We start from the raw sequence: 64,634 nt of genomic DNA, 5'->3' as shown, positions 1-64,634 counted from the left end.
GTGGTCGGAAAAGGGTAGTTTTGTTATTTCAGTGATTTACAAGTTGAAAATAAAATCTGGAAAAGTGGAGTTATGGAGATCTTTCGATGGCAATGGAAACGCTGATTTAAATATGAAAATGACACATCCGGTTTGACTCCGAGTCCTGTCGTGAAAGAAATTGTAAGGTGCAATATCTTAAACAGCTGTTTCAGTCTTAAACATAATTAAGTTTTGGAATCAACAACCCTACGATGGTAACTAAACACAGGGAAAAACCCTGCTATCATTAAAGAAATCAAAATATTTCCACCACGTCTTATTTATTTACATGAAGTGATTAAAAGTAAATGCAAGAATTCGTATTTCAAAATGTAATCTAACAAAGTACAGCAAATTATAATTCACGAAACAGGTAAGAAAATATTTGAGGAATATGAATAATCACCTTTTAGTTTTATTCACTATTTGAGCCGCGTCACGACAAAACCAACATAATGGGTTTGCGACCAGCATGGATCCAACCAGCCTGCGCATCCGCGCAGTCATACCGTGTGGACATGGATGTTGTTTATATATACAATAATTTCCCTCTGGCCATGTGTCAACAAACCCTCCAACCTGATGTCGCTCTTTGAAACAGAAGTTCAGTGAGACATTTCGAAGGTGAAAAGGTCCTCGATAATGCGGTAACTCTGGCCAATATTGTCTTTTACTTTTTAGAAATTTCTTCTTTACAATCAAAATGAGTTCAAGAAGTCTCCAGCTGTAAACGCCAGGTTCAGGGCAACCAAACACAGTTTCCGGTAAGGCGAAATTGTCGTCTGGCCACTCGGAACGTGAATCTAATAAATTGAAAAGTCATTTTAGTACAAATAATTTCAACTAAGTTACATTTATAATGGTGTCATTATTATTCTACAAAAAATATCTTTTTTATAATCTTTTCGTTCGTATGTTGTACTAATAAAAAAAGGCTAAAATTCAGGTATTTACTCCAGTACTCATACAATTAAATGATTTAATTCATCAAAAACGAAAAGTCCTCCTATCAATTTTATTATATTATAAAGTTAAAAACTATATTTTTATATGGCATAAAACATAATGAGTGTTCTAGACAGTGTTGATTTGCTTGAACAATTTACTGAGATATTTTATATTTTTTAATTTCAAACATGTAGTTGTTTATGAGCAATTCCGTCTTACCAAATTCACATTCCAACCCAGTCTTGCCTGGTGGACAATTGCAGAAACACGTAGTGAGATTAAGTTTTCCATTATTCATACATGAGATACCAAAACAATCTGAAAGGATATAGTTTGTTGTAAATGGTATTAGTTATTTTTTTTACAAAAGGTACTACTTAATCTACGCAGGCAGCGCAAGTACCAATGAAAGAATAAACGGGATAAATTCACAAAAATATACGGTTTAAATATGAATATGTCAAGCATAACAAGCTTTTTAAAGTATTTTCTTACGAAAACGTTTAAGTCCACCCTACTCGGGCAAATTAAGATATTGCAGGTTTGGTTTAACTGAGAAGAAAATGGTTAACAATCATTTATATTGACCACACCCAGTATCACCGACTTCAACAATCAAACATAAAAAATAAATATGATGTGTATTTTTTTTATTAAGTAACATCTAAAGTAGGGTTTAACCGGCGGTTATCAAGGACCTTTCAATATGACACTTTCAAACCATTCCTTCAATTCTAAATTGTAAATGTAACATTATTGTATTTATTTAATATTAATTTATTAATTTATTTTATTTTATTTTATTTGAATCATATCCATGTACACATGTTATTCCATCATATTAGTAATACGAACATGGCCATTTAAGAATTGTAAGAAACTTTATTCATAAACATAAGAATATTTACATGATGAGACAATCATTACTAATATTTTCAATAAAGAATTATTTTTAAATGATATTTTTAAAAACCAGATTCAAAGATTCGATCAAAAGAAATAAATGAAATGATCATAAAAATACAGTAAATAGAAACCTCATGGCAGAACTGAAAATGTTGCATTGAACATGTCCATGGAGGGTGCGGTAAATCACATCGTATTAGATGTGTATTGTTCTTGATTGCTGCAGTGATGACTGGTGGGTTTATAAACTTGATTAGTTTATTTATATTACGCAAATAAGGTCAATTGCATTGCTGTAATAGTTATTTCCATTGGCTGAAGATACTGTATACTGTAATTTTGGACTCGCTTCCCAATTTCGGAAAAATCCCTGAAATTTTCTTTATTTTCTTTATTTTGAACTTCAAATTATCTCATGTTTAAAATAAATGTAGGGGTTTCGTACTATACACATAAACAATCACCACATCACTTCAGCTCAAACTTGTACGCAAAATGTCACTCCAATGTGTCTTTCTTGAGAATGTTACAGGCGCCCAAACTTATCTATGTTTTATTATAATGTTTGATCGCATTGGAATGATTTTAAATTAAGTGTACTGTGTGTCATTTAAAAAAGAGTTTCTTGAATGCTCTTATCGCATTGATAACTTTTCCATTTTGAGAAAATATTAAAAGTGAAAGTTTAAAGGCTTTGTTACAGTTACATAGACATATAGGCATATCGTAAACTGTATAACTGTATAAAAGATAGTGATCAAACTTCGAGTGAACTTAAAATATGATAGGTCGCTTAGGGCGTTTTTGATTTAACTGCCAATAAATTTGAAAAAAATTGCATATTTCAAGTGCAAATAAAATTACTGTCAATTTAAGGATGACCTTATTTTTCTGCTTTTTTATGATGACATTTTTGGAGTGTTTGTGCAAAATTTCAAAATTGGTAAAGATTGACTTGTTACCTCTTTGTAACTTACCTAAACGTTTGCCAATTGAATTTTAAAAATGTATATTATTCAATAAATTTTAGTCTCTACTTTAACTAAACGATAAAGAACTCACTTGGTCCGAGGAAATTTCTGTAGATATACACAGTTTACATTCAATGTTTGGAAATATAGTCAATTCAGCTCAATGAAAATACATGAGCATAGTGTTACATCCAAACAGACACAACAATAAATATATTCTAATGAAACAAACCCTGAAACGACATTGCCTATTTATTTTCATTTGGTAAATGACAAATAGGACACTAAATAAACAGTGAAAATTTTATTATCCTCCACTAACCCCTGCTAACATAATTATAGATTTTTGTTTCAGAAATAAAACACGTTACATTTAAATAATATTTCATTTATAATTTTATATGTAATTATGTAATTATCACAAAAGTGATCGACATTTCTACAGGAGTTTAAAAGTAATTTAAAACAAACTGCAAAACAGCCAGAATGACTGAGATTCAGAGAATGTCAACAAACATGTTCTATCATGACTCTAAAATAGCTACAATATATGAGAAAGAGCAAATATAAGAATCCATTAAGGACGTCCAAAATGAAAAAGAAAAAGAAAATGTTACAGACTTGGTTTTATCGAGCTTGTTCATTGACAGTACTGTAAAACGCAAGCTACCACCCACGTCCCCTAGCACAGACTAGAAACATCCGCAGATGTTTTTATACTGAGTTACCTTCAATGTACCATCCTTGAAAAGCGGCATATAGTCCCCAAGTAAAAGTAAAAAAATACTTGTGCAAATTTATATTACAACCTCAGGTAAATGTTGATTCAAAAATTAAAGATGAAAAAGCCAACAATTGTTTGAAAATTTAAGAAAGCAATAAAGCAGAAAAAAAAAAGAATAAATGTAGTTTAGTATTGCTCTTGTTGCTGTTGTTATTCAAGATCAAGATGGTCAAGAACAGTACACATCTCAATAAATTATTAGAAGATCATTAAGTGTTATTTTTATTTATTATTTATGATTAATCAAAAAAAATCTCCGAAACGGTACTCTGCTAAACCATCTTTTACTTTTTTGCCCAATTCTGCTATAAATAAAAACCTATAATTATCCAATGTTTTGAAAGAAAAAAATGATAATGAAAATAAAAAAAGAAATACTTACCTCCAAAGTTTTCCGTTGGTAAAAATTTACAATAAACCTTTAAAAGGAATAGAATGAAGGAAGCGGCAATGAGGAACATACCGTATGTATATGTTACTAACATGCTCCTTTCTGTAACAATATATTCTATCATTTGATTTATATATAGACCCGTCTCATTGGGTGTGGCACTTTATGGAATACTTGGTTTCTAACCGAAATTTAAAATGTAACGGGTATTATATTCATATAGTAATTTGAGTCGATGATTATATCAAACTCATTGTTTTATTATAAAATCATGACGCATAAAATTTGAATATTAAAGCGTTATAAAACATGATATTGTCTAGAATATCATGGTAGTTTAACGACCATAATTAAGTTTATAGTGAATCTTTTATGAAACCGATTTTCTGTTCTACAAGTTTGTAAATCTATACATTACAGTTATGACATTGCTTTGATGTTTTATATGTTCAAAGCGTATCTTAGACTCAGAGATTTTTATTTAACTGTTTACAGTTAGTCTCATGTTTATGGTAATTTTGTTCTGAGATATATTTTATCAGACTCTAATATTTGACTGTACATGTAAATAAGTAATGCGGAAATCAATCTCATGAAAACATGTTATACATTAATATTTTGGTTACAATGAACATTTCAATCGAGTTTTTTTACAAAGATACATAACCAGGACAGATTTAGCTAGTAAGAATTAATTTCGCAAACTGCGAATGTTGTTGTTTTGATAATATACTAGTATATTCTAGGAAAATGACCTTATAAAATTCTCAATTTATGGAAAAAAATTATTTAAAACAAATTTTGCTCTTCAGGTAAAATCCATTTATTTATGTTTTTTGTTTGACAAACGACATGCACCTTGTTATAAACGTATTTGTTTTATGCAATGAAATTTTGAATAGAATTGAATATCATATTTTTCATATATTTATATGCCGTTGACTATTTTAAACATTGAATAAATGCAATATTTGGAAAGGGTCAATGGTTGGTAACTATGGCAACGTTTATGGGAAATGACAGTACATAAATGTAGTTGGTTTTAGGCAGCTATCAATCTAGCTATTTGAAGGTTTATGTTTCTACTCGGGGGATGCTTGTACAAAGGTACAGGGTGTCGAATTCCACCAAAGTCGCCTTGTGACATTTACTGTGACGGTGTTCATTATCATGTTATAAAAATTGTATCGATTTTTAAATTGAAATTATGTCTATTGATTTGGTCTATGAATGCCTTGAATAATAAATAAACGGTAAATATGGACTGAATCGTTGATTGGTTATTATCTATAACAAAACACTTAGTAATCCTAATCAATGGTACATACATGTATATAGCAGTATATACTTTTATAGAATTTCCGTTTTTCTGAGAATTTCATTGTTTATAATTTCGTACAGGAAACATTATATCAAATTACATGTATGCGGACATGTTGAATCAATTAGATAAATTAGGTAAAACAAATTTGCTTGTAAATGTTTCAAAATTACAAGACAACCATGGGTTTTTACATGTGTTTCACAATCAATACTGTGTAAATCTAAAAACATTTCATCTGTTATTAAAAGCACGGGTCTTTGATATTTTAAACAAGTTTTTAAGTGTAACGACATTGTATTGAGCTGCTCTTTGTTTTTATATAAAGCTTTAAAAAGATCAGTCGATTTTGAAAATGTATTAAGATATTCTTCCTTGTAAGATTAGAACTGTTCTAACACGATTACGCCTTTCGTCTCACCCGTTTCATTTTGAATTTGGTCGGTAAGGCAGAAACAGGATGATATAAACCAAAGATTGTGTTTATTATGTGAAAAAGTGATGACAAATACCATTTTGTTTTAATATGTCCAATTTATTTACATTTTAGGAAACATTCATCAAGTCACATCTTACAGTAGTCGAAGGGTTCATAAGTTTGTTGAATTAATGCAGTCTGCCAACAATCATACACTGTAAAACGTCTTCTTCTATGAAGCTTTTTGCCTCGCATAAAACTCTGGTTTATTGAAGTAGAAGTTTTGTAACATATTTTTGACAAATATAGTTTCGTGTTTGCATTTCGATATATTCTTGTATAATTAAAACAATTAATTGTAAACACTTAATGTATACAACTTAATTGATGATCGGACTGATTGAAATCATTGCTAATATTGCAATTATGTATGTAACATATGACGGAAAGAACTGATACATGTATATAGTTTATATACTATTTTAACCTCATTTTAATACCAATGGAGCGGTAATACTAGTATTTCTGGTGTTTTTGTTTGTTTGTTGCGTTGTTTTTCATTTTGGTGATTTTTAATATTCCCATACTTCTACTTTTACGTATACATGTATGTCAATGAAATATGTGTGATGATAATATGTAACTGGTCAAAACAATAAAATATATACTTGTTGTTGTGGATGTTGTTGTTGATGTTGTTTATATGCATGGACGCAAACAATAAAAATAAAATATTATTAAAATTAATAAAGCCCTTGTGCCAATACACATAACATGAATAGTTACTTCTTCATATAGGAAAGTATCAACCATACAGGCGCATTGCAAAAGGACTCATTCAATGCAACTTTTGCTTAAAAAATCAGACAGAAATATAGCTTATGAATAAAGATAGCTTTTCTATGAAGGTAACGTTTTCTTTGGTGTTGCTGCTGGTAAAACAACTTCAAAATATTATGAACGTCTCTACAAGCTCATACGTTCTCAAAGTTTTGAGAATTAGGAGGGTGATTCAAATGTACCGTGACATGTATGCTGTCATTCTTTTGGCTTTGTGAGAGGTACTGCATGCAATTGTTCTCATGTTCAACCAACGACATTCACACCATATTGCAAATCTAGTAAGTAAGTCAATAGACCAATCAATCGTTTACCCAATACGAAATTTAAAATCTACTAAGTTGTCTATCAAATGACCATGATATAATACAATTACAGTTTAGATATATTCAGCGATTTCATTGTCTTTCAGTACTAGATCGGATTACATAGCGAGAATTCGACCTTTGTAAATTATCTTGCCAGTATTGTGCATAAACACCGCTGGCCAAACAGTCTGGTTCACAAAATCTCCTTTCCTATCATAAATGTCGAAGAAATCCGGATTAACTCTTTCCGTTTGTTGTTGCCAATAAAGCCTCATTGGTGGGTCTAATGTTGTCATTAACCAAATCAGTCTAACAACCTTCTCTATATACTTTCGTACGTCACGTCGTAGCTGACTTGGGTCGATTAGTGACCTCAACTTCGAATCCATAAACAGCTGAAAATATATATACATTTGTGCTATGTCTTGCTGTTTATTCCTTGGTAACATAATTTGCTCTACACTTACTTAATAAAAACTTAAATTGTAGTGAAATTATTTTTAAAAGTTTCTGCAGAATGTAAATCTCTTTTTGTTTTTCACGAGCGTTTCATAAAAACAAGTACATTTGTTGTCATTAGGTAAAGACAATAATATTTGAAGTTTACTTTAGTATCATGATAGCATTACATGCAAAAGCATCGAAAAATTGTCAAAAGTATCAAATATTTAATATCTTAATTGTTTTTCCATTATCGTTTCATTATTTTCAATATCGTTATCTTCGCCTTCACCATTGACATCATCATCTTCCACATCATCATCGACAACACTAAATCCACAAAGCATTAAAACTAAATATTTGAGAGTAAGTGTAGGTTACTTCAATTACTGCTGGTACAGACGCCTCTGCTCTTTCAATTCGGTAGTCTATGGCATGTTTTTCGGCCACCTTCATGCCATCCGAGTATACGCCCATATGCTCCTGAAATAACTGAAACATAATATAAAAGTAACAAAATATTTGTTTTTAATAAGCCAGTTATGCGTAGATGATTTATTTTATTAATCTTTGTCGTTATAAAAATATGAAACTGAAACATATAAAAAAGGAAACTTTATTGTGTCTAACGGATTTAAATGCAGGATAAATTTCTTATCCAAAACAAGACTAACGAGGTAAAACTCAAATTAGTTATGTTCTATTTGATTCATGAAAAACTGCAACCAGGTAGCACGCTTATATACCGATAACGTTAACAGCACAATGGCGCTTTATTATAAGTTACCTTTTTCAAATTAACAGCGTTTGTATTTAGTGGGTTTATAACACTGTCCTCCATATTTAACACAATCCTGTCCATCTGATCCTCGGCCAGAGTTATACATACATCACACGCATTCTATAATAAATGAAGAAAAGATGATAGATTGTGTTTTAATCATCATTTACTATAACTTTGTATTAATATCAATTAGAATATTTCTCTCGAAAATGTGCATTTGAAGCCATGGAGCTTGGACGATAACTTGTACTTTCCTTTACCGATCATTAAACCGAGCCTGCAACAATTTCAATTTCGCCGTTTTCGGCGTTCTTTAGGGATTCTGTTTCTTTCTCTATTTTGTGTTGTTTATAATATTGTTGCAATAAAATATCATTAACTTTAATATTTGTTTCATAATTATTTTTTAAGTAATAGAATACTTCAATTTTTCAATATTTCTAAACTCATAAAATGTATTTATAATGTATATCCTACTTTAAGTAATGAGGCTTTTTGTAAATAAACATGCTCTAAATGAAAATTATTTTTTAAAATTTAACTACAAATATTACTTTTTAATTATGATACTGTGGTATCTTTTTAATCACCTGCGCTTGAATATTGTATCTATTATTGTATCAAATACTGTAACCATTACGGAAATAAAAGAGACATTTAATTATATTGCGATATGATATTAAGGAAAGATTTCTTATAAAATAAAAGATTAATGAGAAATTTTTCATTTCTTCTTTGCATTCCTTGATTTACTTCATGAAATTGCTTCAATCGTGCGCTTTCTTTAGTTACACTTGTTAAGTTCAAATTATTCAGAAAGACAAGCCCGTAATTTAAGATATTTGAAATCATAAGAGTTACCCTATACCGCAAAATTAGAGAAAATAAGAATCCCAAAAGAAAGTTGTGTGTCTACCAAAACGGCAAATTTGAAAATGTTGCTGGCTTCGTTTGATTGAGTCTGTTCATGGACGGTACTGTCAAGTGCAAACTACCGTTCACCAACCTTACCACCGGTTCATTTAAACATGAATTGGCAAAATTTGAATTTAGAAACATCCGCAGATATGTTAATACGGCAGTTATCATGGAACCTTCAATGTGACACTTCTGTGCCATTCCGTGAAAAGCGGCGTATGACCCCAATGTAATAGAAAGCGTGTGCCCTAAACGAGAAAACAATGGGTGGAAAGAAATAAAATGGAATTTTGAAAGGGGATCAGACGTTATGAAGCCTGTATATTACAGATAAGTCGTCAAAAGACAAAGTTAGAAAGCAGGCAACATATTCTAAGAGTGATTCGGGAATATTGGAACTACCAAAATCGAAGAAGCCAAATGCAAAATGTAGTTGAAACTAAAAAATACCACAAACACAACAATAATGTCGTGCTGAATGATCTTTAAGGATCGGAAATATAACATATATAATTGAATGTACGGGGGTACTTTTTACAGCCTCCACAACTTTGATTTTCGTGACTGGCATATGACACTTGTGAATGCAAGCTACCGTCCATGCTCCTGACCACCCCATCACCGGCTCATACAAACCTCAACATTAAAACTATTAATGGACCAATTACATTGATAACTCTAATTAAAACTCACACGTATTATCCTCATGAGCGAATAGATGCACTCAGGATCTCTCCATCTCATATATGTTAGTAGTTCAGAGTATGCAGCTTTCCACTCATTCTCAAATATCGAGTTAAAGCTATCTGCCAAATCGAACCTTCTTTTTATGTCCAGTTTTTCTTTCTCTGTTGGCAATGGTTCTTTTGGTGTTTCTCCTCTACTCATTTGGTTCACCCTTATAAAAGACAAGAAGTTTATCTATGTTAATATCATTATAGACCGTACAAACTGATGCAGCTTTTTGTTGTCCACATTGTTAGTTCAAAATTCTTCGTTGTTATTTAAATTTTGTAACAGTGGCCCAGTTCAAGGACACTCATTACTGGATAGAGAGGTCCCGAATTCTGATTAATCAAGTACACAGCTAATTTCATTGATCAATTATTATTGTACATCTACAGGTATTGTAAATTTATTTACCCACATATAAAACAAACCAGTTTGGTTTAAGTTGGTCTAAATATTATAAATATCATTATCGGCATTGGTTTTTTAACATCATAAAAGTTTTATATAGTTTAGTTCCATCTTTCAGTTTAAATAGTGTTAAGCAGTATTTGATCAATACGACAATGTTCACCAAGTTACACATATACATTGGTTGATTGTTTTACATATAATAATCTATACAGAACTGTGTATGTTCCTTTCCTGTTTTTAAAAAAGACACATTTAAATGATATATATATTTCACCGATTCTACCATTTCAACTCTAGTAATATGTCAAAAGAAATCATATGATCATAGGTTGTGTCTTTCCTTTTCAAAAATCACCACTTTGGTTTAAGCATTTCATTTTAAATTCCATATAAATGACTGAATTCAAAATAGACTGTAGTAAGTTTAGTTTATCTGTAAAATATACAGCGTCGTCAGAAAATAACATAAAAAATAACTGTATATCACCAATTTTAACAATACCAGGAATGCTGCTAATAAATTTAAGGTCCATTATTCCCAAAAAATGCTTTTTCTTTTATTGCCCAAAAGCTTCTGTTATTATAATTATTATTTGTACGGGTATGTCCTTTTATATAGTTTCCAAAATGTATTCATTGGCCAATTGTCGTCTGTTTCTATATGGCGCTTAGTACATTTATAGTGATTCAGTATTATGAAAGGACTTTGTTTATATTATATTTTGACAAAAAATTTCACGTCCACGTCGCTTCTTTTTAAGGGTTATAATCATTTAACATGCTCTTAAACAATTAATTAAACTTTATAAAACTAATGTTTGCCCTTTTTAAAGAAGGAAAAATCAGTCTTTTCTGAAACATAATGGGCCTTTCATATACCATACAACATGCCACTTGTGGGTGGTCACCTTGTTATAGTCCAATCTTCGAGCTAAGAATGTCAAAGTATGACCTATTATTGATAATGAAAACTTTAAAGTTATGGGCATATTCCCTGACTGGATATTGATGGAAAGATTGTTGACGACCAAAAGTTGTGTGATATTACTATTTCCATACCGTTCTGTTATATCACGAATCTTCTGTTCCTGGTATTTAATTATCTCTCTCATGTTTTCCACTTCTTCTCTTCTCATGGTCACTACCTCCCATCTCGGAGGTTGATTATATAAATCGTCCAATAAACCTGAAAAATACTAATCTAAGTAGTTTTTAAAGAAAAAAATCTCTGATATTTGTAACATACACTCAAACACTAAAATTGCAAAAGTTATAAAATTATATTGAACCATTATATTTGATTCTTGCTCTTTAACCAACCTTTGCGTAAATAAAAATAGAAGTAAAGTCTACATAAGCAATAAATAAGTGCAGCAATCACATACCTTCAAATTCCCTAATAGCTGCGGATGCCACGTGTTTATCGACAACGGAACCAGCAAAGGCTCTGTTCAACACCTCCATAACTTTACTCTTTTCGCCAAAATCCATCTTTAGATCTATTCCAAGTGGTAATTCTGAAGACATATACATGGATATCAAATACATAAAAGATAATAAACAAACATTTTAATATAAAGATATTAATTGGATTATTCTATGATTGCCAATCATTATATAGAAATTTCGACTGCTCTTAAGTCATGCATACCGTCAATACTTTATAATAAATAATTTTTAATAAATAAATTGATATACATCACTTTTGGAGTGATGTACTATTTTGATAGTAGACGTTTAGGATGTTAATTGTTGCATTCTGGAAACTTTTTAAAAACTTTTTTTATCATTTCTATTGCAATTATAGCTGACGTTCGTGAATTATTTCATAAAGCGAATTGATTTTGCACACACAAATAACATATAGCTTATCATATTTATTGATATTACCACTATATATGTGTTTAAACATTTATATTTCTTAAAATTTGAAATCAATATATCAATATCAAATGTATTTTACATAAAACAAATCGAATTCGATGACGATATTTTTATTTTATGCTCATTTATAACAGAAATAGGAACATAAACGCGGTACTGCAACTTAACACTATTAAAACCCATAAAATGAAAAGATGTTCTGTTCTGTTTTAGTTTTTTGGGGTTTTTTTTTCTCTTAAGCGAGCATCTAAAATACTGAAACAGAAATATGTGTACCTCGAACTTAAATATCCGATCAATCCCACCAAACTATGAACAGGCTGTTGATATTTATTTTTTAAACCATTGAAAATCCGTTCAAAGTCAGTAAGTTTATCGCTTATCCCAAAAAATTTTGGGACCAAATTTTTTGGTGTGACCCATTGAATGATCTTTTTAAAAAAAAAAAATTGGATAGATTTTTTTTCCTTTAAAAAATTGATTTTTTTGTACAGCTATTTTTAGTTTTAAAGTAGCGGGGTAAAAAGGGTTCTATTTCCAAAATTTTAAAAAACGCTAAATTACCTGTGTTTTTAAAACGGAAATCATCAAGGGGAAATTTTAAATGCATTTTTTGTAATTACCCAAAGGGTTTCTATCAGCTTTTCTAGGGTCTATATTAGATTTTTTCTATATTCTATATGTTTGTATTACATTTCACAAACCACAGTTTCAGTCAGTTTTATCTTAGATTGAAATATGATTTTAGCTGCAACATTTTTTTTATACTAAGCGCAAATTAAGGGCATTTATTGTCGTTTTGATATTGAAAAACAAGCAGCTGCAATAATACCTTTAATTGACTTTATTTCATTCATGTAAAAGGTATTGTTTAACTTAACAATAGTTACAATACCCGTATAGCGATGTAATAAAACACCATTTGTTTAATAAGTTCGTTCTTACCAAGGTTTATATTGATCACCGGTATTTTATTTTAATGGATGCATTTAAACCACACTGTATCTGTATTCAAGTTAAATTTTATTATATCGATTATGTGTGTTTTATTTCGTTTGGGGACGGATCAATAATGTAAAATATATGGCTAATCAATTCAGAGATAAAGTTTACATCAGGAAAATAAAGCATTGGTTAATCTTAATGTTGCAAATCTAGTATAAAAACTAAATTTTGATATTGATGGAAGTCTTTGACAGCAGCATGTAGCTTAACATGCACGTCTATAAATAGATTTAACAAACCGTCAGCAATTTCTTTCGTTTCCGTATCAATTAAAAGGCGAATTTAGATATTACTGGATTTTTTGTTATTGTGCGTGCGCGCGCGCATGTGTGTGCAACATTTAAAAGAAGATTTATATTTCATGATAGCAGCAAAAGTAAAAATACCAACAACTTTATTTGCAATAACAATGCTGATGACGATGATGGTTAAAGACATGAAATCAAAATACCGGTACACCAAACCAACGTTAATCTTATACTTTCGACGAAGTATTCGAATGTTAAAAGAAAATTTTACATATATCGAAATCTTATTTTATATTTTATCCTAATAATTTTCTAATATCAACTGTTGGCCAATCACCATTATAACAGTCAATCTTTTGAAATATATAGTCAATACAGTCAAATTTTACAATGAATGGGAAAAAGGGCCCGGGTTGGGAACTTTTTGGGAGACATTAATTTAAAAGAAATGATGTCACTTTTGTCCGCCAAAGCGTTTTTTTATTGTATCAAGAAAGTTTTTCAACAAACCCTACCCAGCACGGGTTTATCCCACTCGGTTTTTGGGGTTTTTGTTTTAAAAAAAAATTTGAACCCCCGGGGAAAATTGATTCTTTTTTTTGGGTTTTAGCCCCCAGACAAAAAAATTCCCTGTACAAAATAAATTTGTCTGAATTTTAGAATAAACATAGATTAAATTATAAAATTCTTAGAAAAAGTCAAACCTGTTTTATTGGTTTCAAATTGAGAACCTCTGTTACTGATACCGTCCGCCATTTTATTACTCGTAAATTCCAAGTCAGTGAATCTTATTCAAGTGACTTATCTACCCACACACTTCTATCATCTCTTCTTTAAAACATATTCCTGTATTTCTGATAGACTTATAAAACAATCTGAACGATTTTGTTTTATATAATTAGTTTATGAAATTATATACTGGGTTCTTTTGTTTTGGCTTTTTTATTTGAAAACTAATAAATGATTTGTCTATTTGTTTTAGGTATCCGGTATAGTTATTTAAGATATCCGGTATATATATTTCGTGACAAAAGTACATGCGACAGTGCTCGTGGATAGATGAACTATGTATCTAAAATGATTAAATTGGGGCTACATTTTAAATTTTACCATATATGGTAAAATTTAAAAAATTTAAAAAAAAAAAATTTAGTTTCTAATAAACAAAACTTATTTTTGTTTGGTTGTTGTTGTTGTTGTTTTTATACACAAAGAAACCTTTTTTTAATTACATGTTTGTTATTTACCTTATATTTACTTTTGTTTGTGAAAAAAAAAGATTAAATTGTCGTACAAATTTCTTCAATTAAAGAATTATTTTTATGACCAGACGACTTAAAGATGAAATTACAGTTGTTTAAGTAAAATTATTAACATATTTTATTTATCTATTTTTTCTTCTTTAATTATATTATATAGTTTGGTATTGTATTGAATTGTATTGCATTGTATTGCATTGTACTACATTGTACTGTATTACATTGTATTGTATTGTATTGTATTGTAAAATTATTATATTATCTTATAAAATCATTGTCTTTTCTTGTCTTGTCTCCATTCGTCTCGTCTCTTCTCATATTATATTATATTACATTACATTACATCACATCACATCACATCACATCACATCACATCACATCACATCACATCACATCATATCATATCATATCATATATCATATCGCATCGCATCGCATCGCATCGCATCGCATCGCATCACATCACATCATATCATATCATATCATATCATATTAACCATTATCCTACTGTATCATATCATATCATATCATATCATATCATATCATATCATATCATATCATATCATATCATATCATATCATATCATATCATATCATATCATATATTAACCATTATCCTACCGAAAAGATTTTGTAACTGTCGGGATTCCGGTAATTAAATGTTCATGGTATTGCGTACAGGTAAAATGTTTGTCAAAGGCACTTTATGTTTTTATACATGTAAATATCTAGATATTATTTTACGATTAAATAGTGTTTTTATGCACGTGCAGAAACTACGCAAAATAGAGACGAAAGTTTGTGAGTGCGAACTTAAATAGGGCGAAAGATATTTGTACAGAAGTTCATTACTGGTTCCTTGCTTTTTGGCGCTCACGAAAGGTAATATGCAAAAGTGAGCAGTACCATACAGCCCAGCCATGGCAGCAATTGGAAGAAGTTTTCTGCGATCTGCAGTTTCAACTCATAATGCTTCTAGAAACAGCCATTACAAATATTTTTCTAGTATGCATATTTTACAATTTATATTTTTGTTTCCATTTCACGCTTCTATATTGCTTGACAATTTGTCGATCTTCTTAATTGACAGATTTTATTTGGGTCACCTTCATAATTTTAACAATGTTTACAACACAATAGATACAGTTGGATGTAATTCCATTGTTTATCAGTATTTCTTTATACATCAGTTGTCCAAACATGTTCAGACTACTGAAAGATTTGCAAAATGCAATTTAGAGATAAATCTACTAGTTTTAATTAGAGTAAGATAATTATTCATAATTAAAGAATTTGCCACAGACACTTGGAGTATGGACCCCGCCCTTCTCCACCCCTGAATATTAAAAACTAAAAGTATTGTTTATTACAAGAATAAGTTTTAAATTTGTGCTTTTTATTAGTATGAGACGGTTAAGTTGTCTAACACATGAACAAGTTTGATAGAATTTCATAACGTTTTTAAAAAGTCAATTTTTTTTCCAATGCTTCAATTTCCTGAAGATACCAAGCCTTCGAAATGTAAACACAACTGACCTACATATTTTCAGGTATTTATGTTATCGCATGCCATTTATTTCTGGTGTAATCAGTCGATGCATATATTCCTTTAATAAATAACTGCATGTTATTAAATCAGATCGTACCTTTCTTCCAAGCTTTGGGCACATTTAATTATATTTTCATAATTGAGTCACATGCTTCTTTACGAATTCAATGACCACCTGGAATGTTTCCCGTAAATTACAGCGGGAAAATCGCTGGGAAAAAGAAAATTCAATCGCAACACTCGGCCCTTTCCGTCAGTCTTCTTGATTTGGTTTTTTCTGTACTGATTAGGGGAAAGTAACCGCTTGTGGGGTTTTGGTTCTCGGCATGAAATAAAAGCGCAAAACAGTGCCGAAACTCATTCAGTCATCTCACATCAAAGGAAAGCGTACGTTGTTATCTTCAATGAAATTATGATATTCTAGGGACTTTTTAAACGTGGTTAAAATAAGCGGAAAACATGTTTTATGTTCAAGGACATGTGGCCAGGTCATAATGATATGCAAAAATATTTTGACGTACGGTTTGCACGATAAAAATAGACGTGGTGTATACAAGTGCGGATCAAGAAGGAGAGCCACGCACATAACCCCAAGCGTCTGTGGAATTTGCTGCATGTAGACTGTAGCTGTGATAAGATTTTAATGACAGTTTAATTAAATTATAGGTTCAGTTACCACAATAACTGGTCAACTGATGGTAGCTGAACTTTGGTAATTATGACAGAAGTAATGGTAAAATCAAGTTATTTGGAACAGTGTAACTATAGTCCGTCAAAAAAAATTGGTCTAATCAAACCAGTATCACTGTATGCTAGTAAAATTAAGATATCTCTATTGAAAAGGAAACAATTACATGTAGATGCAGTATTTTAAACATTATAGACAAGTTGAACGATGACATCACAAGCACCTGCTACCAGAATTTAGCACATTTGCTGGTTGGCAAGAAGAACCAATATTTATATGCATTATATAGCAGCAGAATTTTTAAATTCTAATAACTGTTTAATTTGTGGATCGATTTTTAGATTCTTATATCATTTGAAAGTTCTTTACATTTATATTTTTGAAATATAAGCAGATTTTTATTTTTTGCTTTTAAAAAAGAACATTTAGCTACATTGTATTTTTCAACTGTTTTTTTTTTCAATAGTTTTCTAGCTTTACCAAGAAAAAATAAAAACGTTTTGCAAATTTGTTTTTTAATGTATAAAATATGAGTAAAAATTAATGACCCTTCTTATGGTCTTCACTGCAATGTCAATGAGCCTATTTTAATTCATCCTACTGGATAAATACAGTCTGCTCCTATCTCATCTGAATCCAAATTGATCTGACAGTTAGAATTTGTCAAAAGATTTGCATGTTTAGTATAGTCATATTTTTCAGTACTCAGATGTTGCGGGCACTTAGGGTGACGCCTTTGGTTACTATTGTTCGTAATATTTCTGTAAATTTGACAGAAAGAGAAAGACTTTGTGCTCTTACTGACCTATATGTTACTCGTACTGGCAGTACATATGTAAATTAAGTGCATGTTTGGATTACCATCAGTGGGGCCTGTGTACCTAAGGGGAGTACTACATGTACTATAATCAATGCTAGCTTGATCTTTAATCTATTAACTTTAAGCTCTCAATGATGTGAATTAGTATATAGATAAAATGAGTAAAAATTTACATACAAATATCTTGCATATTTCTTTTTTTATTATTTTCAGGTTCAACTAAAGTAATGGTAAGACATCGTTCTTAATTTTTTTTTTACTTTGATTTGTTTTCTATGTCAAAGGAATAATGTTGATATTTGAAGTGCCAGACTATTTCTCATACATGTATAAATAAAGATTTTTTTCTATCTCTTTAAAGAATTCATGTGACACTGTAATATTGTAAGAATTTTGTAGATAGTTTTAAACTTTAAATGGCAAATGTGTGATTACATTGTAAATCCATTTATTAAAATGCAGTTATACCGTATATATCACTTAAAATAAATGATAACTTATCAAATATTTTGAATGTTTTAATGGTAAAACATTTCTTAAAATTTATTTGACTCCTTAGCAGTTTTGACTTTTGATAACATTTGTGTTATTCATGATTTATAGGCAGGAAAGGTAGGATTTATTGGCCTTGGAAATATGGGTGGTCATATGGCAAGGAATTTGATCAAGAATGGCCATAAGTTGGTGGTGTATGATGTCTCGAAAGATCTCGTCAACAGTTTAAAGGAATCTGGTAAGCTAATTTGTAGTAAGATATTGTATTGTTTAGAAGATAATTGCAGATACTCTTGTATTTTCTTAAACTTAAGTGAAAGAAGGATACAGTTGATATATATTTGAATTATACTTTAAAAAAATAAGAATACAAAGAATGAGAATTATTTGATAATATTTTTAGATATAATCTTTTGCGAACATTTAAAGGAATATTTACCCTTTTGATTGATAAGAAGGAAAATTTTTTTGGCTTATACAAATGTACATAGTACTTATCGTACACAATATTATTTACTACAGCAATTCAAGTTGTACAGTTTACTGGTTTCCTAGCAGTTTCCGTCTCCTAGCAGTTTTCCGGCCGTTTATCATTTTCGTCCAGTACAGTCTATTTTTACCAGTGAGGCATCCACATTAATTCATCAATCAGAGAGACATTTGTTTTCTATGCTAAACAGCATTTAAAATAGTACAACGATTTATGTTTTGAAGTTTTGCCTGCTATTTAAAGTTACATAAGACAGGTAAATCAATACTTCAGAAAATATTTTTGCAGACGACACAGGAAAGGTTGGGAAGTTCTGTTTGTTTGATAAAACCATCTTAACATTGCTTTATGGTACTGGATTATATTTAAAATAAAAAAGGTCTGGAAAACTACTTTGAATTTTTGAGTTAAGGTAAAAATAAAGGTAAAAAAGGTGTTACATTTCAGGCCTATATTCAAATTAAAAGGAAATTAAAATGAAAGTGCAAAATTGAACAAATGGCAATGCTGGACAGGTACCTAACTTTGTCCTGACAAAGTTTTGTACCCCTCCGTAGACTGATTTTTATTTTATTTGTTAAAAAGTGTGATTTGTGGCCAGAAACTGCTAGGAAATCAGTAAATATAGTTTTATTTTACATTAGCTAGATAGCTATATAGAATATATTTAGTAATATTTGGATGAAAAAAGTTCACACTCACAAATTGATAAAAAAAATGATTCGCAATGTTCTATAATTGAACCATATCTGTACTTCAAGGTGCCACAGCTGCGGGATCCCCAGCAGAGGTCGCGTCCGAGGCAACCAAGGTCGTTACTATGTTACCAGAAAGTGCCCATGTACAGACTGTATACACTGGTGATAGTGGTATATTTAGGTAAATACCACATTGTATGATTTGTCATTATTTTATGATGTCTCAGAAATTATATCTTCCACCATGGTATCCATAGGTTTTAAAACTTGTTTCAAATTTGTAGGAGTATCAATTTAACCCCACAAGAACTTGGTTAGATTTAAAGCTGAGATTAAGAACTCGGGTATTTGATTATTATGCCCCCACTTTGAAGAAGAGGGGGTATATTGCTTTGCACTTGTCAAATGGTTTCCGAGTGATAACTAAAGAACCCTTAGGCCTAGGAACTTCAAACTTGGTATGGTGATTGGTCATGACCAGTAGATGACCCCTATTGATTTTGGGGTCAAAGGTCAAGGCCACATTGACCTTGTAGGTAAAAACGGTTTCCGATCAATAACTAAAGAACCCTTAGGCCTAGGAACTTCAAACTTGGTATGATGATTGGTCATGACCAGTAGATGACCCCTATTGATTTTGGGGTCAAGGGGTCAATGTCATAGTGACCTTTTCTTTAATGACCGTTTCTGACCAATAACTTAACAACTCAAGTTGCCTTGGTTGATATTTTTATGTGCTTTTGGTATACACATTTGAAGGTCTTATGTAATATAACAACTTGGCTGTCATTAATGAGGCCTATGTGATTCATAAAATTTATGTATATATTATTTGGTAAGAATTTTAATAACTTTTATTGCTGCACACAACCTATGGGGTCACAATAATTATTACCTTGTGACTAGTCATGACCAGAAGATACTAGATAACCCTTATTAATTGCTTGTTCACTGGGTCAGAAGTCATGCATAATAACCTGATCACATGACAAATTGGCTGCCGATAGGGGGCATACATGTTTTACAAACATATCTTGTTTTAATATGATGAGGACATAAAACCTTAGATGAGCCGCGTCACGACAAAACCAACGTAATGCGTTTGCAACCAGCATGGATCCACACCAGCCTGAGCATCTGCGCAGTCTGATCAGGAACCATGCTGTTTGCTATCAGTTTCTCAACTTGTAATAGGGTTGGTAAGCGAACAGCATGGATCCTGATCTGACTGCACAGATGCGCAGGCTGGTCTAGATCCATGCTGGTCGCAAATGCACTATGTTGGTTTTGTCATGACGCGGCTCATATACATGTTGATGCAGTAAAATAATACACATATGTTTCTGGGCCAGCAAAATCAATTTTCCAATTTGCCCAGGTTGTCCAACAGCCTGTACTGACAAGTGGAAATTTTCAAGAAATTAATATATAAATATCATACAGACAAATTTGGAATGCTTCAGGTAAAAAGGTACAAGTAAGTCAAAATCAGATTTTTCCAGTCCTGTGTTTGTAAACAATATACAGATGTATATCTAAGGCAATTGTGCCTGCTAATGGCATTATTGATTAGCTTAAGTCTTATTTTAAAAGAAGTACATTATGCTGTACTACAATATAGGAAATTTTGTTATTTTTAGCACGTTACATAAGGACAGTTTACTAATGGATTGTAGTACAATAGACCCATCTGTATCACAGGCAATGGCAGGTATAGCTGCAGAAATGGGCTCAGCATTTGTAGATGCACCTGTGTCTGGAGGTAATGCACTTATGAAACAATTATGTCAGTTCCAAAGTAATAATAGTTCACTCAATGTCAGTAAAATTAAACATTTTAGACAGGGACTATATAAATGCAAAAAACATGCCTGAATGATATACCCGTCAGTAGGTTTAGTTTCTAACACATATCTATATATAAAGTACATGAAAGCCACAGGTTAGCACACAATTTGTGCTGGGGGTATGTACGCAACTGCAAACCACATTACATGTCTTTAATGGTTCTATTGACTGATTGAACATACATAAAACCACTTGCACTTCATTGCTGTGTCTTCAAATCTTGATGGGACTTAAGATCAGGATTCTTTCGTGTAAGAGAGCTTTCCAGCTAGCTTAAGAAAAAAAGGTGGTACTTCTCAGGTGCGGTCCTCCCCCTGTAAAGCTGCAAAGTCGTCTTATGACCTGTACAGTGTCAAGTGTGATGTAAAAACCAACAAAAAAATAAATTTAGGGAAGTTATAATGTTAGATACTGTTTAGGAATGATAAAAATCAATTGAAGTAAGTTGTTGTTTCAAGAATTGTTTGTGTTATATCAGGTGTAAATGCAGCACGAGATGCACTACTCACTTTTATGGTTGGCGGCTCAGAAGCATCATACCAGGCAGCCAGTGAATATTTGAGTTTGATGGGGAAAAATGTTGTACATTGTGGTGCTGTAGGCACAGGACAGGTAATCAGATATTTTAATGTCATGATAATATCACTGTGCATCCGAACTGAAATGTTTGAACTGAAACCAAGCATTACATATTCTGCAGCAATACTTCTAGAATTAATAGTTGTTTCCTGATTTGTGCAAATATATTTGAGAATAAAAAAAATTTGATTCAGTAAGCTAAATTTGATTTCGCATATAAGAAGAGGGAATTCTTTATATATCAAGATTCTTGAACAACTGAAGCATGCACTTTGTAACATAAATGTGTATAATTTTGGCCAGAGAATAAGAATGTAGAATGTGTTAGGGTGAGTGAATCACTATTCAGGCATTTGTATTTGTTGTTTCAGGCAGCAAAGATTTGTAACAATATGTTACTTGGCATATCAATGATAGGTACATCGGAGACCATGAATCTTGGAATGAAGTAAGTTAATCTATGATATACAGTAAAACATCTACAAAGCAATACCCTTTAAGGGACATTTGTTTTGATAATTGCTTAGTTGCTCTCGAGAGAGTAGAGCTATTGTAAAGTCATAAGTTTGAAAAATTGATACTGTTGTTGTGAAGAGATAATTGCTGTACAAAGGGCCAATTTGCAGAGGCTGCACTGAATAACTTTAATACTTCTTTTAGGGTAAAGTTGGTCGTACATTTTATTTCTTTGCATGAATTCTGGTTGCAAAAATACAAATGAAACATTTATGTCCTGACATAGTAAATGGAGAGTGTTTATATAATTAACTTACTGAAACATCATTAGAGAAAGGGAGATAATCATTTAACCTGTAAACCACATGAAAGATTTCCTGGTTATTTTTCATGCATTTAAAAAAAAACAAAGATTATTATGAAATGAAATTTTTTATAGAAATGAAAAGAGTACACAATTTATATTTTTTGTTCAGTATATTTGCAGTTGGCCTCAGTTTCAATAAATGACATGTGCCATGTACTAAAATTTATGACATTTTCATTATAGGTTAGGGCTGGACCCAAAACTTCTTGCAAAGATTTTGAATATGAGCTCGGGTAGATGCTGGTCATCAGAGGTTTATAATCCATGCCCGGGGGTGTTAGAAGGCGTGCCATCCAGTAATGACTACAAGGGTGGTTTCGGAACTGCTCTCATGACTAAGGTATAAAGTTTAAACACATACAATGATATTTCAGTATAATTATTACAAAATGGTTTGTCTCAAAGTAGAAGAAAAATATTTTTTAAAAAAGACCAATAGGCAATAGAACTTGATCTTTGTACCAAGAAATCCAGTTTTTTATATGTAAACAAAAATCTTTATTGAAAATATACAAACAAAAGTCAAATATAAAAAGTGATGCTTGCTAAAGTTTATTTCTTTTAATTGAAGGATTTACTTAGGTAAAGCCTGTGTGAAATACATGTACTGTTTAAAGGATAGTATTAGTCTAGTGGGTATGGTATATGAATCTCTGGGTCAACCCGGGTTTAAGATCTTCCTGTCGGCTTGGGTGAAAACTAAGCCTTACTAGACTCACGATTATCCACCTTCATATGTGACCAGTTCTGGTTTGTTCCAGAAAGCTGCAATGTTTTTTTCTCTACTTTGGGAATGGTGCCGGTACCAGATTGAGAAAATATGTTATTTTAACACATATTGGGAATTTTTATTATGCGTTTTTTCTGCTACAAATAAGATTAGTCATTATGAATAAAGATAGGTAACAGCTACCATTGTCCAGGTCGAACTATTGAGTGGTGATTTATATGAATATGTTGGATTTAAATGATTTAAGAGAAATCTCTTGGCCTTGTGGGCATTTTGAACAGTCATTTTGGTAAATTTAACATGAGAAATTGGGAAATTTATTGTCTATCTTCCATTGGGAATAGTACCTTTTTCAGGTAGTAGTTATATAAAGAAAAAAAAAAAAAAACACTGAGCTGACTAAAGAGTGGTTTAGATAAACTACAAGCTTTTTTTTTCACAATGGAGCTTGAAGAGATAATGTTTGATATAAATTAAATGGAATCAGAAGATTGTTTAACCCTTTCCCAGTAACAAATTTAAACATTTAATTACCTGGGATATTTCTATGAACTAAAGGAATCTTTAAAAGAGGATGAATGCTTGCTTTCGTGTTATGTATACAAAGTACATGTATTTTAAACATAAAATTTCAAGGGAGACAACAACATTATGATAAAAAGAAAATTTATCAAGAACAAACCAGACATAATAAGGCCTGTAAGTTGAGAGGAAAAAAACTTTATCAGTAACTAGATTTCATAATCAAGCGAATGTTAAACATGTTTTGTAGGTAAATACATGGCACTGTGAGTAATGCTGTATTGTTGGCACAGAAAGGATAAAAATATTTGTTTCTAATAAAAATTTGAAGATTTCTGTGTCACTTGATTAGAATATGTTATTACTTACTTAAATTTTCTGATTTCTTCTGAAAAAGGCTACTTAAAATGTTTCAATGTTTCTTTGTATTGAATTTTTCTCTCCATGATGTAGATATACTTATAAGGTACACTAACATTAATTTTTTTTTTCTCGTCAAATAAGGACTTGGGTTTAGCACAGAATGCCGCTACTGCTATGAAATCTCCAACCCCGATGGGATCTCTCGCCCACCAGATGTATAGAACTATGACAAATCACGGATATGGTGGCAAGGATTTCTCCTCCGCCTTTATGTTTCTACAAGATCAAGGGAAGAAATAAAATGGCAACTTTGTGATTGTTTTCCATAAAAAATCTTTACACTATGCATCTCATAAAATTTTTATGGATTTATTCTGGTTGGTTCAGAAAGCAAAAGAATATATCTGTACATTTTATATATCTAATATATCTATACTGTGATTTTTTCCCCTAAAAAACAATGGATTATAATAAAAATGGCCGACTTCAGTACTTTATGAAGTGTCATTGACATGGTAAAGTTCTTAAGTAATTGTTTATATATTGCTGAACCTACTAATGAAATTGGCTAGCTAAATTTTTTTTTTAAAGTATTGGTTTAATAAACATAAGAATTATGCTCAAAATTATTTATGGTTGTACAGTTTCTATTAGCCACAGAATATAATTATTTTTAACAGGGTCTTTAAATGTTGTATAAGTGACCATGACAAAGGAAAGTATATTGATTTGAAAAATATAATATTTGCTAGAAATTTTATATATTTCAAAGTGTATTTTCCCGAAGTAAAAGAAAGAATGCATACAATTTTAGGATTTGAGTATACATCAAATCGCTAGAAATAAAAAAAAAATGATATATACATATATCTTGTTGGTGACATGATAAAAATAGGGTTGATAGAATGCCTTTATATTTTGAATTTGATCAAAGATTTATGCATGATTTTTGCTTTATATTTTGTTATACTTACATGGGTTTTTTTGTGAGTGTGTTTTAACCAAATGTGTAATCATGTTTTATCATGTTTATATAACTGGATCATTTATACATTGATGACAAAATTAGTAAACAATGATAAATTGAAAATGTAAATTGTGTTTACCTAAAACATGAATGCTTATATTAACGAATGTTGCAGCAATCATTTAATATGCCTACATTTTGCAAATGATCCTGTAAAAATACTCAATTTAGACTTTGTGACTCATAATAGTGCAAGAAATGTTCATGTGTGTAGATATTTGAATAAATTTTTAAAAACTTTAAGTATGTTTTTGAAGTTAAAAAAATATCTCAAGCCCTATTTTGCAACAAACAAATGCTTAATTTCATTATCTTTATACATAAATGAGCCGCGTCACGACAAAACCAACATAATGGTTTTGTGACCAGCCTGCGCATCTGCGCAGTCTGATTAGTATCCATGCTGTTCGCTTACAAACCCTATAACAAGTAGAGAAACTGATAGCGAACAGCATGGATCCTGATCAGAATGTGCGGATGCGCAGGCTGGTCTGGATCCATGCTGGTCGCAAACCTATAATGTTGGTTTTGTCGTGACGCGGCTCATATTGTATTCCAAGAGACATTAAAAATATCATTAAGAAATTTAAATACATTTTCAAACTTTATTTCTGGGGAAATTTTATGTTTTAAGCAGTTATTTGCACATTTTTACCGGATTTTTTACTTTCCCTGTGTCAATTGAAGAAGTTTGATACTAAACTTACAATGTGTAGAACAGTAGTGCAAAAGTCATTTTTCCAAAATTCAACAAAACCCCACCTTTAACCTGCTGGAACAGACATAGATCAGCCTTTACCACCTTAATAGAGCTACTCCAGTATGCACATCCATGCTGTCTGACCAGGCTAGCATTATTTTCATATTTTGATACTAAAATCTAATAAACATCAAATGGACTGTTCCAAATTAATTGGGAGCTGGGTAAATCCATTGCATGAATTCTGCAGTTTAGTGATTAAGATGGTATCAAAACCTTATGATTCATATAAAGAGATCAAATCTTTAATGAAAGTTGTTCTTTAATATATTGCAAATGAAATTTATCTTGTAAAAATGAACATTAAAGAACTATTGTTGATAGTCTTATACTTTAATAGTTTTATTAAATGAGGATGAAATAATTTCTGTCTGACTTTGATACAGTCTATTAAATTGGTCTGGACCAAGAATTGTTTGTTTTTGCAAATTTTGAATGGCAGTTGTTGAATGAGATACTTTACATAAAGACAACAATTGAATAAATAAAATGTTTGAAACAATACTTTGTGTTTTATTTTTAGCTCACCTGTCACAATTTAAAGTGACAGGGTGAGCTTTTGTGATCGCTTTTCGTCCGGCGTCTGTCCGTCCGTCGTCCGTCCGTCGTCCGTCCGTAAACTTTTACTTTAAATGACATCTCCTCATAAACCACTAAGCCAATTTCATCCAAACTTCACAGGAATGTTCTTTTGGTGGTCACCTATAAAAATTGTTCAAAGAATTTAATTCCATGCAGAACTCTGGTTGCCATGGCAACCAAAAGAAAAAACTTTAAATATCTTCTTTTAAAAACCCCAAAGAGCTAGAGCTTAGATATTTGGCATGAAACATCTTCTAGTGAGTGTCTACCAAGTTTGTTCAAATAAATGCCATGGGTTCAAAATTGGCCCCGCCCCAGGGGGTCATTGATTTTCCCTATATGCATATAGTAAAAACTTAAAAAATCTTCTTTTAAAGAACCCAAAGAGCTAGAGCTAAGATATTTAGCATGAAACATCTTCTAATGAGTGTCTAACAACTTTGTTCAAATAAAAGCCCTGGGGTCAAAATTGGCCCCGCCCCAGGGGGTCATTGATTTTCCCTATATGCATATAGTAAAAACTTAAAAAATCTTCTTTTAAGAACCCAAAGAGCTAGAGCTAAGATATTTTTTAGCATGAAACATGTTCTAATGGGTGTCTACAAAGTTTGTTCAAATAAAAGCCCTGGGGTCAAAATTGGCCCCGCCTCGGGGGTCATTGATTTTCCTTATATGTGTATAGCAAAAACTTAAAAAACTCTCTTCTTTGAAAAAACCCATATAGCTAGAGTTTAGATATTAAGCATGAAACATCTTCTAGTGAGTGTCTACAAAGTTTGTTCAAATAAAAGCCCTGGAGTCAAAATTGGCCCCGCCCCAGGGGGTCATTGATTTTCCCTATATGCATATAGTAAAAACTTAAAAAATCTTCTTTTAAAGAACCCAAAGAGCTAGAGCTAAGATATTTAGCATGAAACATGTTCTAATGGGTGTCTACAAAGTTTGTTCAAATAAAAGCTCTGGGGTCAAAATTGGCTCCGCCCCGGGGTCATTGATTTTCCTTATATGTGTATAGCAAAAACTTAAAAAACTCTCTTCTTTGAAAAAACCCATATAGCTAGAGTTTAGATATTAAGCATGAAACATCTTCTAGTGAGTGTCTACCAAGTTTGTTCAAATAAAAGCCCTGGGGTCAAAATTGGCCCCGCCCCAGGGGGTCATTGATTTTCCCTATATGCATATAGTAAAAACTTAAAAAATCTTCTTTTAAAGATCCCAAAGAGCTAGAGCTAAGATATTTAGCATGAAACATGTTCTAATGGATGTCTACAAAGTTTGTTCAAATAAAAGCCCTAGGGTCAAAATTGGCCCCGCCCCGGGGGTCATTGATTTTCCTTATATGTGTATGGCAAAAACTTAAAAATCTTCTTTGAAAAAAACCCAAACAGCTAGAGTTTAGATATTAAGAATGAAACATCTTCTAGTAAGTGTCTACAAAGTTTGTTCAAAATAAAAGCCCTGGGGTTAAAACTGGCCCGCCCCAGAGGTGTCATTGTTTTTAACTATATGTGATAGTAAAAACTTAAAAAATCTTCTTTTAAAAAAACCCAATGAGCTAGAGGTTAGATTTAAGCAGGAAACATATTTTTGTTGGTGTCTACCAAGTTTGTCCAAATAAAAGCCCTTGGTTTAAATTGGCCCTGCCAAAGGGGGGGGGGAGGTCATTGTTTTTCATTATATGTGTGTAGTAAAAACTTAACATCATGAAACATCTTCTAATGGGTGTCTTCCAAGTTTGCTCATATAAAAGCCCTGGGGTTTAAACTGGCCCCGCTCCGGGGGCCTATATACAGGTGAGCAACCTCAGGGCCGTCATGGCCCTCTTGTTTTATTATATCACCTGTCACTTTAAACGACATTTCCTCATAAACCACTTAGCCAATCTCATCCAAACTGCACAGGAATGTTCCTTTGGTAGTCAACTTTAAAAATTGTTCAAAGAATTTAATTCCAAGCAGAACTCTGGTTGCCATGGCAACCAAAAGAAAAAAAAAACTTAAAATATCATCGTTTAGAAAACCGCAAGAGCTAGATCTAAAATATTTGTTATGAAACATCACCTAGTCAGTGTCTACAAAGTTTGTTCAAATAAATGCCCTTGGGTCAAAATTGGCCCCGCTCCGGGGGGGGGGGGGGGGGGGGGTCATTGATTTTCCTTATTTGTATATAGTAATAACTTAAAAAAAAAATTTTTAAAACCCCCAAATAGCTAAATTGCTAGAGCTTAAATATTAAGCATGAAACATCTTCTAGTGGGTGTCTACCAAGTTTCTTCAAATAAATGCCCAGGGGTCAAAATTGGCCCCACCCCTGGGGGTCATTGATTTTCCTTATTAGTCCCCTACCGGTTTAACCGGAGGGGACTTTAGGTTTACCCTCCGTCCGTCTGTCCGTCTGTCTGTCTGTCCGTCTGTCTGTCTGTCTGTCAGTCTGTCAGTCCGTCCGTCCACAAAACTGGATCCCGCGATAACGCAAAAAGTACTGAAAATATTTTTATGAAACTTGATATATGGATAGATGGCAGTATGGAGATTATGCACGTCTTTTTTTTCTTCCTATGTTGAAAGATCTGGTTGCTATGGCAACAAATAGTCTGAAAATATGGCAAATTTAACACATAAACTGGATCCAGTGATATCTCAAAAAGTACTGAAAATATTTTTTATGAAACTTGAAATATGGGTAGATGGCAGTCTGGAGATTATGCACATCTTTTTCTTTTCTTCCTATGTTGAAAATTCTGGTTGCTATGGCAACAAATAGCCTGAATTTCAAGATTTCTGATTTAAATTTTCAGCTTTTTCACTATATGTTCTTTATTTCTTAAGGTGTTTTACTTCAAACTTTAAATATAAGTTTCTGGTCATCAACCACATCATATGTGACAAGGTTTATAACTCTAGCACAAAAAATATCAGTATTACCTCCCTTGAACTTAGATTTTTTAGGGGAAAAAATGTTGTCTTTTTTTAAATAACTTCTTTATTTCCTAATGTATCTACTTCAAACTTCATATATATGTTTCTTATTATCACTCGACATTTTTTGAGAAGGTTAAATACTCTAGCAAGACTATTTCCAGAATTATGTCCCCCTTGAACTTAGATTTTTTTCGAGAAACTGGTATTTTTGACTCCAACTTCTTCATTCCTTATAGGATTTACTTTAAAATCCCACATCGTAATAATATGACAAGGTTGTATAAACATTAATTTCCTTACTAAGCATGGAAACTTAACACATTACTGTGATATAGACAAACTTATTTTATTATGTTTTGTGGTCGATATTTTCAAATACAGACTTCATCCTCAAATTCATTATAAATGGCAATACACAGGAGTGTATGACAATTAAAGAACTTTTTGAGGGACCGGTAGGGGACTACTGTATTGCCCGCAATACTATCAAATGCTTGTTTGTTTATAGTAAACATTTAAAATATATTCTTTTAGAAAACCCAAGAGCTAAATATTTGGCATGAAATATCACATAATGTCTACCAAGTTTGTTCCAATCAATGCCTTTGGGTCAAAATTGGCCCTGGCCGGAGGGGTCATTGATTTGCCTTATTTGTACATAGTAAAAACTTAAAAATACATCTTTTAAAAACCCCAAATAGCTAGAGCTTAGATATTTAGCATGAAACATCTTCTAGTGAATGTCTACCAAGTTTGTTCCAATAAAATCCCTGGGGTTAAAATTGGCCACGCCCCAGGGGGTCATTGATTTTTATTATATGCTTTTTTCTATTTTGTATAGAGTAAAAACTTAAAAGTCTTCTTTTAAAAAACCAAATTTTTCTAGTTAGTGTCTACCAAGTTTGTTTAAATAAAAGCCCTGGGTCAAAATTTGCCCCTCGGGGGGGGGGGGGGGGGGCGCGGAGGGGGTAGGTCGTCATTGTTTTTTCCTATATGTATATAGTAAAAACTTAAAAAATCTTCGTATAAAAACCCCAAAGAGTAAGAGCTCAGATATTTATCATGAAACATCTTCTAATGGCTGTCTACCAAGTTTGTTCAAATAAAAGTCCCTGGTTTAAAATTGGCATTGGCCCAGGGGCCTATATACAGGTGAGCGATTTCAGGGCCATCATGGCCTTCTTGTTTTTTTTGCATTTCAGTTTGACAATAAGTATTCAGTATTAAAATCGTTTAGGTCTGGTCACAGTTCTTTCCCATTCGTTCCCCACTACTACAGTCTACAGTAGTTCTGTTTCATGAAAATGAATAGTTAGGTGTACATGTATGTGTTCTGTTCGTAAAAATCCAGCCAGAATATTAATTATAAAACCTTATAAATACATGTACCAGAATATGACAGTTCTGGCCCGGACTTCAGGGATACAGCCCCATGTCCAGCACAAGTATAATTTTACCAGCTGGGCTGGAATAGTTTCATGTCATTTTCATACGTCATTGTTCGTAGATTGTAGCTAATATACTCCCTTATCTAAAACATTTTAATTATAAATGGAACAATACGGAATAGTGTTTTTAAAACATCAACATTAAAAAGTCAAGGAAATAACACCATTTCACACCTCGGATTAAAAAGCGTTTACACGCTTTTAATAAAATCGGACAGAAAAATATTTTCAATTTATTCTGAGTATATTCCGTGTTTTTTTTTTCTCGATTTTAAGTGCCCAGGTGCAGCTTATGTTGTTGTAATTTAAAAAGTTTTTTAAAGCGTTTGTGCCTCAGCGGGGTTCCTGTAATCGATATATTCTGTTCCTAAAACATAACTGTATCTGACAAGCTTCAGAGTATGCATATCATTCCAATTTGACCATAAATATAGAAAATGAATATTCAAGTTTTTTTTCCTATAAATACGGGGTTTATTTTATCAAGTGGCATGAAAATGAATTTTTCACGAGTGGATGTAGCCACGGGTGAAATGTTATAATTTGCATACCACGGTGGAAATAAATTTTGTATTTTCTGTTATATACTTCTTTGAACTTATAAATCGAAAGACTTTCCCTTAAGTTTGTGCATTGTCCGAATTAAGAAGAAAGTAGTCCGGCAAGATATAACTGAAAATACAGAAAATATGCTTCACTGCCGTCAAAAAAAATTTTTACAGAGAAAAAATGGAAAATGAAAATATGCATTTATTTCATCATCAGTATTTGTCAATATTTCATTCACTAGTATAAGTATATCTAATTATTCATTAGTATATCTTAACTGGCTGATAAATGCAGGTATGACTGTATTATTATCATAATTCCTACTCTCCAGGCTTGAAAAATGTCTGCAACTAAGAGAGACAACTAAAACAACAGTGCATTAATCGTATTTATCTGCACTGTCTGCATGCATATACATGTATATTAAGATTAGTCACGTGCATTTAACATGCCATTGACGAAAACAAAATGGACGCTGTTCAGGTAACTTTAGTTTAAACCATTATATTTTTATTATATTTGTTATTTTAATTGGTTTAACAAAATATGGACGTGCATAATGGGGGTTAAAATTGGCCACGCCCCAGGGATTCATTGATTTTTATTATATGTTTTTTTCTATTTTGTATAGAGTAAAAACTTAAAAAGTCTTCTTTTAAAAAACCAAATTTTTCTAGTTAGTGTCTACCAAGTTTGTTTAAATAAAAGCCCTGGGTCAAAATTGGCCCCTCGGGGGGGGGGGGCGCGGAGGGGGTAGGTCGTCATTGTTTTTTCCTATATGTATATAGTAAAAACTTAAAAAATCTTTGTATAAAAACCCCAAAGAGTAAGAGCTTAGATATTTATCATGAAACATCTTCTAATGGCTGTCTACCAAGTTTGTTCAAATAAAAGTCCCTGGTTTAAAATTGGCATTGGCCCAGGGGCCTATATACAGGTGAGCGATTTCAGGGCCATCATGGCCTTCTTGTTTTTTTTGCATTTCAGTTTGACAATAAGTATTCAGTATTAAAATCGTTTAGGTCTGGTCACAGTTCTTTCCCATTCGTTCCCCACTACTACAGTCTACAGTAGTTCTGTTTCATGAAAATGAATAGTTAGGTGTACATGTATGTGTTCTGTTCGTAAAAATCCAGCCAGAATATTAATTATAAAACCTTATAAATACATGTACCAGAATATGACAGTTCAGGCCCGGGCTTCAGGGCTACAGCCCGAGGTCCAGCACAAGTATAATTTTACCAGCTGTGCTGAAATATTTTCATGTCAGTTGCATGCGTCATTGTTCGTAGATTGTAGCTAGTATATTCCCTTTTCAAAACATTTTAATCATAAATGAATTGTGTTTTTAAAACATCAACATTAAAAAGTCAAGGAAATAACACCATTTTACGCCTCAGATTAAAAAGCGTTTACACGCCTTTAATAAAATCGGACAAGGGATCGGACGGAAAAATATTTTCAATTTATTCATATTCTGAGTATATTCCGTGTGTTTTCGATTTTAAGTGCCCAGGTGCAGTTTATGTTGTTGTAATTTAAAAAAGTTTGTTTTTTTAAGCGTTTGTGCCTCAGCGGGGTTCCTGTAATTGATATATTCTGTTCTTAAAACATAACTGTATCTGACAAGCTTCAGAGTATGCATATCATTCCAATTTGACCATAAATATAGAAAATGAATATTCAGGTTTTTTTCTATAAATACGTGGTTTATTTTATCAAGTGGCATGAAAATGAATATTTCACGAGTGGCTGTAGCCACGGGTGAAATGTTATAATTTGCATACCACGGTGGAAATAAATATTTGTATTTTCTGTTATGTACTTCTTTGAACTTACAAATCGAAAGACTTTCCCTTAAGTTTGTGTATTGTCCAAATTAAGAAGAAAGTAGTCCGGCAAGATACCTGAAAATACAGAAAATATGTTTCACTGCCGTCAAAAAAAAATTTTACAGAGAAAATATGGAAAATGAAAATATGCATTTATTTCATCATCAGTATTTGTCAATATTTCATTTACTAGTATAAGTATATCTAATTATTCATTAGTATATCTTAACTGGCTGATTAATGAAGGTATGACTGTATTATTATCATAATTCCTACTCTCCAGGCTTCTAAAATATCTGCAACTAAGAGAGACAACCTTTAATAACAGTGCATCAGTCGTATTTATCTGCACTATCTGTCTGCATGCATATACATGTATAGTCACGTGCATTTAACATGACATTGAGGAAACAAAATGGACGCTGTTATCAGGTAACTATAGTTTAAACCATTATATTTTAATTTTGATTATATTTGTTATTTTAATTGGTTCAACAAAATATGGACGTGCATAATATAGACAATTTTAAATGTAAGGTTAAAACATGTTATAAAAATAAGCCAGATTGGAGAGGTAATATGTGGTTTAACGGATCGAGTTTTATACTTTCATGGCTTTCTACTCAATGATTGAAATAGATCTGTGTTGAAAACAAGGAAGAAGAAAGTAATATATGCCAGCGTTAAAATAATGCATATTTTTTATTCATTTCTGTTCTCAATATTTGTAATTTCATGATTACATTAATCATTGGTTTTCTGTATCCAGGATAAGAAACCTTTTTAGGAATAACATTTATCAAAAACATATACATTTTATAATCTTTTAACGGGAATTATAACATTATTATGCCAGCAAGATAAAACGAAGATAAAATGAAAAGATAGTTTACATTGCATAATCTTTCCTTATTATTCATTAGATAAACTGTGCATGTAAATCAGATAAGGGTCACGATATGACTGAAGTTTTTAAAGGCCCATTATTTAAAGCTACCTCAGAAATGATTTTAATTTTCTTTTCTTAAAAGCTTTTATATTGCCGATGTCGCCTGAAAGTTTTACAAAAGGTTACTCATTGACCAATTACGTTTTGCTTCTGTGTCCTTTTGGCAATTTGTAATGCAGTTATAGATCTATATGATTTAGAATTTTGTATGGTTGTCAACTTTTGTACATTTTACTACTTTAAAGACAAATAATTTCACCTCCACTCCAATATTCTCAAGTGATGAATCTTCTTGAATCTAAAATGCTGAAAACCCATTATTTAAACATTCTAACACTCTTCATAGTTGTTCCAGAAATTTATGCTGTTTTGCAATATTTTGATGTCCCAGATACGTTATTATGTATAATTATAAGTTTAGTAAATCGATACTTTTGATAGAAATAATGTGTCAATGCTTCAAACACCAGAAATTATGCCTAAACACGTCACAATTGATTCTTTCGAAAGATAAAGTTATCTTCGTGAAAACTGTATTTCTATGAATGGAGAAAAGTAGCAATTTGAAAATGTTTGTACTTCCATATATATGTTTGATGATGCTGATGTCGTAGGAAAATGTATCTGTGCAGTAACGGAAGTTAAAATACAAATTAATTAAATTCTTTGATTGCAAAAAGATAGAAATGTGATTTTAACACAATGTTTTTATACATAAGCATATACCGTTATTAACGATCGTAACTTTTTTGACAAAACTTTTGATAAAACAAGGCTGTTCGGGAAACGGATTGCGGTTTTGTCTTTCTTTGCATAGACAAAGTTGTTTGACAGAAAGTAGCACTCGATCCTACGATTAAAAAAACAACTTCATGTGACACGTTCATCTTTAGAGTTCTGTATACGTAAATTGCGTGGTATGATTCTGGTCTCTTTGAATTAACCAGTATAATACCGTCATTGATACAGAATAATAATCATTAATGAAAAATTAAACACAGCTTTCAAGTCCGTAACGTGATGACCTAGTATTAAGGTGCTTGTTCTGTAATTGGTTTGTGCCATATCAAATTGATAACACTTGACGTTTGGTGACATTTGACAAGTGCAAGGGTCTCTTATATATTCATATATATTTCATTACTTTGTCAAAGAACCCTTTTTAGTGAATAATAACTATGATATCTGATAAAGATACAAATATATATAAACTGTGTAAATTTACAGAGGTCATGATCGTAATGAATAATGAATGAAGTATTCTAGTTTTCCTCATAAAGCCATCCTATTTTGACTGATGAAAGATAAAATGAATAGACTCCGTGTCCTTCTGTGGAATTTGATGTCCCTGGGTGTCAAGGTCACAAAGTTAACATTGGTTTTCGAATTTTCTTTAGACAGTTCATTATGATCTCACATATCTGAACACAAGATGATGGTATTTGCAATATTCTTTCAAGTAAGTCATATATAGCCCAAATATTCCTTTTGAATATATAACGAATTTATATATGACATATTTACATAAATGGCAAATAAATTTTATTCATGAATATTGTCAAAATGTTTACCTTAATTATTTCGGTTGGTACAAATCAGAGAAACTGTAAAGATATATTTAGATTGTAAGAATGTATGCCAGTGTCGTGGATGTCAGTTTATGCATTGGAGATTAAATTTATTTAAACATACATTGCAAAATTGTTAACATCTGTTACATAAGTAAAATACATATAATTGATACCATTTCTCAAGCGAATGCCTGTATTTGCTTAACAGCGATTTCCAAATATTTAACACTTGAAGCAAGTCTTTTATTACAAATATTCTTTGTTTGAATTTCTTTTTTATATCATAAGCCATTACATTGAAAAATATACCACTGTTACAAACATTGCCTTGTTTTTGCAGCTTGTAGATCTGTGCGTAGGCTGTAGTTGTTAGTTTATATTGTGCACAATCATGCTGCATAACGTTTATTCAACTTGCCTCATATACATTATAGACAAGTTATTTGAGGTAAAATATAAAATGTTTGACAGCAAATATCTGACAGTTTAACTTCCGTTACTGTCTCTACATGTAATACTAACAAGTACAAGAAAACATAATTTGATAAAATTGATTACAGTAATATTTTTAGTGTTTTCTTTTTAATATGTAGATCTATATAGATCTAGCTGAATATGAGAAAAGTGCATCACTCTCTCTCTCTTTTTATTCATTTCACAATTGTTTTCTATGCAGAAAATAGTAATGTTTTGAACCTATTTACCTGTTAACTGCAATTATTCTCTGTTTTATTTTTTCCATAAAAATGGTCTTTTGTATCAAGGAATCCTGTATATTTCATATGTAAGATATCTTCTGCTTGCCAGTAGGTGTTATTAATTATTAACTGAGATCTAGAACAGTAAAAGCCTTCATATTTGACCCTGTAAAGAAGTTTAACTTCCGTTTCATTGAAAATAAGGTGTATATTTTGAGTCGTAGCAAGTTTTTAAGTCTATCACATGTGGTGAGATAAGTTGCCTTACATTCTACTTATTGAAAAAGTTGTTAAATCATGAATTGATGTTGATCGGTTTTATTAGCTCACCTGCCACAAAAAGTGACATGGTGAGCTTTTGTGATCGCTTTTCGTCCGTCCGTCCGTAAACTTTTACTTTAAACGACATCTCCTCATAAACCGCTAAACCAATTTCATCCAAACTTCACAGGGATGTTCCTTTGGTAGTCAACCTTAAAAATTGGTCAGATAATTTAATTCCAAGCAGAACTCTGGTTGCCATGGCAACCGAAAGAAAAAAACTTAAAATATCTTCTTTTAGAAAACCGTCAGAGCTGGAGCTTAAATATTTGGCATGAAACATCATCTAGTCAGTGTCTACCAAGTTTGTTCAAATAAATGGGTTCAAAATTGGCCCCGCCCCGGGGGGTCATTGATTTTTCCTTATTTGTGTATAGTAAAAATTAAAAAAAAATTCTTTTAAAAACCCCAAATAGCTAGAGCTTAGATATTAAACATGAAACATCTTCTAGTGGTAGTCTACCAATTTTGTTCAAATAAAAGCCCTAGGGTAAAAATTGGCCCTGCCCCAGGGGTCATTGATTTTCCCTATTTGTATATAGTAAAAACTTAAAAATTCTTCTTTTAAAGAACCAAAAGAGCTAGAGCTAAGATATTTAGCATGAAACATCTTCTAATGGGTGCCTACCAAGTTTGTTAAAAAAAAGGCCCTTGGGTTAAAATTGGCCCCGCCCCAGGGGTCATTGATTTTCCTTGTATGTGTATAGTAAAAACTTAAAAAAATCTTCTTATAAAAACCCAAAGAGCCAGAGTTTAGCTACTAAGCATGAAATATCTTCTAGTGAGTGTCTACCAAGTGTGTTCAAATAAAAGCCATAGGGTCAAAATTGGCCCCTCGGGGGGGGGAGTCATTGTTTTTCCTTATATGTATATAGTAGAAACTTAAAAAATCTTCTTATAAATCCCCCAAAGAGGTAGAGCTTAGTTATTTATCATGAAACATCTTCTAGATCTAATGGGTGTCTACCAAATTTGTTCAAATAAAAGCCCCTTGTTTAAAATTGCCCTTGGCCAAGGGGCCTATCTACTGGTTGGGGAGATAACTTCGGCTGGTTGATAAACTCGGCTTTTTAAAATTAAATCGAGTTATCGGAATTTTTAATCTAATCAAGCTCACCATCTCATACTATCGCTGGAATTCGACAATATCTGGAAATTTTGACAAGTTTGGTAAGATATTTAAAAAATTACACAGACTTTTACCTGTTTGTTTACAAAACATGCCTATAAAAAGTACGGGAATCCCATTGTTGTGCGCATGTGCAGCAGATGCTCATTTTGAGGCCTGCACAGGGGTACTTTTATATATTGACCGATTACCGGTAAAGCAGACGACGTTTACGCATACATTTTGTAAATGAAATTCAGACTCACTTTTTTCTTGCTAACTCAGAAAAAAAGGCTGATTACACAGTGGAATGGATTGAAAGACTGATGTTAAATGCTCCTTTTATATGTTATTGTGTAGGTTGAATACCACTAAATTAATTTCTTCTGCACTCTGTTAAGCTAAGCAAATATAAATTTGAATCACTAATTCTTTAACTACATATTTCGTTATACGTTAATAAATGATAATGCATGTGTTTTTACGTAAAAATTATTTATATGTTACATAGTACGTTGCATATAAATATCGTGTTTTATTTCATGCTTTCCAGTGTTTTATTGTAATATATCAGATGATTATATTCTGATAAACCACTAGTGAAATTTATAAAATATAATTTTCACTGTAGCCGGACTATATCTGAATGCGGATGAACAGAAAATCATAACTAAATGGAATAACAGGCAGAAATAAATGCCGTCATACGTAAATTTTGCTTCTTTAGGAAAAGAAAGTCAATGTCATCATAGATCATGTTAGAAATTTAACAAAATTAGAGAAATTCAACGGAACTAGATTTCAAAACTGATGATGTGACGTCATGATATATATGACGTCACAAAGGAGAATGCGTGATGTTACGCGGCAAAATCAGTAAAAATTACTTAAAATCGCTGAAAAAGCATAAAATAAAAAGAAAATTTATTTGTTTTACATATAAGATTGAAATATATTTCATTCGTGAACACCAGCTATTATATTTTCACTCGTGGCTACGCCACTCGTGAAAATATTGCATCTGGTGTTCACTCAGTGAAATTATATTTCAATCTTACATGCAAAACAAACAAATATCCTCTATATCATAGATATTCATTAATTTATATACTAATGTAATTCAACAATTTTGGTAACAAATATTTTTTATTTGACATAAATGAACAGCAAAGAAATAATAAAATGTATAAAAATGTTATTTACGTTTTAACTTACTCATTTAAGAAGAAAAACAAAGAGCCGGAATTATCTACTCGCGCGCGTTAAAAATATCCTTTTTACGTACCTCTTCCAGGGCCTCTCAAAATGACCCGTTATATTTCTAAATAAAACTTTTATGGTGATACGGCAAAATCGAAGAGCTGAAGTTTATTATGGTGCAAGATTCATCAGAATACGTAAACAAATAAATGAAATATGCCCCCAAAACACTGATTTTCGGCCGAGTTTATCTCCCAAACCAGTACAGGTGTGCGTGGGCCATCATGGCCCTTGTGTATCATTTTTCATATCTGAAAACAGCATAAATTTCTGGAATGACTGTTAACACTATTATATATATTCCACTATCAAACGGTTAGGGCAAACAATTGCATTATTTTACGATATAATTATCCACATCATGAAAAACGAATACTTCCACGTCATATTACGTCATGTATGACGTCAATAAAAATAATGACGTCATGAAAATTATTTCTTCGCCTACTGTATTCTGCGATAACGTGGTAAAAGGGGCAGGTAATCCAGACTACATATTTTTATCAATTCTGGTTTTTATAAGATTGTCAGAATGGAAATAGATATTTTTTCTTATATTATGTTTTATAAAAAATTGTCGGTTTAAATTTCGGTCGTTCAAAGGTTTAGAAATAAATCAGCATTCGTGATTATATTCCTGCGCATTTAAACTCAAACGAACAATGCACTCATAATTGATATCTATTTTCTTTATATAAAACTATTTTGTCCTATCTAAAGAAGATTGTTTTTCGTTTCTGAAGCATAATGTCCTTAAATGTTTAATTAAGTTTAAACCTACTTTCAAACTATTTAGTTTCGGAGATTTTTATTTAAGAATTGTGTTTTCCGTGCAGTGTCTATTTAGACTACAGAAACCAAAGTCTTCGCTGACTTTCTATGTGGCATAGACATGTTACTTTGAAAGCACTCAAAAAGTTAAACATGTTAATTATTCATGAGTGCGAAACTCGCTATACATAACTGATCAATTCACCTTTCTTTGAAATTTCAGAGGAACTTTTTGTGTTCTTCAAACCATTGAGTAGATGAAACATGAGTGATACAGACAGCAATAGCGACACGGAAGACTTAATTGAGACAAGCGGCGATGACGATGATGAAGACTTAGGTAATCCTGATTACAAGAACTGGGTCAGAGCCGCCAAGGGCCTAGAGTATCTACAACAGGGACTTGCTCCTTTTGTTTCTACAGAAATCACTGAAAACGTTACAAATTTCTTCAAGGGTTTGCCTCTCGCATCGGGACAAGTTAATTGCAATCAATGCACTAAAGCAAATTTACTTGCCGACCACCCAGCCGGAAAATGTAACAGCAAAGATAGGAACAAATGTTACTGTAACATACAGAAAAACAAAAGAAGGCTATGTCCAAATGGTATTTGTAGTAAGCTGTATCACTTTATTGTGCAGGAGCATAGAAGTAACGACCCACTCTGGTTAAATTCAGACATTGCAAAATGGTGCTCAGATGTATGGTTTGTAGCAAAATGCTTCATGACATCAAGTTGTGGTACTGCCAATTCAGCACAATCCACGGACGCTGCAGGACTTCTTAGTATTGTTGTGAATGCAAAGTTCTTCCAACAGAAGTTAACATGTAAGATAGATCCGGGGAAAGATGATTTCTCTAAGGTACTAACTAGTATGCCATTTTGTCTATATATTTTTACGTTTTTCAAATTATTGATTTCCGCATGGGTGTTTAATGGTTGATAAGTTACATCTTCGTAGTTTTTTTTATTTGTTTTTGTCATTATTACTTTATACTAACTGAGATCCGTGTTCAAAATGTCTTGTTTATAGCGAAATGTATGTGTGACGACTTGCCATTGCAAAGAACGTCCAAATGATAATAGAAAAATATTTTATGTGTGTTTCGTCGATCTGTGGATTTTACATAACAGAAAGGATATTATTATAAGGATAATTGCATTAACAAACACCTAAACATAAGACATGAATAAAAAACTTACATACAAAATTTTAAATAATATAGGTTAAGAATTCGAAAATATCAATGAAAGGCAACCTTTTTTATGTTGATTAAAAGTAAAAAAAAAGAAGAGATTATGCAATGAATTCGTATAATCTCAAGTAAATGATTTGCAAAAACAAAATTGTCCCAGGAAGACTATTGTTTAATAACTATATCAAAGTGATTGATAATACATAGGAAAATTGGTAGGTTTTGTCTATTTATATACTTTTATTTGATGAATTATTATGTCAAAGATAATTTTATATCCATGTCTCTTTTGCAAGGCTCGGAATGCAAGAAACGAAATACTACACAAAGCAGAAATGAAGTTGTCTGAACAGGAATTATTTTACTACATCGACCTGTTTGTAGCGGTGTTACACGACCCTAAAACTCTTCTTAACGACAAAGATGCACAAGATGCTGTTAAAAAGTTATTTAAAGTAAGTATTGAATCTATTTTTAAGCCAGGGTTTTCCAAAAAAGAAACTATTCTATTTTAATGACTTTTTCAACAAGACATTAGTTTATATATTTTGCTTATTTTATTGATGCACAAATTTTCATGCAGTTTTGATTTCGCTTATCTAGTTGAAAGACAATCAAATTCATATAAACATGGGAGAGAAGAAGAAGATTCTATTGGCTAGGGAAGAGGCATTGAAAGCCTTGAAAACAATCGAAGAAGAAAAAGAGAAAGCTTTAGAGAATATAATCACCACAAGAGATGATACTCTCCAATGCATTGAAGACAAAAAATTAGAAGTTCTAGATGAACTTGAAGAAGTCAGAGCAGATGTTATTTCTGGCAGTGAAATGAAAATTGCTAAAACGGTTGAAGATGTAGCTATGATAGATGAAAGATTGAAACAAGTAGAAGAATATCTAGAAAATATCAAGAAGCAGGTAAAGTCGCTTTTTAAGAAACATTTTATTTGATGTTATTAAGAATCTGGGCAGTTTATAATATGTTCCAGTATGACTGAAATTATTTTTGTTTTTATTATCTAATATCTACCATGCCCATGGTAAATTCAAAATAATAATGAGAACAACAAAACTTTGTCAAACAATAAAAAAACTTACTTTCCTGGAAGGATTAATAAGTAATGATGAAAATGAAACAAACGTCGTTGATTCATGTTACTTTGTGGCTTTTCTAATCACATTAATTTATTGTATTGTAGGAAATTAAACGTTGCATTTCGAGAAGTCATAGCAAAGATGAAATTCAAGACACAGGTCAGTTATGAGATAAATGTTAAAAAATATAACCGTTCTTTATGCAAATAACTTTCATCATTTATTTATTTTTATTTCAAAAGTTTTTTATATATGATAATCATATATATATATCAGTAAAACATCAGTAAAAATAAAACCAGCAGGAGTTCAAACGCTACATACCGTTAATGCAATGACCAATATAGAGAGGAATAAAAAAGTTTGAATAATTATTTGCATAATAAGTATTAAAAATGTTTAATTGTCATTTGAAGATGTTGATGATTTAACTTGCGAATGCAACGAAAAAAGTGAAATTAAAAGTTTTCTTAATTATCATTTTATATCAATAATGAGTTGGATGTATAAGTTTTGTTTTTGCTCCGTGTATATACACATTTGTTTTGTTGTCAAACAGGAGCAGCATGTGACCATTATTATGGAAATACTGAAATAAAGACAGGTATATACATTTTCATGCATAATGTCACCTTAGTACAATAACTGATAAACTTAAATTTTGAAGGACTTCAAATGTGACGATAAGCTAATATGGAAATGTTGATTTAAGTTTAGGTATAATTTATTTTAGCGTTGTTTTGAATACAAGTTTAAATTATTTATTTGACCTCCGCTCCATAAGTAACCAGTACTGGTGTTATACTCGTTACATTCGAAGAATCGAACCTGCAGTCCCTGGATTTATAAACAAACACCTTAATTTTTATCAATGATAAATAAGGTTATTAAACACAAATATGGAGTTGTTAAACAAATACAAAGAGGTCACTCCCTTTCACTCAATTCCTGATGCAATCGATTTATTTGTAAAAAAGACCTGATATTTTGTAAAATACATCATATGAACTCATTTAGAACGTTTTGACCAATACAAGAAATATTAGTAAAAATCTAAAGGTAAAATTCTTTATAAACTTTTGACAAAGATTCAATAATTTTGGCCTCGGGATGCGGATTATTCATGAATGTTTCCAATCAGTTCTGTAGTACCACGTGTATCATTCTATTGTAGATGAAGATACAATTGTAAATGTAGAGGATGCTGATGTTTCATTGAGAGATTATCAGAAAGAACTTGCTGAAGAAGGGGTGAAGGGAACAAATGTGGTAATAATGGCGCCTACAAACTCCGGAAAGACACGAGTGGCGTGTAAAATAACGCAGGTATGACAGAGCTTTAGTGTTCAAATACTCATTGAAAATAGGATGTTGATAAACTTTCTGTAATTCGATTTTTGTTTAAACTAGATGACATTGATAAAAAGAAAAAAGAACTTGATATTTATAAAAAGTTAAGAACATATACCCGACGACTTGTCTTTAATTTTTCTAATTTTCTGTGCTTCGTTATGTATTACATATAGATCATATCATTAATGACAAGCAAATGACGCATGACGGTAATGATTAGTTCCTTATTGTTCCAGGAACATTTACGGAAAAAGAGGGACGGAAAAGTTATATTTTTAGTAGAGAACGAAGCTCTAGCCTATCAGCAAGGAAAGGTGTTCAGTAAACTCCTTCCTGCTTATAGAACAAAGGTGATCAGTGGAACCGTTCAAAGAGATAAAAAGATGTTTCTTAAAGACTTCATACACATGTACGATTATTTAAACTTTGTTACACTTTTATTCACAACTTATTTTCATGTATTTTATAATCCTGATATTTAATAATAACTGCACCAGCTTTCATTTCGTAAAGTCCGTCTGATATAAAACACATAAACATGTTATATTTGGATCTAAAACATCATGTTCATTACCTTGTCCAGACTGATAATTTCCAATGCCAATTCATTATGTTTATATAGTACTTGTAAAATCCCCATTATGTTTATATAGTAGAAATTTAATTTGAACGTATCAGTAACTAAATATCTTATCTATTTTCAGGAGGGACATACTCGTTGTAACAGCACAGATCTTGTTAAATTCATTAAAGACCAAAGAAATTGACAGCCTAGTACAATTTTCTCTCATTGTGTTTGACGAATGTCACCATGCCCATGATTTGCATCGATATAATGAAATAATGGGCCATTATATTGATCTGAAATTGCAAAATGTTTCACCACTTCCACAGGTGGGTTTTCTTATTACATTGTGAATTTCAATCATCTCTAAATTAGCGTCATCCCCAGTGTTTACCAAGTTTCTGTTTGCTGCCTCACTGGATGTCTTTCCATTGGTATACTGTTTTATCCAGTTTCAGTTTAGGCCCTTACTGTGTGTCTTTTCCCTTGGTAATATATCCCTCCCTACTCCGTTAATCCTCTGTATTTTACCCATTTTCCCAATCTAGGGTTACACTAGGTGTCTTTCCATTGATACTGTACCCCTGCCCCGTCCTCTCCCTCATTTACCCAGGTTCCGTTTAGTTCCACATTTGGTGTCTTTTCTCTAGGTAAATCCCTCTCCCCGTATTTTACCCAGTCTCCATTTGACTGCCTTTCCGTTGGCTGAAGGCTTATATTCACTTCATACCATCTTATATCATTTTCCGTTTGGTGCCTCTATTGGTGCATTTCAATTGGTACTGTATCACTGCTCCCTCCTCACCCGTATTATACCCAGTCTCCGTTTTTTATCTCACTTTGTGGCTTTCAAGTGCTACTGTGTAGTTGAATGCTATCGGAGCAGCTTTCTGTGAGCACCACTTTCACTCTTTAATTTTTCAACAACGTACTTAGCTGTCGAAGCAAAATTGATCATTTATTATAATGAAGACGGAAAATGAAATAGGTATATAATTGTGAAGATGATATGAAACAAAATAAAACAAACATGTTTGTACGTTCTAAAGTATTAACGATTACAGCATTTCCTCATTTTGATTACCATCTTACTCAGAAGGAGAAGACAAATTACATTGACCTTTTTCTCAAAAACAATTTGATACATGTACATGTATATCATTTATAAATATTAAATTTTCAGGTTGTTGGTCTAACTGCATCGCTAGGCGTAGGCGGAAATTCGGATCCTAAAGCTGCCATGGATCACATGGAAAAACTTCTTACAAATTTGGACGCTGCATTTCTATGTACAGTTAAACGAAACAAAGAAGGACTCCAAAAAATAGAAAACAGAGCAAAAGAGCGTAAAAGAATAAATTGTTCTATTCATGACAGAAAATCGTTTAAAATACTAGTACTATTTATTTGACACTTTGCTTTGTAAAGATGATAGCAATGCCAGTTTTTGTTATTTATCAACAATTAACAAGTGTAAATTTACTAATTGAAACATAAAATAATGAACTACTGGTATATAGAATAATCCAACATTATTTCTAATCTAATTTAGATATTGTGGTTGCTGAAGCAAGAGTCGATGATTTATACAAGAAAGCGATTCTTGAAAACATGCATGCTATTGATGGTTACATGATAAATCACCCAAGTAAGTGTCAACCCGCAATTATACTACATAAACATGTAAAAAGAGTGTTTAGTACAAGATCTTATCATAGATCTATTGTTTGATTTGTTTTACTTCTTTTATCTAAGACTCATCTAAGACTATCCAAGAATGGAATGTTTCAATATATTTTTCACATACTAGACTAAAATAAATCCAGAATGATCTTAGGCGTTCGGCAAGATAAAGTAAACCCATTTAGTTAAAGTTAGTATGTGATTTTACTTGGAATGCCAATTTCCATATTAAGTTTACATTCATAAGGTTTATCGGAGGTTCCTCAAGCGTCAGAACTAAAGAATAAATGTCGAGTCCCTTCGTCGGCGGGCGATACGCCTTTCCAAAATTGGCTCAGTGATTTCAAAAAGGCGCTCGGTGATGTTCATTCACAACGTGTTCGAAGAATGATGTTTCCATGCTTGGAGCATTTAGAGGTATACATTCAAACAAGTTGTACATAGCCCTTCATGACGAAACCTTATCGGGTACTTACATAACTGAAATATAAGAGAATTATTGCAATTTTCTGTTGTCCGTGCGGATTATGCATGATTGATTTAATGGATTATTTTTTAAATTAATTTCTTTGTAATTCACTGATAAAAAGAATGTCATTAACTTTTTGATTGTGTATGTTTAAAGTGTGAAATTGAATAAATGTTTATTGAATATGCCTGGTGAAACCGTATTCGGACACAATATAAGCTTGTGAATTATTAATATAAATACTGCTTTGTCCATTATCTACTGTAGATGCAATAAAAATATTTAATATTTTCTTTACTGTATCTGATTCCTGTATATGCCTGTATGTTATGTCTTTGTTATTTCACTTAATTGATTTAGATATACAATAAATCCTTGATGGTTCATGCTGATGCTAGAATAAAAGATGCGCGAGCAGTTCTTGTGGAATTTATGGAAGAGCATCAGTATAAGACAGACAAAACGGGCAAAAATGAAACTGATAAAATGCTTCTTGAACTATACGAAAGTAAGAAATGCATCATACTGCTTTAAAGTGACAAAATCGTGTATAAAATTAATATAATGTGAAGTATTTTTCGTTTACTGAAATTCTAAACTATCGGTTATTTTGGCAGATATTTTATTTGGTCAATTTAGTCAAATTTTAGGTTACTAGTATTTTGGATTTGTATATTCATTAATGTTTATGTTCATATTTTTTCATTTCCTTTCTCTTTTATGTAGAACATATATTTTTTTCTTTACTGTTACTTCTTACTATTAGGTGTCGCTTTTTGTATTCATGCTCTTTTCATGATATAGAGCATTTTTGGCGGATTTCAGTATAGTTTTGACATCGTGTTGTAGACACTTCGTTTAAAATTAAAATATTTTTATCTAACAGATTTGAAAGCCAAATCATTCGACAATGAACCAGAAAATCCTAAACTCTTGAAGCTGGGGGAACTTATCATCAATATTCTTGGCAACGACAAACATGCAAAAGGAATAGTATTCGTGAAAACAAGGGATCTTGCAAAAGCTATAAGCAACTGGATGAATGAGACCGACAATCTGAAGCAATTTAATGCTAAGGAATGTGTTGGACAGGCCGCGTCGTTGATAAAAGGGTATTCTGGTTTTGCTTAACCCTCCCGGGTTTTTTTTTTTCCGTTTTACATAAACTTGTTGCTTTCTGATTCTTTCTCATATCCTTGTTTGTAGTATGATAATAATTTCGTGAAAGTTAATGTCAAAGATGAAATATTTGATTGAGAGGAATTGTCTTAATATAGGATGTTATACTTTATACTAGATTATATTGGCAGTTTTATTTTTCATATTGTACCACATAGTTTCCTTTTTTATTTGTTTTTCTTCGTTTTCAGTGTCGTCTCAAACCCACAACTAAACAACATTTCGTATGTATTGAACAAAACAACTTTAAATAAATAGATATCATTGAACTTTTGCCAATCTTATTAACATGTTTTCGTATAGATAGTTGAAATAGTAATATTTTTTTTAAGGAATTTAATTCGAAATGTTATCTGTATTTCGAGGTATGACACGAGCAAAGCAGAAGAATGTGTTGGAGTACTTTAGAGGTGGACATCATAAACTGATTATTGCTACATCTATAGTAGAAGAGGGCATTGACATCACAATGTGTAACCTGGTCATCCGGTATGAGCATGTGACAAATGAGATCGTTCGATTACAGTCCCGAGGTATGAAATGTTATTTCAACTTTTTAATGGTATAAAAGAACAAATAATGAATGTCTTTATTCGGTTTGAATCCCTTGTGTTAAAAATTCGTTTATAGCATACTCGCTTATAGCGTAAACTCAGTTTAATGAAACCGCCATAATAAGGTCCGAAACATCGATTCACCTCTATTATCAGGATGTTTATAGTTAACTGTGAAAAATTATTTTAGTTTCATTTAGTTTCAAACGTTGACAAGATTGGCATACAGACATTTCCCGATAGCACTCAAACATGATGCATGTACATTGATACTTTTACCAAAATGAAGTGTCTAAGCATTATAATAACTAAAAACAACATCAGCTGGGTTAGAAAGTAGAAACATCTACCGTAGCATGCCAAAGGCGAAGAAATGTGTTATGTGTATTTTACTAATCCTAGGAATAAAGCAATTAATTTATCGCCATTTTAATGTATTTCAGGACGAGCCAGAGCTGCAAATAGCAAGTATTATGTATTAACCGAAGCTGGATCTTGGATCGTAGGAAAAGAGGAAAAGAACAAAATGCTTGAAGGTCTGATGAATCAAATTGTGCCACTGTTACAGGCTAAAATTGAAAAGGATCCACTCGCTTGGCAACAACGTCTAACTGAAAGACAAAAATACATGAAACAACTTGAAGAGGAAAGAAATGAGAGAGATCGCAAAGCAAAAATGGAGCAAGGTGTTAAAGAATTGCACTGCTTTAAATGCAGCAAGTTTATTTGTTTATCTTCTGACATCCGTAGAATCAAAGGCACTCAGCATGTTGTCATCGATCAAGATGTGCAAAAACGTATCACCTGGACAAGAAAGCCAATTCCTAAATTTAAGAATGACGACCTTAAATTTGATGGCACTACCTTATGTGGAAACAGCACCTGTAAACAAAAGCTAGGAGGGGTGTGCGAATATATGGGCATTGAGTTCCCTTTGATTGCAATAACTTATTTTCTTGTCGTTGATGAAAACAATAAAGGTAGAACATTTAAAAAGTGGAAAGACGTAAATTTCGATATTGAAGATTACAGTTTAGAACAATTCCAAGAAATTGTTGATGAGAGAAAATGATGCTGCTGATTTTTATATTTGGTAATGTTGCAATGATTATCACCTGACGCAATTACGCTAAATTTTAAATAATTTGTGATAGAAGTATTAAAATACAATGTGGAATTTAGACTTTTATAAACAACACTAATTCGCTATAACTGTACTAATTGTCAAACATAAAAAGCAAGAGATGGCTAAGCTGTAAGGGGCCAGTGAATAACTGTATTGAAACTGTAACTGGACAATGAAAATAAAAAGCTGTTAAAACTAAAATTTATAGAAGTGTTGAAGCTTAATGGCCTTTAAACTACGTTTACAACTTTTCTTAATACAATGAAAATGAATAAACTAAGTAAGACATTTGACTTTATTACTATATTTATTTTGATTAAATATACTTAAAGTACATTACAAACCCTCCAACATAATAATGAGTAAATGATTTACTAGATATGTTACATTTAATAAAAGGTGCAATAAATTGAGATGCTTATATGTTTGTTGTTCGTTTTTTTCTTTTCTTTTCTTTTTTTATAGGTAAGCATTTACCCCGCAAACATTCAAATCCTTTCCCTTTTTTGATTTATTTCTTTGGGGCATATATACATTATCATCATTAATTAATTATGGGTGTCGAAATGCAAAATCTAAATAATGATATAAATGAACTAAATACATAATTTCAGGTAAGTTAAGTAACGCTAATGAAATATTGTCAAATGCGAAGTGCTTACTGCTTGTCGTTCAGCATATGAATAATTTAGAGCAGCAACTTTTATTGCCTGTGGCTTGAACCTGTCATTTTATAATCTTGGCATAAAATGAGAAAAACAGAATCCCAAAAGAACGCCCAAAACGACAAAATTATAATTGTTGCAGGCTCGGTTTAATTGAGCCTATATTGTGAAGTAGTGATAACTGCAAGCTACCGGCCATGCCCCCGAGCACCGGCTTTAACAGAATTCAATATTATGAAGTCACTATAATACTAAGCTTAAACTCTCTATCGCCATAACTAACGGATATTTTAACGTAAATAATTTTAACGAACATTTCTAAAAAAATCCAGTCAGAAAGTATCAATCTCCACGCAGTGATCTCCCCTTAATTCTTCGGCGTATTCTGCCAAGGGGGGTAATCACTGTGAGGAGTTTGAGAAAGGATAACACGGATTTCCTTCTTTGGTTTTAAGAGAACCTTATGATGCTGCAATTGTTTTATTGTCTGTATTGTGCGTATGCGCAGCGTATCCTCATCTTTTAACGCTATTCTATATTTACTTTCAAGTAAGGACCTTTTGATACCAATATCTAGCATAAATCTCGTTTCCTGTTTTTGTTTAGTGTCCTGTTGGTGTCATTGCTGTTGGTCATGTGTTGCGGGGTTTTGTTGAGGGATACGTTCATTTGAGTGTCGCCCTTCCTTGTTGATCTTTTTTTAAAAATGTAACCATTTGCTCTTTTTGAATATGTAACCATGTGTACTTTTTAGTGGAAGTCACTCAGCAAAACAATAAATAAACCCACCAAAAATCAACAACAACAAAAAACAAGCAAAACAATAACAAGCATAAGATGTAGCTATATGGCAATAGATCAGTCATTTTTCGGCGATATTACCGCCTGCTGATTGTCACTGCTAGGTAAGGATTTTACAATGGATTTGCAGATTTCAAAGACAAACGATAATCCAAAAGGGTGTGGGTAGACCAATGTTACTGAGATTATCAATAACTGTACTGTACACATGTTTGTCTGTCCCTATATATAAAACGATACTCATTAGCATTGTGTATTATAACTCTGCACTAATTAATAGTATAACATGTTAAATTGTTGTAGCCATATTTAGTATGTAAATGTCGGCCACATGGGTAAGTGACCTTCTGGTGTTTTGGAAATAAAATCTTTAATCTATATACCAGAAAATATAAATTTAAACTGGTTTTGTCTTTTCACTTATTTCTTTCTCAATGTTTATAAGGAAAATTATTTCATTTCTCCAATTTCTTGTTGATTCAACGAAATGAGTCGGTCAGTTTAACGAGAATGGAGATAAACTTTGATTCCAGTTTTTGGTGTCCTTACCAACTTTGTTTCTTGAATAACTTTATGACTGCGATCCAACTCTATACGAAATCTAAAACGACAATTGAATTTTTTTCTGTCATATATGGAACTACATTTCAAATATAATAAAAATGTCTTATAACTGGACTAACTGGATTATGTGTGCAAAAGCCATGTTCAAAAAGCAATGTTCAATAGAATGAATGTACTATATTCAGTTCTATTGTAAGCACATGTACAAATCAAAGTGCTGCAGCACTGAATGCGACGGACATGCAACCGGAGAGACATTAAGGCTTCTTTTAGAAAAAAAAACAAAAAAAAACAAAAAAAAAACAACAAAACACAAAATATATAACAGAGAAAATTTGTTCCATACAAGTTCGAAATTTGTAGAGCAATATGTTTTGTGTCCCAAATTGATATTATTCAGATTTTCTACTTTCAAGCACTTAAATACAGAATGAAATTTATGCCTAAAAACTCTGGTCAAACTTGTAAATCAGTGTCCTTATCGATTTATTCTAAGAAATGATATGTAAATAGAAAAACTATCCACGAAATATTTCTAGAATAAATCCAGGCAAATAAACTTCAAACATAATACATTATACATTTGAGAATGCTATTTAGAATTGCTTCGTGTTATATCATAGTGGGCATACAGACAATAAAATATAAGTCATTTGTATTTTTATTTCTCTTATGTCTCATTAAAAAACAATAAAAATATTACATACATTCGTATGTAATATAGGTACGATTGCATACTAGATTCTACTTTTTGTGAAGACTTTTTGGTAGAATTGGTAAGGTAGAATTTCATTGTAAGTCACAGTCGCAGCTTTGAGATATGATTATTTATTCATATAAACATCATTATTGGTTATATATTGATAAAAAAAATCCCGAAAGACACAGTTTGTAAATATTTATTACAATAAAATAAGAAAAAAGGTATTTTCCAGCCGAGGTTAGCTATATTTATGATTCCCGCGCTAAGTCGCGGTGGTGCTTGGGATAATCACTTGATACTGTAAATGGCAGCCATTTTACGATACGAAAATGCCTAGCCCTCCTCGGACAGTTTATCCTGCCGAAAAGATATGAAAAAATACTTGCAATTTAAAGTTTGTTTGCTACATAAAGATTATCGATTTACTCTTGCAAACTTTTTCTCTGCCTGATTGTAATAATATTGATGTGTTTTCATTGGCTTAAACCATCACGTTATCAATACACATAAAGGTGTGAACTAATTTCGTGTTCATTAAAATTATTCCGTTTATAGACATATAACAATCTTATTTACAAATGAATTGATAAAACAACAATCCCAGAAGCATTTAAGATAATAACAATCATTGGAAAAAAATAAATGCATACAAATTGTAAATTTGTGTATGACAACTCACCCCCTAAAAAAACATAATAGACTCAACCAAAACAAGCGTCTGCTTCTTAACCTAACTATGTAGTTGCATGACCATGATTAGAAATAGCAAACCAAATGTAAGAGGTAAACCTATTGTAAAAATAATACTATGACCACAGCAGATTTCGTACAGAAAAATTGGTTAAAATCATCCGCAATTGATAGTGTATTTCTTAGATTTTTTTTATTTACAAGGTAAAGATGTAGAGGCCAGAGCACATCGTTTTTATTTTAATTTAAATGTCACTTAAGCACTACAGTGTTTAGTTGTCCTTTTCAACTTCACACTAAATTCCATTTTCAACTTGTTTGCTTCTTACAATTGTATAGAATTTCTAAAAGTATTGCATGTAATCCGCTGGTTTATTAATTACATGTTTAATGTGTACTTCCTAATCGCCTGTCCAAAAATCAGAACAGGTGAAGCAGAATCTATTTTTAGAATAGCGAAGGTTAACTCATATCATGACCTAGTAAAATATGTAAACAAACCACAAGAATCGGAAGTAGAACTGATATTATAACTTCCTTACCATGAAAGACTACATGGCGGTAAAGTGTTGTAAAACTCTCTTCTTACATGCATTTTCAAAAATAGATATTTATACTAACCATTTTACTGTATCTAATATATTAATAACTGCTGAATATTCAGCTAAACCCGCGGTATGAGTCACGAAAATAGTTCTTCTTTTATTAATGCGCGAGTTATCCTAGAGTCACGAAAAACTTTTGATTTGTTAATAATAATGTTTTGTATAATGTAGAAATATTTATTTCCTACTAATAATGGCTTGGAACTCAGAGGTTACACCTTTATTGTAGTATAATTTGCTGTCCTACTTTTTCGACAGCGGTAAATCGTTTCAGCAGTAATTTGCATATTGCGCAATAATACTACGGGACTACAACGCTTTTATCAATAATATACGTTCATATTTCAACTTGGATAACTTAATTTGAAATTGAAAAGGCTAAATATGGAAGACATTAAGATATCCAGACAAAGTATGGGAGTTTTGAAGGATCAAATTCATGTACTATTTCTTGGGCTGTTAATTGGTTTAGGACACATTGCGCGATTGTAGCCAACGAAATCCCATGTGTAGATGACTTAGCTCTGAACGCGCCTGAGGGCGCGTCCGTCGCAATAAAAAGCTTATAGAAGGAAGTGATTGTTCAAAAATGCATTTGATGTCGTAAAATATGAAATAAATTATTAATTAACATAGTCGTTGTTTCACATCAAATATGACGAATTTAAGTCGAATGTAAAAAATAATGTAATTTTATAAATCAACTTTATTTTGTGAACAAAAATGCTAAAAAATTATCAAACATTTTAATCTAAAAAAATACGTACGTTTGCACGATTCGCGACAGGATGACTTTAAGTTCGTTCAGAGCAAAATTCTTTCCAATACAATTCCTGAAATATTAAATAACAAATGTTTCCTGATGGGATATGCGATATATAAAATATACAAAGAAATCGCTGGATATTATGAAAAGACTTTTGATATGCTATGCCATTGAGTTTGCAACTACTGGTAAAAGTGCAATATAATAAAGACTTTCAAGACGTTCTTAAGCTTCATACCTCGATCCTGCTGAAAATGGAATGAAACTAAAAGGATCTTTCTCTAATGTTGCGTCTAAAAATCTTTCAGGTCGAAAATCCTGTGATGTAAGATAAAATAATAACATGAGTCAATTTATATTTTATTTGTTAAAATATATATGACATTAATATACAAACTTTTTTAAATATTGACTAATATGTTTATACATATTGCCATGAATTGAAGAGGAAATGTGTTTGGATCATGGTGTTATGTTGATTAATAGCGTCAATAAAGAAGTATAATTTTGCAGTAGTCCGATAGTATGATTAGCAAATCTGGTAATTAATTTGATGAAAGGATTGATGATAGTGACAAAATTGTCGGAATTGAAAATGTCATTTTCTACAAGATAATAAGGTCAAAATTAATAAAATGATATTTCTTCACCTGGTGATCAGGCCATAACACGCTGTTATGGTTTATTGTATGTATGTTGATTTCTACCGTAGCACCGGACGGCAATGTGACATTTTCTATAGTAACTTCAGTTTCTAGAGTTCGGCGAATAACCGGTACTATGCTATACATACGTAATACCTCTTTGATAAAACAGTTTAAACATGTCATCTTGCTCAAATGATCCCTAAAATGTTTCATATTATTAAAAATTCAGACTTTAGATAGCAAAACATACAGAATACATAAGGAACGCTCATAACTGCAAAATTGAAAATGTTGCAGATACGGTTCAATTGATTATATTAGTGGACGATTTTAAGTACAAGTTAACTTCTATGCCCCCTAGCATCGGTTTAAGCAGTATTCGTCATTAAACATGAAAATGATGAAATTTTATAAATTTTAACATCCGCAAATGTGTTGGTGGTCGTTAAACCTTAAACGTGACAACACGTGTTTTAGATTCTAGCTGTTAGTGAGGACGTCTTGCACAAAAGGAAGTAACTTCTTTTTACCCTTTATAAAAACTAAAACATACCATTTTACGTTTGCTGTTCCGACGATTCCTATAACCTCTTCGTAAATGTTTTCTTGTATTTCTGGATATTTTCCTAGTAAGTATATGGACCAGCTTATCGCAGAACTTACTGTGTTGTGACCTATCCAAATATACACACATTTTTTGTATTCATTGCATGGTGTAGATATTAAACAAACAGAAAGCATTTCGGCTAGTACTCGAATATGTACTTGACAAATATTTCACAATGGTTATTTAAAAAAACAAATGTAAAAAATGATTTTCTGTTTTTCATTGAACATTATAAAATTATTAGCAAACAGAAATGTATGCAACATATTAATACATTGCTCATTTATTTCTTAGTCATAATACATCTAATTAAATACAATAGCAACACATGACCAGGTATTTATACATGGATATAATGTAAGTAAAGTATACACATCAAACGCACCATGTAATCCGCTGATTTATATAGATCATGAAAGATAAGTTATTGCAAAGTTCGGCCATTACAAAGGAGAGCACTTTACCTGCGAACAAAAATGTTTTGACCTCATCTCGTATTTCTGTATCGTTAAGTCCGACACCATTTTCATCCTGTGTCGTCATTAGAATATCCAAGAAGTCTGGTTCCTGTAACTAGACGCTGACGTTCATTTATAACTTGGTTTTTCTTATGTTAATAGAATAGGCGCCAAAACAGCAGCAACAGTTATTGCTTCTTTATATGAGAAAGGGTAAAAATATCACTTTTTCAATACACAAATACTATGAGCAGATGGTTAATTCAAGTTAAATTTCATACAAAACAAATTAAATGTAATATTAATCTTTTAACTTACTGCGGTATGTCCACGTGCTTTAATAATGCCATCTACGAAACGATGTATGTATTTACACAATAAATGAAATCGTTTGCCCATTCTTGTTCTTTCGAATATAAAATCTGGATATAACAAAGGGTTGCTGAAAAACAATATACATAATTATGTAATTGTTTTAAATTAGTATGTTGATTGATCGTCATAAGAAAAGGCTATATGAATCGTTGAGACTATGATTGGGTCGTTTAAAAAAATTATTTATTTAAAGTTCGTTGAAAAGCTTACTTTATTTTAGATTTTCAAAATAATGTATAATACATCTGTTGAGATAGGAAAAAATGTCAACGAACGAGAAGAAACAATTGATTCGATGAATAGTATTTTAGTGTTTCAGTACTCTCTACATGTATGTTATAAATATTATAAATGAACAAACAACGAAAACGTGTTTTCACCTCATTCTTTGGAAGCAGTAGTTGGTCAATTCATGAATAGCCGCAACATAAGGATGGTCAAGTCTAAATGAAAATAACCCTAAAATTTTATTTTTATAACGTTAGTAATTGTATCCCATTACATACCAATTGCATAAACACTAAATAATCAATTCCGATTAAAAAAATATTTAGAATAGTATGGCAAGGAAATAAAAAGAACGTTTAAAAAGCACAAAAATGGGGAATGGCTTTACCCTGAGTTCTGAATACCCCCATGGTATGAGAAAGCACACTGTAACGAAGCATCTACTGTTGCCATGTATACAGGCTGACATATTTCTATACTTGTATCTCGACACTGGGATAATCGTATCTGAACAGTATTGAACATTATTGTAAACATTTCAATTTTATAAGGTTTTATAAGGTAATGATGGAAATAAGCAAATCAAAACATGTATAATGTAAATAAACATTTGGAAAAAGACTTTGAATTCTATTGTCTTTTTTCCTTTGTGTGTTTGTTTATTGTTTGTTTGTTTGTATATTTGTTTCTTGTCCCGATTTAAACGCATGTTTTCCTCATATCTAGGCGTTAGCCCACCTTAATGACTTCGGTATAACTAACTAGTAATTACCAATTTCTCTGCAAGTAACTCACTACTACAGTGAGAGACAAACGACATGAAACTCAATGTCTGAGACAGAAAATTCGACTTACCCGAGGATAGAACCTACGACACATGGATTACAAATCCGATGGTAAATCCGATGTAAAGAATTATGACAAAACAAAAACAAAAAAATAAATAAATCAAATCTTGACGAAATCGTGTTGAAGTCTTAAATATACATATAAAACAATTTTGCAATATATTTTGGATGAAAAAAGCGAACATTTGCTCTTTTCGTTGAGTAAAACAGATCACCTTTTAAGTTATAAAGATATATACCAGCAGTTCCTCGGCGACAGTGTTAAATTTTATGACATAATTGTGTAGAATGTCAAAATGGTAGGCCAATGATAGAAGTCGCCTGTGACGTTTCCAAACACTTCCGCCTGCGTTCGTTAGTATGCCATTACCTGAGATAATAAATTTCTATATAGTTTTAATTAAATAGTTGAAGTGTACTTTCTGAGATACTTTGCAAGGTAATTATATATATTAGATGTACCCATAGAAAAGTAGTTTCATTTCTTTAATTGATACTTTATAATTCATACTAATGAGGGTCTGAAAGAAAGGTGTTCCCTCTGAAGCATTAATCAAAACAAAATTTCATGAAAATAGAAGAATCAGTTTGATTGAGTTAGTGCAGCCCTTTTTATACATCAAAGTAAATAAATATTTAAATATTCAAAACAAAATCACTGATAACTGATATTATGGCGTATGTCAGATAAAGATCCCCCATAAATCCATCTCTATGCCCTTAACGTATAGTTTCTTGTACTGTCCCTGACATGAATCAATTATATCTATAGAGTAATGCATGTTAAGAAAATTCTAAAATACATTTATGAATGTAGAATACTGTGCAGTAGCAGAAACAAAAGAAAGGGGTGTAAAAATGAAGACTATAATCTCATGTTTTACCCGTCCATGTTTTTAGTATATGATAATTGCTTCCTATAGAAAGATCCTTCGGTAAGGACGATTTCAATATCACCTTCGCAGTATCTGGGTGGCTTAGGCAATAGACGGGGTAAAAGAAATACACCCATATTTTATGCATCTTGACCCCGGTCGTTTGGACAAAGTCTAGTGATTTCTTTAAATAATCGTCATATGAATCCATCTGAAACATACAATGAATTTATTGCAAGCATACGTATTCAAAGTCTTGAAGAATCTTTCTAAGAGATAATACAAAGAGATAACATTTGATAAGATTTATTTGCATTCAGTTGTGCAAAAATATGGACATAAAAGACCATATGACATATCTTTATATTTAGTAACAAGATTTTTTATTACATTTCAGTATAAAATTACTTTGTGATTTGTCTACCTTATTATTACTACTATTTACTAATCTTTTCTTGGCAGAGAAAAAAACATTCGTGTCAATGGTAAGTACTAGTACATGTATATTGATTATTTATTTGAGTTGTATTGCCTCCTACTTACCCATAAATCGCCTTGTATGAAACGAGTATCTTCAAAGCCAGGGACTTTTCTTGCTACACGAATGGTTTCTATATAGTTATACACCACCAAAACAATCTTATAGGTGATGACAATGATTAATGTTAAGTAGGTTACAAGAAGTAAGGACATCTTGGCACATTGAAGAAGAAAACAAACATTCCACAGCTTGCTATCACATTCTGTAATGGTGTGATGTTTTATTCCAATGAAACAAATATTTTTTTGAGATGCACTGATAGAAAAAAGACAGTTTAGATATTTTTTTAGATATAATGTTCACATGTCCAGTGATAAATGCTTATTTCACATTTATGACGATACGCTATAGTGTACTTCTTAAATTGGCGAGCAAGAATAGGACTTATGAGTTAATTATAATACGTACTATATACGTTTGTAACGTCGTTTTTCATTGGATAATCGTTACGTTTATATAATATATATACACGGCTTCAGTCGATTTATGAATAATTTTTAATTTTTTTCTGCAATAAAGAAAGTTTGCAGCATTATAAATTCGCTATAAAAGAATCTTAACATATCATATTGCTGAATATAAACAGTTATTTGCTATACATATTAAAACAACCGTTTATATAGGTCCATATATAACCTGCCAAAATCTTTATAAATAATTTATATGAATACGATCCGACGCTATATATACATGCATTAGAAACATTTTAATATTAATTTGATAAAGGTGAATTAAAAAGTGTTCATATATGTATAGAAGTACAAATTTTAAGTAGCGGTCAAGTATTACGAATAAACATAATGTTAACATCGAAACGTGATAATGAAATATACATACTAATGTTTATCTGTAATTATTATTCCCTTGTTTATGTATGATCACATATTTACTATGAAGCGTTTAAAAACCAACCTCAGATTAAACATTTTAAAGTTTTGATTTTTTATATACCAAAATCAAATGTTACATGAAAAGTTCAAAGAAAGAAGGGGTGTTAAACAGCACAAATGGATTCAAAATATTTGATGTGTTAATCATTAGACGAAGTAATGATAATAAGTGAGATATGTTATCAAAATTGTTTACATCAGACGCTATCTGATACAAGTGTGCGAAAATTTCATTTAAGCGTGATACATTTGTGTAAATGATTAGTCCATTCCTTTAAAGTACATTCCCTTTACAAGAATGCACCCAATCAGAAAATGCGAAACAAAAGTACGCGGCTACCTCTAATGAAGTTAATTCTACATGTATGACTTAAAGCCCTATCAGTGTTTTGCCCTTGTGCTGTCTCCTGTTTTTATTTGATTTTCTGCTGGGTCCTTGCTGATGGTCCTATGTTGAGGAGTTATGTTTATGGGATGCGTTCATTGAATGCCACCCTTCCTTGTTGATCTTTGCTTTCATATTTTGAGCGAAAGTTCAAATGGAGCAAGAACAGTAACATATCACTACTATCCTCTGATAAAATATGTATGTATTTAATGCTTAATGAGCGTACATCCGCCATTTTAGGCACAAAATGCAGCTTTCGCTGTCGAGTACGGACCCCGGACATTTCACCAGTCATGTCCTTAAAGAGTTAATTTTGAAGCACAAAGTGGTGATAATTTACCTCCATGCAATTTCCACGGACTATTAGCCAAAGATATTAATTTTGAGCCAAAAGTAGGTCACTGTACGGCGGTCAATGAGAACCTAAATGTACAGTAACTTGTGACAAAATGAAAAGGTAGCCCTGAAAAGGGCTGTTTGTGCCAGCAAAACGCCTGCCGTTCTTGAAAGCCGTCTAACCGTGCTAGGGGCTCCCGCACCCTAGCACATCATCCTCGTCGACCCGAAGCCTACTTTGTAGGGCCACTCCCCAGGGATTAGGCACTTTAAAATTGCCCCGTTGAGGCGTAACCCTTTTCTCAGCATACAAATGGAAGTGATCCTGAATTTGACAGGCTAGCTAAGTCAAACCGAGCCTGCACCATTTTCAATTTTGCCGTTTTGGGCGATATTTAGGGTTCCTGTTTTCTCTCTATTTTGAATATTCCACGTTTAGTATTGCTTCATTGCACTAATAGATTTTTCATAATCATTACCGTGAAAAAACAATGATTAAAGAGCAAATCAATTACTTTACAAATACAGACAACAATTGTACGACTTTTAAAATCACTTATAGCGCAGCGAGTAAAATCTTTTAAATATTCATTTGTGTTTATGTAAATCGTATACAGTAAAAACCCTCAATTAAGACCACCATCGGGACTGGGCCTAAGTGGTCTTAATTGTGGGGTGGTCTTAATTGTGGATATTGTTATCATTGCTTACACACGTTATGACCAGGGCCTATTTTAGTCATTTTGTATGAACAAACAATAAGTATCTTAACCTGCAAATACAATATGAAAGTATGTTATAATGTTACATATGATGGGAAGAAAACATATTTCTGAAGAAATTTTTTAATATCAAATTTTCTTTGCTCTGATTTCAATATTAATTATGTATGATATACATAATTCACATATCATGTAAGACATTTTTTCTTCACAAAATAAATGTGCATTTTATAAAGCAACATTAAACCACTCTGAAATTAATTTCCTCACCTTTTTCATGAAATATCCCATAAATAACAGTTTTTGACACCTTGTGTAATCAAGTGTCATGCCTAAGAGCAATGAAGCAGATAGTAATATTAACATAACAACACATTTAAGATCTAGGAAGGTGTTGATTTTAATATCTGTGGTCTCAATAGTGAGGTCAAATAAAGAACAAAATAATGAATTTGGACTGAATCTGGTGGTCTTAAAAGTGGATAAGTGAGGTGGTCTTAATTCTGGATCATGTAATCATTGACATAAAGAACAGAAAATTCCGTTCTTTTAAAAACTGGTCTTAAAAGCGGGGTGGTCTTAATTCCGAGGTGGTCTTTAGCAGGGATTCTACTGTAGTAAATAAAATGTTTTAAATGGTTAACATAATTACAGAAAGAGAACGGTAGGCATGTTGTATTGCATTTGCAACGGATTCTAAAATCTGCTTTAAACTGTAGTCCTTTTTTTCGACTTGGAACTGGTGCCAGAATTGACAATTGAAGAAAAAGGCAAGATTTACGCCATAAATAATAAACATATAAACATTTAAAGGTAGGATTTTGCTGTCTGGACCCCCGGTTGATGTAAACCTGACCTATTAATCATGGCGTACAGAAAACGAAATAGCTTGCAACTGAAGCCCGCTCTAATACAAGCAACTTCCAAGGTTATGCAAAGTGTTTGATAAAACGGCTTATAAACTGACAAATATCCAATATTCTGTGGAAAGCTTATATTTTTCCCCGTAGACTGGTGCATATCCCAAAGAAATTGGTACAGAAATAAAAAAAATTAAGGCTGTCTTGGAAATGATGCCGAAAATGACGTCATAGTCACGTGGTATTGCTACACTGAACAAGTCAGAATGATAATTAGCACAGGATATTGTTTAAAGTTACTGATAGACATGATATATAAAAACTTAATAGTTTAACCTAGATTTTAAAAGAGAAAAAAATAATAATAAAATTTCAATATAATGCATGGTCTTGTTTAAGAGTGATCTATGGTTACAAGGATAGCCCATTAAGCTGGTTTGCTTATTTCCAATGGGGCCCTGTTAACCAAATAGACGGAAACAAGATGAAACCATGGAGACATTCATTTCTCAGATAAAAATAGACAATGAGATAGACTACAAATTAATCTTAGAATCTTATTATCACAGTAGTTTTGCATTATCACAGAAAAAAGTGGAAAAAATACTCATTGGATCAGTATCTTAACACTTAATTACAATATTATCAATCACAGAAAAAAAGGCACAGGAAAACATAAGATAACTAAAAATATAATAAAGTTTGGCGTACATATGTCGCCACTCAGTAATATAAAAAAAATCACTTTGATGTTGCGCAGCCCAAATTGAAGCAAGATGGCTTTTAACAGAAGTTTTATATAAAGTTGGATTTGATATACATTTTACATTATCTGGCAAACTATTCCAATCTTTAATATCATTATAAAAAAGTGCCATTACATGTCTTATTACAATGAGGAATTGAAAAATTTAAATTATTTGATCTAGTGTTGTAATTGTGTATATCAGACATCCTAACAAAGTTTGTTTCATATAAGTTGGACACTTATTATAAAAAAATCTTATGCATATGATTAAGTCTTATTTGTTTTACTCTATTTTCAAAATTTAACATGTTAACATCTGTAAAATCAGAAGGAGTTATACTAGTTCTTGGATGGTAATCTTTTATAAACCTTATATGACTTTGTTTTGAGCTACTTGCAGTTTCTTTTTCAGATTTTTATTTTAATTTTCGTACCAAGACGAACAAGAATAGTCAAATTGACATTGGATTAAAGCAGAACCCGAACAGAGCAGTTTTCTACAGTTAAAAGATAGACATTTACTGTTTCTGTACAAAAATTTAAGCTTAGTGTTTACTTTAGAAATAACTGTATAAGCAATTTCTTCTCCAGACAGAACATTTTCAATTTTCAAACCAAGATATTTGACTGTCTTAGTTGATTCAATAGTGTGACCATTACAAATAATATTGAACTTATTAATCTTTTAAGATGTTTCTTTGGACCAAAAATTATACATTCAGTTTAACCTAAGTGGAGAGACAGTTTATTATCAACCAGCCAATCTGAACAAGATTCTAAAGCTTTACCTAATTTCTGTGAAAATAAAATCAGGATCATGATGAGAAAAAAGTATAGTGCTGTCATCAGCACTTTGGGACATGCACCGCTTTTGATGGATTCGCACAGAATTAACATACCAGATATTTTCCCTTTTCATCATCGGATATGCTATCCGGTACGTCACAAAATTTAACACTATCATTCGAGGCGCCTCGAGGGACTTTGGAATGGGAAGTCATTGAACATTAAGTGTTATGGTACTCCTACAGTTGAAGTTGAGGTATTTTGTGGTTAACGAGCCAAAACTGCGCCTGCTTTTGTATTTTGTGACGTATCCATCCGTGTATTCGTGAGTTTCATCCAGTGGATACGATTATTACTAGTACATTGTATGCTTGTTAAATGTTTATGAAATATTAGGGAAAAAGCTACAAGGGTGAGCAACGTTCACAGTACACAGTCCTACAAAATATTAAAGCAACGTCAGCCAAAGGGGCAAAAAAAATATGTAGGGGAAGCCGGGAATTTGTAATTGGGATGGGATTAGGTAGGAAAATTAGGAAGGGATTGATGAGCAAAAAAGGAAGGCAAGGAAACACGGAATTTTAAGGCAAACAGAAATTTAAACGCCAATACAAAGCATATAAATTAAGACAATACATAAAGAAAGGAAAGGTGGGTCACCGCCTTTGGACGATTAATAGATAAAACCTCTACAGGGAGTTTAAACGGTTAATGGTGCACCAAATATAAAAACAAAATGATCAACAAGGAAGGATGTCATTTTGTGAGCGCGTCCCCGCCAACAAAAACCAGCAACACTGGACCACTGGCAAAGAGCCCAGCAGGGTAACAAACAAAAACAGGGGAAGACAGAAGGGCGAAGCATGGACGGGACAACACCACAAATAGTTCTGTAAAGAATACTTTAATTTGTGGGGCAAGAAATTTATAAGATATTTCTTCTTTTCTTATCATGTTTTGAAAAGATGATTGTAATGTGTTGTATATATTGTAAGACTCTAATATGTGTATGTATTCTGAAAAATAAAATTAAATCTCACTTATCCCCAATATGTTTCTTAATTCTGGACAGAATAAAATGATTCCCCGTCAAGTGAAATTCAGAAAAATGTTCATGTTTGCAGAATGAGATATAGATAAAGACCCAAATTGCCTTTGTGGGTGCTTTTGTTAGGTTTTGTTTTTCAAATGTTAATTGTATGTTAATTATTGATGATTGATACTGTTTTAACATATACGTATTTTCTTGTTGGGTTGTAATTTTTAACAATTGACCTAGTCAAAAATAGATATACTGGATTTTTACTAACAAGGCCACA

At 31.9% G+C, this 64,634-nt stretch overlaps 4 protein-coding genes across 7 annotated transcripts; 2 read left to right on the top strand and 2 right to left on the bottom strand.

The window, feature by feature from the left end:
* Positions 1-5,838: 5,838 nt before the first annotated feature.
* On the bottom strand, positions 5,839-14,191 carry LOC132722728 (uncharacterized). 3 transcript variants are annotated; one of them, XM_060707266.1, is made up of 7 exons: positions 14,036-14,191; positions 11,580-11,711; positions 11,254-11,380; positions 9,745-9,949; positions 8,137-8,250; positions 7,731-7,832; positions 5,839-7,303 (listed from the first exon to the last, which is right to left on the bottom strand). In XM_060707266.1, exons 1-7 carry the CDS (start codon positions 14,085-14,087, stop codon positions 7,025-7,027), a joined length of 1,011 nt encoding a protein of 336 aa, XP_060563249.1. In that variant the 5' UTR covers positions 14,088-14,191; the 3' UTR covers positions 5,839-7,024. The 3 variants fall into 3 exon arrangements, with proteins under 3 accessions (XP_060563249.1, XP_060563248.1, XP_060563250.1); XM_060707265.1 differs by having other exon boundaries at positions 5,841-7,303; positions 7,731-7,841; XM_060707267.1 differs by lacking the exon at positions 14,036-14,191 and adding an exon at positions 12,355-12,461 and having other exon boundaries at positions 5,841-7,303; positions 7,731-7,841.
* A 1,260-nt stretch (positions 14,192-15,451) lies between these two features.
* LOC132722727 (probable 3-hydroxyisobutyrate dehydrogenase, mitochondrial) lies at positions 15,452-24,819 on the top strand. The gene is made up of 9 exons (XM_060707264.1): positions 15,452-15,593; positions 17,859-17,875; positions 18,249-18,378; positions 19,392-19,509; positions 20,969-21,090; positions 21,655-21,788; positions 22,127-22,203; positions 22,762-22,918; positions 24,335-24,819. Exons 1-9 carry the CDS (start codon positions 15,509-15,511, stop codon positions 24,491-24,493), a joined length of 999 nt encoding a protein of 332 aa, XP_060563247.1. The 5' UTR covers positions 15,452-15,508; the 3' UTR covers positions 24,494-24,819.
* An 8,865-nt stretch (positions 24,820-33,684) lies between these two features.
* Positions 33,685-49,636, top strand: LOC132722737 (ATP-dependent RNA helicase DHX58-like). Its single transcript, XM_060707279.1, has 16 exons — positions 33,685-33,744; positions 40,214-40,854; positions 41,485-41,643; positions 41,792-42,106; positions 42,388-42,442; positions 42,843-42,887; positions 43,458-43,609; positions 43,873-44,045; positions 44,341-44,530; positions 45,385-45,547; positions 45,754-45,849; positions 46,132-46,301; positions 46,714-46,861; positions 47,240-47,465; positions 47,872-48,065; positions 48,530-49,636. Exons 2-16 carry the CDS (start codon positions 40,255-40,257, stop codon positions 49,156-49,158), a joined length of 3,315 nt encoding a protein of 1,104 aa, XP_060563262.1. The 5' UTR covers positions 33,685-33,744; positions 40,214-40,254; the 3' UTR covers positions 49,159-49,636.
* Positions 49,637-50,714: 1,078 nt separating this feature from the next.
* LOC132722726 (cytochrome P450 4A24-like) lies at positions 50,715-59,604 on the bottom strand. Of its 2 annotated transcripts, XM_060707262.1 has the most exons (13): positions 59,423-59,604; positions 58,588-58,787; positions 58,054-58,255; positions 57,409-57,539; positions 56,710-56,828; positions 56,474-56,536; positions 56,037-56,160; positions 55,725-55,833; positions 55,207-55,327; positions 54,657-54,852; positions 54,245-54,324; positions 54,008-54,073; positions 50,715-51,279 (listed from the first exon to the last, which is right to left on the bottom strand). In XM_060707262.1, the coding sequence occupies exons 2-13, from the start codon at positions 58,735-58,737 to the stop codon at positions 51,180-51,182; spliced, it is 1,461 nt and encodes a 486-aa protein (XP_060563245.1). In that variant the 5' UTR covers positions 58,738-58,787; positions 59,423-59,604; the 3' UTR covers positions 50,715-51,179. The 2 variants fall into 2 exon arrangements, with proteins under 2 accessions (XP_060563245.1, XP_060563246.1); XM_060707263.1 differs by lacking the exon at positions 56,474-56,536.
* Positions 59,605-64,634: the final 5,030 nt, after the last annotated feature.

This window comes from Ruditapes philippinarum, unplaced genomic scaffold (assembly GCF_026571515.1).
Source record: "Ruditapes philippinarum isolate M1 unplaced genomic scaffold, ASM2657151v2 ctg147_1_1_1_1, whole genome shotgun sequence".
In the NCBI taxonomy this organism is placed as follows: Eukaryota; Metazoa; Mollusca; class Bivalvia; order Venerida; family Veneridae; genus Ruditapes; species Ruditapes philippinarum.
Note: the sequence above shows the minus strand (reverse complement) of the source record. Positions and strands in the feature narration are given on the sequence as shown.

What these genes read in the sequence shown, in the direction of transcription:
- LOC132722737 (XM_060707279.1), top strand. Translation starts at nt 40,255, where the DNA reads ATGAGTGATACAGACAGCAATAGCGACACGGAAGACTTAATTGAGACA. An exon ending in AAATACTGAAATAAAGACAG is followed by an intron (nt 42,888 to 43,457) that starts GTATATACATTT and finishes ATTCTATTGTAG; the next exon opens with ATGAAGATACAATTGTAAAT. An exon ending in GCTTCTTGAACTATACGAAA is followed by an intron (nt 46,862 to 47,239) that starts GTAAGAAATGCA and finishes TTTATCTAACAG; the next exon opens with ATTTGAAAGCCAAATCATTC.
- LOC132722728 (XM_060707265.1), bottom strand. Translation starts at nt 14,087, where the DNA reads ATGGCGGACGGTATCAGTAACAGAGGTTCTCAATTTGAAACCAATAAA. An exon ending in ACGCTGTTAATTTGAAAAAG is followed by an intron (nt 7,842 to 8,136) that starts GTAACTTATAAT and finishes ATTATGTTTCAG; the next exon opens with TTATTTCAGGAGCATATGGG. An exon ending in CTGTACCAGCAGTAATTGAA is followed by an intron (nt 7,304 to 7,730) that starts GTAACCTACACT and finishes ATATATTTTCAG; the next exon opens with CTGTTTATGGATTCGAAGTT.
- LOC132722726 (XM_060707262.1), bottom strand. Translation starts at nt 58,737, where the DNA reads ATGTCCTTACTTCTTGTAACCTACTTAACATTAATCATTGTCATCACC. An exon ending in GGGGGTATTCAGAACTCAGG is followed by an intron (nt 56,537 to 56,709) that starts GTAAAGCCATTC and finishes ATTTTCATTTAG; the next exon opens with ACTTGACCATCCTTATGTTG. An exon ending in CAAAACATTTTTGTTCGCAG is followed by an intron (nt 55,328 to 55,724) that starts GTAAAGTGCTCT and finishes ATATTTGGATAG; the next exon opens with GTCACAACACAGTAAGTTCT.
- LOC132722727 (XM_060707264.1), top strand. Translation starts at nt 15,509, where the DNA reads ATGGCAGCAATTGGAAGAAGTTTTCTGCGATCTGCAGTTTCAACTCAT. An exon ending in AGATGCACCTGTGTCTGGAG is followed by an intron (nt 21,091 to 21,654) that starts GTAATGCACTTA and finishes GTGTTATATCAG; the next exon opens with GTGTAAATGCAGCACGAGAT. An exon ending in GAACTGCTCTCATGACTAAG is followed by an intron (nt 22,919 to 24,334) that starts GTATAAAGTTTA and finishes TCGTCAAATAAG; the next exon opens with GACTTGGGTTTAGCACAGAA.